Below are 72,089 nucleotides of genomic sequence, written 5' to 3'. Positions count from 1 at the left end.
TGGTAAATGAATTTATTTTTTAGTCTTCTATGCATGGTTTCTATGATTTGGATTGTAGAGATAATTCTAAAAGATGTAATCACACCTTTGAAAAGAAAGAAGATAGCATACCTTGCATACTTGATGACAGTTTGTTTCTTGGAAGAAGTGGAGATGTTGTACATTTGAGATTTGATCTCATGTTAGAGGAGGCATCTTGCTGCCTGGAAATTGATCATCATATTAAGAGCCACATGCAAAAGGTGAGTATTAATGACAATATTTCTGAATATCAGGCATCTTTTCTTGAAGAAACTTCAACAGTCTTTCCTTTTCAATTTGAAATGAAATCATATCTTATGGAAGACCAACTCTCAAGTCAAAAGGAATGCTATGATGAATTGTGGTTGTTTGGGAAGGAATGTTTGGCCAGCATATTTATATGTGCTTTCAGCATACGGTTTAGCATTGAAGATGTTATCCATAGGTACTGGTATAGAGCTGCTCAAATGAGACATGACTTGCTGCTCTAGAAAGGATGCTACTTCTCCCAGCTGGTGAATGATTTCACGTGATTCCTTTCTTTTCTTCTAGTTCTCATGGTAGGTTCTCTTCCTACCTTTGTATATATTTTGTAAATAAGTTTTTGTTTTGTGTAGTGTAGTTGGAATAATGTGCAAGCCTCGTGCTTGCTAGTAGTTTAGGTGTTGGTTGTTGGTTTTGGTTTGCTGGTTTTGCCCTGCTCCCCTCCACCCTCTCTACAAGAACCTCCTAATCTTCTCTTGTTGACTCTATTTGCCCAATGGATAAGGCACTGTTCTTTCCCAGAGATTGCCGGAGTTCTCTGATTTCGCATCAAAATTAGTCCCACAGTTAGAGCCCCTATTAGTACCCAAGGTGGTCTCAGTTTTTAAACTTTCAGTTTCAGAGGATGAACCTCTTTGAACCACTTCGAACTGAAGTTTGAAGTAGTTCAAAGTAGTTTGACGGTTCAAAGTAACTCAATGGTTTGAGTTCAAGGTTTCATATATTTGAAATTTAGTTCAAACTAGTTCAAATGGGTTCAAAATATAGAAGGTTAATTCATGGAGATTCAGGTCAAGGCTCGAATTGCTAGATTCAATGGTTCAGTGCAAAAATTTAGAGATCTTAGTTTTGAGATGCTCCTCAACCAAAGAATAAAATGCCATCATAATGGACCTTTAGAATTCATTTCATTGGTTCAAAATGGTTCAATAGCTTGAAGCAGTTCAAAATGCACATTGGCAAGCTCAGAAAAGCTTAGAATTCTATCTGAATTCATTATTCACGTTCAAAAATGTAGTTTTCAATTCCCAATTTAGGGCTATTTCGAGTTTTCAAGATCAGTCCTGATTAAATGGTTTAGATTCAAAGGTTTATTTCTGACTCACTTGAGTTCAACAATCTGCGGTTCAAGTCACATTTCATTGCTTTAGAGGGACATTTCAATTTGGGTTCAAAATGACTTGATGAGTTTCTCCCAAGATCGAACCAGTTTGGGTATCTCATTAAAGTTAATCATGGTCTTCATAGATTAAGATTAAAAAACTGTGATGATGGTAGTATTAAATAAATTATCAAGCCATGATAGACAAAAGTGCAAGGCATTCATTGAACCCGATGTATAAAATATGCATGAAAATGATTAGTCAAGTTGTTCGGTCGGTAAAGGGTACAAATATGATGATGCCACAAGTCATAGAAGTCGCAGATTGGTGTTTCACGCATGTGTCCGGTTGGAGCACTCAAACACACAATGTCATTGTAACAAATGTAATGGTGACAAGAAGCCGAACTCACTTTTAATGAATATCGGGTTACTCTCATAATAGCCCACCAGCTTTTTTGCAAGTGATAACATTATGATAAGCTCGAAAGGCTGCAGGTGGAAGTAGAAATAAATATAATGGCCACACAGTCATGAGGGGTGATCTTATAAATCATGGAAAATTTGAGGGAAATTGATAAGTTATGTTGCTCACCAATGGTTGAAGGAAAGAGACTTAGCTATTTGAAGATTCCAAAGATATCAAGAGACTCAATTTATATGGTCTTTTTTGATAATGGAAAAGGTACAAATTTTACCAAATAGATTTGGGAAATACAGCTTGGTCGTATTTGCCTGTTAAGTTCAAGCTTGTTTCAAAGAACATATACGGCAAAGTTCAGTTTCTTGAGTATATTCCTGTTACTCCAAATGTATATCAGGCTGAAGAAAGATATCATAGGCTGAGCAATGTGCTTGCATTAAAATTGATAATAAAGATAGAGCATCTTTAGAAGGTAACAGAGTTTGATCCTGTTACCCGAGCACCAAAGGCTGATAATTATCATTATTGGAACATCGTCAGATCATGAGATGTAAATTTATCGATTACAAAGTTCACAAAATTGGGAAATTATTAATCAAGATCTGAAGAGCCATTCGACAGGTGTTGTGGATAGAAATTTAGAAAGAAGTGAACAATATTATAATGTTTTATAAACATTATATCATCATTAGTGGGGAATGATATTTAAATATCATATGATGATGGGAAAAGCCAATGACAATCAGGTAGTAAAAAGGGAGCAATTTCAAGAATTAGTTTCGAATAACTAAAGATGATTTGACCTTGCGGAGATAAAAGTTGAGAAATCATCAAAGTAGTGGGAAAAACATAAACTTTAAATAAAGTTTATCAAGGAAAACTGATGGAAGGAAAATAAATTCTTTGGTAATATGAAAAGAGGATTTTAAAAAAGAATTAGTTATGCAAAAATGGAAAGGGGAATCAGCCACAGGAAAGGATAAAAGGAGCAAAGAAATACAAGACAAGGGGCTCCGGATTCTTCCAATTTCTAAAACTATAGACTTTGGGCTTCAAGCAAGGAAGGAGGAAATTTTGACAGAATAGTTCCATCTTCTGGGTTCCACTTTGGTTTCCAGTAGCTAGAGACTGTGTGCTATTAGCAGGTGGAAAGATTTTTCAATCCTCAGGGAAGGAATACAGACTTTGACGTTGTAGCAGAACAGAGCTTCACTTGCTAAACTTTATGTTAGTGATCAAAGAAGAATTTGATTTTGAAATGTAATGTAGGGGAGATGGTTTTCATTTTCTGATGCATGTGTAATAGGATCTTTGTAGTCTTTTACATCTTAAAGAGGGGAGGTTTGAAAGATATCTACGAATCAGAACTTTGAGTCTATGTAGTTTTCTTTCCACTGATGGTTTTGTTGCTGTAACTTTCAGTTTTCTTTAAGTGCATCAAATGTGTTATTTTCTGTATGCATTTGATATCAGGATCTTCTGAAAGCTTTGGTTCACCTTTTCTTAGGAAGATGGAAATTGTTCTTTGAATTTATCCTTTGTAATGCAGTGTACAATAGGTTAACTTTGTGTAATCCATTTTATTCTGTTTCCTTTCTTTTTAGTTCTTAGGCTTCACATCTACTTTGTGTTTTACATGGTAGATGTTAGATATCCTTTTGTGCTTTCTAGTAAAAGCACCCACATTTAATTCATTGTAAATCTTGCATGGGGAGTTGTACCCAGTAAAATTCAGAGGAAGGTTATTAATCTAATAATAACCTATCCAACTGTTGGTGTCAAGTTGTCCTTTCACTTGGGCATTATGGGTTGGATTTCCACATATTCTCTTGAAGGACAATCTGTTCAATAACAAGGATGTATGACCCTAAGAATTATATTACAAATGAGGTTAAGGCCATTAGGGGATACATCCTGCCTCCAAGAAAGAAAATCCCTTTAGAGGACTTGATTACTAATATAGTAGCAACAAGGGAGGCCGATGAGCTATTGAGAAAATACTATGAAATTAGGAAGGTGGAAGAGGCTTTGAAAATAAAAAATCTTGATTTCAAGGGTTTTTACAGAGAAGTGCCCTATCCTAGTAACTTGAAGAAAATGGTTGAAATTTTTTTATTGCATTATGTCTCAAATGCCACATGAAATAGAGGGAGAAGAAGCCACTGTAAATAGGGAATCCCTTGAGCTAGATGTGTAGCTGGAGGTTTAGGTAGAAGAAGAGAAACCATCAACTTCAACATGGATCCCTAAGGGAAACAAAAGATAGAAGACAATGCATGTCCCTAAGAAGGTAGTGAGTAGAGCTTTATAGGCAATCCCAAGGAACGAATATTTTTTTGATATTAGGAAAAACTATTTACACCAAAGGGCTATTAAGGCAAGAAATGCCTCCACTAATTTACAAATTGTAGCATCAAGATTGGATGACAGGCTCATTCAATCTGAGACTTTTATGGAAGATGATGATTTTATCAAATCATCTAAATTTAAAATTTTTATTTATAAATTAAAAAAAAATGAGCTCACATTGAATCTTATGCCAGGAGAAGTTCTTAAGAAGAATAAAGAATTGGTGGACAAACTGCTTGCATATGACCCTGAGAGTGAAACAATGACCCCTGCTAAGGCTAGGGAATTAGTACATAGGAGTGGTATGATTTTGATACCAAATTGGGATATATAGAAAGTCTTTATCCTTGATTAGATAAGAAGACAAGACAACGCTATTAGTTATGAGGCTAGTGACAGTGAGGGATTCAAGAGGGGATCAAGTTTTAATTTAGATACAAAAATCTTAGCGGTTTGGAGTATTACCCTTGAAAAAAAGAAGCCAAAGATGATGGATATATAGGTAACTACACAAGGAAATATGATTGTATGGAAACTAGATAATACTTTTGGGAAAGAAGTTTCTAGCCTGGTCAAACATTTTGCACTCAACAATGAGGCAAAAGTTGATCAAATTGAAGACATGTTAGCTACTATGTATAATGAGTGTATAGATGTCCAAAATTTATATGAGGAGGAGCTTCAAAAAAATTATGTACAGAAACATAGGACAAAAGAGTTGGAGGGAAACATTTAGAATTTGGAGGCAAAAGTGTCATCCCTCAAGGAACAACTCAAAACTGCATCAAAGGCAGAACATGCACCAAGGCAAGTGGAAGAAGAAAGACACACTATAGAGGTAGAGGTTCAAATAGAGGAAGTACCTTTAGGGGTAACAATGCCAGTGCCAATAGTAAATGTGGGAACAAAGACTCCTCCATTTGATAATGAAACCAAGAAAAGTGTCATGATGAATGTACTGAGCTACAGGATAAGTACTCTGAAAATAATATCTCAAGATGCCTATAGTGCATTCATCAATTTGCAATCTACTGAAAAGGTATTTGAGGATGTAGTAGGGTGGCTTGATTCAATTTTCTAGTACTGGGGACCCTACATGCAATTCTTTGATAGATTGATTCCATTGTTAGTAAAAATACCAGATTTGCCAGATAAAGTGATTGTTGTGAAAGAAGGTATCGCTAAAGTAAAATATTTGTTGCAATTCTTCATAGGCAAGCTGTCATTAATACAAAGTAAAATGAAGATTTTGACAAATGGTTTTCATTTTTTAATTCTTTCTCTTCTTGATTTTGATGGAAAAGTGAAGGATCTCAATGAATGGTCTAATTCCTTTGATCATATTGTTGACTTGCCACAAGTGGCCTCCATTTTCCAAAATGATATTGATGAGTGTTTTTGCAATGAATTGGTTGATACCCTATTCAAAATTGAAACTAATTTGAATAGGTTTACTACAGAAGGAAAAGTGATTACTGATGCCAGTGGTAAAAGTTAGTTAATGAATTAACAATAGGCAAGACATGTGAGTGGCTGACTAAAAGAGAAGTCATTATCTGGGAAGTAATCATAGAGATAAAGGCCTTGCCAATGGGGAGCAGTTAGAGAAAAAGATAAATTTAAAGATCTGATGCTCCAACTATCATTTGTAACTAATTTTTATGATTCCTTTTGTGATAAGGTGTCTAGGATATTATGAGAAGTGATTGTCTCTTTGGAAAAGGACACCTCTCAATCACAATTGCCCTTTTCTTGTTGTAACTCATGTTATATAAATGAGTTTTCAAGGCATTGCGAGCATTTGAGTGCTGATGTATTTTTTGAAGTGTCAAGAAATAGTACAGTCTGTCCTTATCTTCATGTAGTATTTTTAGATACTTTCAAGTGTACTTTGTTATCTAGATATATGACATAACTAGTTGGATTCTATGGGTTTGGTTAAGACTCTATTGGTTGATGTATTAGTCATTTGAAAAGGGATAATGCAAAGGAGTATTTACACTATTTTTGTATGATCACTTTCTGTCTCCATGTCATGGACTTGTTTATTTTGAGATCATTTCAATTAGATTCATATGATTAAATGTAGTCTGGATGGGTTGTGTATTGATTCTGTTATCGCTATTAATTCAATGAATTATATAAATGCTTCATTAGATCAGTAGAATTGATGAGTTTATGAAAAGGATATTTTGTAAGAATGGAAATAGATGATTACTATTGATAAATTCAATCACAAGTTGTTTGAATTAGATCTCTGGCCAATATACAAATCTTAACCCAATGGATGAAGCACTGGTAATAAAGATCAGTGGTAATTGAGAGTTGATATGTTGTTTTATGTAAAAATAGTTACAAATTCAAAGTCATTTTTATTCTATTTTGGTCAAGGTTGTAATGCTAGTCACTAGTCATTTACATTCAGTTTTCTGGGTCTTAGGTAGCTGCTATTTCCAGGAATGCTTGTGAATTCAAGGAGAATTATGACTAGATCTACTTATTGGGGATGCATATAGATTGTAGAGCTTTAAAGAAATTGATAAAATATATATGCACTTGAGGGTAGAAGATGAGAATCAGAATGAAACTAAGATAATTCCATACCATAGTTTGCATTAGAATCATCCCTAGGTATATCCACCTTGGTTTAGTAGAGCCTAAAGAGTAGTAAACCATTCTTGGTTTTGTTGAAGTTGGGTCTAGATGATCTATTTGTCTAATTGATTATGGGAATTGGCTGATCTTTATATTATCTAAGCATTTTCGTTTTGGTATTGAACATTTTATTTCTCAGTAGTTTCAAACACCAACAGTAAGACTGACACAACAACATATTTAGATTTTTGAATTAAGGACACCACATTGTATATCTACCTATGCATAGTTAACATAATGTACTAAAACATGTATTTTACATGTGGTCAAGTGTCCATAACTTTAATCAACATCGTATGGAAGATATCAATGATTTACAAAGAATCGCAAAAATAGAGCATTAGGGAAACATTTTTTTTTTTATGATCAATATAATACTATATGCTTGGAATGAAGAGTTGTTTAGTTGACTAGAGGAAGAATACTATCAATTGATGACTGGGGATAGTGCATAGTCAGTAGAGGCAAGCCAAATGCCTGGAGGAAATGTGCAGGTGCCTGAAGTAAGTGTGCAATTAGTAAAAGCCAAGGAGAGTGTGTAGACAAAGGAGGATAGTCCAACAGCTTATAGCCCTCCTCACAGTACTAAACCTATAGCTACAACAAGCTCTCCTCTTCGCGTCACTATTGGTAGTGACTCTATGCAAGTAGATAACACCAAAGTGATTGTTGACAAATCAAAGGACCCATTTAAGAATTATGGTGCCAAAATTGTTGGCAATATTGTACATATAGTAGCACTAACAATGAAGAGGATTAAAATACTACTAAAGAGATTACAAAGAAGATGGAAACTAGTACTAAAGTAGGTACCTCAAGTGAACCTTTAGTAGCTGCAGTAGTAGTGGGAACTTCCACTACTCCTACTCAAATAGCAGCAACAATAATAGTAGTTTCATCTCAATTTGATGAAGAAGATGAGGCAAAGAATCTTATATCATCTCTGAGCAAACTTCTTTAAAAGAAGAAGTTAGTCAAGTCACTTGAGAAGACTTTGACCATAGTTTTGGAAAAAATTGAGCAGATAGTGAGCCCTATTAACACCCCAATAGACATCCAACAACACGCAACAATTTTGTACAAGGCCTTTGATGTAGAGATCTCAACACTTATGAATGTGGCTACCATACAAGCACATACTAAGCATAATGGTAAACTTCTAAACACCATGTGCACTAATATGAGAAATGGCATAGAAACTCTAAACATATGTATTAAGGCATTAAGTCAATGTATGGAGGAAGGAAAATAGGCATATGCTAAGTGTAACTTAGCACACATTTATCTAAAACAAAATGATGACCAAATTAAGGATAAAGTGACTAAGCTTTAGACAGTCACTGATAAATTTTTGAAGCTAAATCAGCAAATAGACACCACTGAGCCTAGAGTATAGTTACTTCATGATAATATAAGGGAAATACAAGAGGAGAAGGAGAAAATCCTAAAAAGGTTCACTCTTTTGAGAGCACATTTATTCCCTCAAATAACATTACTAGAAAACCAATTGAAAGAGTGCTTATCTACAAAATCTTCATATGAAAAGTTTGTTGCTATAGACTTGAATGTAGTAGAATTGGTAGCATAAACTCTATATGCACTTATCAATGTATTTGATGTACTAAAGGACAACTGTCAAAAATAATTTGAGTAGTTAAAGAAAAATTTCAACGATTGTCTTTCCAAATTTTGACATGTAGCAACCATATTTTGACACCTTTGACATTGATGTCAAAGGTGAAGAATATATGGAAAATTGCATTGTAAAAGAATTTTAATATGTATGTAAGGGGGAGCAATATGTTGTAAGAGGAAGTGATAATAAATGTAATCTTTCATAAACATGAATACAAATATATTTAATGTTTTATGTTATGATTATTTGTTTCAATTGGCATGACAACATGTTTGGGACTTAGCCAATTTTCCAAAATGTTACCATCAATGCCAAAGGGGGAGATTGTTGGAAATATGTTGAATTAATAAGATTAAATCATGGTTGTAATTTATGTAAACATATTTGTTTTTTAGATCAACCCCATTCAATTATAGAAGAAAATTGTCTAAGTATCAGAGTGTTACAACAACAGGATAGTTTTGATGATAATAGAATATTCCAAAATATTCCCTTGGAATATTCTCCTACATAGTTGACCAGAGATGCATGACATCATATGGATGATGAATACGAGTGCACATGTCTGTACAATAAACCAAACTTGAGTTATGATGAAATAGTAATGTAGTGCTAACATAGTACAGAACATAACATATCAGTAGAATATGTTTAATGATTTTATTTATTCTTTAAGTTACATTTTATTTTTGAGATGACTCTAGTGATGTTATATGAGCTGACTATAGAAGAATTCACTAAGATGTTCCATATATGTAAAGTATTTTGTTTATGAAGTTAAAAGAGAGTTATGAGTTGTAAAAGTGAAAGCGAATGATTCAGTGATGCAAAGTCAATATGATCTTGTGAAATGAGAGTAGCAAGTTAATGTGACACTTTGATATGCGATAAAAAGATCTGATGTAGACTAATATGTGTGTAGTTGCTATTGTGTGAAGAATCATCACTCAGAAGGTTTGCAAAGTACAACAAACAAGTCAATATTGTATGTATACTTATTCCTTGAAAAATGTATTGTATAGTTGCATGTTAGGGTAGTGGGCTCTTCTTGCACACATTTGTATATGATCCAGCAACTCCTAATAGGGTTGAAGCAACTTCAAATAGAGTTGAGGTGTCTGACAAGGCCTAGTCTCCTAACAAGGACTCAAGACACTATAAATTCTTCATAGAATTCTAATAGGGTCAATATCCTTAATAGGATCCTTATATATAGTAAATCATCTAGTGGGTTCCATCCCCACTGGGGTTTTCCCTTGGCCATGGCTACCCTAGTTAACAAAATATGGTGTTATGATCTCTCTTTCTATATGGTTGTTTGCATTTCTCATCACTATTGGTTTATTTTATTATGCACATCATAAAGTGAATAATAATATTTAGTTGTGGGTTAAAAGATTGAAAATATTGATTCACCCCCCCACCCCCTCTTAGTATTATCTATTTCTAAAAATTGGTATTAGAGATAACAGGTTTATTTTTTTACTACCTTTGAAATTTATGTCAATGGGGGAGAGTGAGTGATATGAAAAACATTAAAAGGGGGGAAAGAGTAAACACCAAAATAGAGTGATTACATTAAAGTGAACTTGCATTATGGGGGAGCAATAAGCAAGATTTGATTGATTGGTATTCTTCAAACTATATGATTTTCACCTATGTTGCCATCAATTCCAAAGTGGGAGATTATTATCATAAATGTTGATGCTATTGGGGAGCAGTGCAGAATAGTGTTATGATTGTGTTTGTCATTGATGACAACATAGTAAAACTGATAGAGCAATAGCTTGAGATTTGTGAATTAAGGACACCACATTTCATATCTTCCTATGTGTAGTTAATAGAAGGTACTACATCATGTATTTTACATGTGGTCAAGTGTGCAAAACCTAAATTGACATCATACGGAAGATATCAGTGATTTATAGAGAACCACAAAAATAGAGCATTAGGGAAATAGTTTCTATTGTATGATAAATATAATACTACATGTTTGGAATGAAGAGTTGTGTAGTTAATTAGAGGAAGAATACTATCAACTAATGATGTCAGCAAGTGTGTAGGTATGGAAGTCGCATGTGTGAAAGTTTGTGCACAACTGAGAGCTGACAACATTAATTAAATGTGTATTTCATTTAATTATTTATGGAGCTAACTCAAAATTTAATCTTAAGTAGGTGGAGCCAATTTAGAAAGTTAATAATTGAGTATGGTATAAAGAAAAAGTGTTTTCCAAATTCTAGTCATCATTTGGTATGATCAAGGAGTAGAGTAGACTTGCGAATTGTGAAGGAGAAGAGCAGAGTAATCTGCTATGTGTGTAAGTGACCTTAAGGATTATTGATGAGTTCCAAATCTATTTGAATGATCTAAAGGTGAAGAATTCTAATGTACTAGATAAATAAAGAGAGAAGGAGATTGTTCCACATCTATTATTCTGAAAGGAATAGTACCAAGGTCAATTGGATAGTGGGTTCATTGATCTGATTCTAGAAGCTATTTGGACAATGGGTTTAGCTGCCTTCTTCAACTCCTAATAGAATTGGAATCTCCTAACATGGATTCAAAGTCTCCTAATAGGGACTCTTTATACTAAGCATTGTAATAGACTCCTAATAGGGTCTATCCTTTAACAAGGAATAATTTTTCTTCTGGTTAGAATAACTTTGTTTTGAAAAATGTGGTGGGAGATTAAACCTATTGATTTCATGCAAGTTGAAATTTGAATCATTTGAAAAGAGAAAATATAATTCTAAAGTAAATTTTTATTTTGGATTATTCTAGCTATATATGTTATCTATAACATAGTCTAAGTTCAAATGAAAATAAGTTAATTTCCATATAGTTTTATGGTGGGAACTGAACCACTAATTTTTAGCATTTTTCAACAACTAAAAAATTATCTATAAAAAATAGAAAAATATATCAATTTTTATTTCAAATAATTTTTAAAAATTATTATCCTACACTTCATCCATTTCTAGACATTTCATTAGTTTACTTCATTTTCAAATTCTAAATAATAATACCAATTTTATGTCATTGAATGTAAATAGTTATACTTTTGTTATCCTTTTCCTTTACAAAAGGGTGACATAGGTTTGTGCTTTTATCCTCTCCTTGTAGTGCAATATAATTGTTTTGAACACCTTGAGAAAATTTTTTAACAACAATTGTCTTGTGTAAGAACATGTTATCCATTGTTCTGACTTCTATTTATTTTCCAGTATCCAGTTCATCCACTTCCATCTATTGATCCATACACACATCTGTTATATCAGGTTTAGTTAGGGTCTCTTATTGCTTGAAATCTATGATAGACCTAGTTATAGTCCTCAATGTCCTTACCTCATTTTCAAGTGTAGCCATTCTTCTTTCTAGCACATATTTCCTCTTTAACTCCTCCTCATATTTCTTCCTTGAATCAATAGATATGTTGTATGTTTGGTATAGCTTCTCTTTAAGCATATCCATTTTACTCTTCCCCATTAATGATGTAATATTCATTAAATTATGAATCCAGTCACCTAAAACATTAGTAACAATCTAGAATATCATCTTTCTCAAGGGTGAGTCTATAACCTACATTAGATTTGGATTGTCTTATTCGAGGGCCATACTCAATACTACTATGATCTTGGAGTCAACATTGAATCCTGATCCTTGAAACTCTCCCACAATGTTTCTCTCCTTAAATAAAATAGATTTTTGTTGCCTTCTAATCTAGTCTAGCATGAAAGATGAGTTGAGCTCCCATCCTAGGAAGAGTAACATCCCACTCCTCTACACTAGCTCCTTGGCCTCATTGATAGTGAGAGTTTCACTATTAGGGTAATACTCTTGCCAATTTTGCACTAATTTAGTTGTTTTCTCCGATGAATCTCCTGGCTACAGTTGCAAAGTAAGCTTAATTTGTTTAATCTTAAAAAAGAATGATTTGAATTCCTTAGATTTCATGAAATCATCATGCTTAATAAACTATCAAGCCTAGATTATTCTTTCATTCCAGCATTCTTGTCTCGATCTCTAGTTTATTTGGGATTCTTTCATGTTGGCATGATCACTTGATTATGAAGTTTTGCCTTGTGTCATCAAAATATTTAGTTCCCATTTTTAGGATTTTTAATGCTACTCCCTTTCCTTATCTAATATTTCTACCATCTTTTTTCTTTTTTATGCCTCCCTGGGCCCATGATGTACTCTCAGGTTGATCATCTTCAATCTGAATTTTAATTACATCATCATGTTATGGGGATTTAGGCTCTACTTTGTCTCTTATTTTAGTAAGTACTCGAGACATTATTTTACCAAAATTATCTAGGAACTTATTATACCTATCCAAGTATCTCTCCTTGTGGTGAAAACCCTTAAATGAGGGATCAGTTCTTTTCATTTCCTCTTCCACCCTCATAATCTCTTTCCATCTCAGAGTCCTATTTCTATAGTTCTTTGTCTCTAGTCAGTTCATTATCACATCTTCATCCCTATAAGATTTACTAATTTACTAGGTATATTTCCTTATTTGCTTCAATGTGTGCTTAACCAAATCATCAGGATCATACATCCAATAAGGAGTTAAGGGTAATAGGAATTCACTCATGTATGCATCTATTTATTCTATGGCATTTGTCCCAATGAAAAAATCTCTTATCTTTACATTTCTACAAACAAAAAAACCCTTCTTTACTATGGGACCTAGCTACTCCTTATTCATTATTATAAGCTACCAAAATAGTCCTATTATCCCAAACCTTTATGCAATATACATAGATAGAACATGAGGGGTTTGGGGGCATTGAAAAACTCTTATCAAAGCAAAATTATCAAAAAGAAATAAACAAGCCCAATCATAACCTAGTCTTCTATCCCAACTAGGGGATGTAGAATGTCTTATTAGCATTTTAACCCCTTTAGGATCCCTCTCTTTTACATCAACAAGAATATTGAAAATAAGAAAACCAAAATTATTATATAAAAAGCAACAAAATTGGCGTAAGTGTAAAATCATTTCCATAAGCTTGTCCATAGCTACATGGGTAGGTTTTCCTCATTCTGCTTAGTTATTTCAATGAAATTAATACTAATGTGACCTATGTTCTTTTAAAGGATGATGTTCTTAAATAATGAGTAGTGGTGGAACTTGAAGATCCCCATCTATCTCCTCTGAGTGGCATTAATTTCACTATGCATCACATTGATTATGCATGTTACAAAATCATACCCTACATTATGGTGTAGATCTTGTATATCTTTGGTTATGATGTATACATTATCTAGAGAATTCATTGTTCCATCTATTACAATAACCTTATCCACTCCAAACACAATAAATTGGAAGTATCTATTGAGGAATTCCAAATTCATGAAATATCCTACCTTCTTTTGTAGCTCACCCTTCTCCTTCTTGGACTTAGGGATATGTCTTATCATAGCCTTTCTACTAAATAAATTTCTATGATTCTTGAATGTCTCATTTATCTTCTCTAGCTCATGGGATTTTTCATTGGTCCTCATAGGTTAAAAGCCACAATGAAGATTTTTCTATCAAATTTGCAAAGTAAGCTCATAACCTTCCTATGGAATCTATGAGTGGTAGGATTGTAGGACTTTATTATTGCTCTCACTAGGTCTACATCTACAATTACCTCTTAAGTGATTAGATTTGCTAGGTTTCTATTCCGTATCTTTTTGATTGGTGGTTTCTCAAACCTATTGTTTTAAAAGTACCAGAACAACTTGTTTCCATTGGTTTCTAGCATAATGGCATCCCTATAGAAACTATATGCATCTTTAAAAATATGTGAGTTTATGATTTGAGCATATGAGGATCCTAGTAAGAAATAGACTCACTCCTTAATATACAAGCTAGCCAACTTAGTTTTGGTTTCTCAACACCTTGAATGGATTTTTCCACATTTACTTGAGCCATCATATTTCCTTCTTCCTATGCTATTTTCTTTGAATTCAACTTCTTCAAATACTTTCTTTGCAACTAAAAACTCTAAGAGTAATTTCACACTCAATTCTCTTTTTTCTCTGAAATTCTATGAATTCTTGTAATTAAAAATTGATTGCATCATCTTTTTATTAGAAATTGGACAAAAGAATAGCATTGAAAGTGTCTTTAAGACAACATCCATGAGAAATTTTGAAAACTCAAAAAGCATCACAATCTAGATTTATGGTTCTTGTACTACTAGCTTTCAAAATCCTTTTTATGATTTTTCTAGTAAAAACCATTTTGATAAACATGAGGTTTCAATGGTCACTTTAATATTAAAATCTTATTTTATAACCATGTGAATACTACATACTACTATTTGTGCATGGCTTCGCAAGGCTCATTTACCATTTTATGTTTTTCTCTTCTGATTGTGGAAATCCCTTGGTCATTGCTTCATTGTTTACCTTTATGTTTTACCCCTTAACCTTCCAAACCAAAAATCACTATTTACAATCCTTGTCATTGCTTTGTAGCTTCCTTTCTACTTCATGCTCTTAGTCACATGATTTAGTAATCACATAAACCTTAACATTTTTCTGATTACATCACACAATTGTTACCTTATTTAACTTTAACACTTAAGGTTGATGACCATGCAAAACCCTTTATGTTTGAGTGATCACTTGGTTGCTACATCTAATTCCTTATACTACCTTATGTTCATTACAAAAGGTATTTCTTGAAATGTTACCAGCTCTTAACTTTTTTGCGTAGCTGCAACTTCCTATTCAACTTAAAGTTTCAACTACATGACCACATGATCAAAGATTTTTTCAAAGGTTATAAACCTTTTTCCCAAATCAAAATTTCTTATTTAACTACAACCTTTAGGCATGTGTCTATGTGATGAAATAAGTCATGAGCTCATGGCTTGACTTTATCTTACCACTTTATTGTGTGACTACACAATCAAAACTTCACAAGCTCATAATTGTGTTGCCCAATCGTGGCTCATACTCCTTGTTATCTTTTAGGCCTTGTGACCATACAATTAAACATTTTACATGCACTAATAGTTTTGTATAGTCTCTGCTATCTCAAAACACTACATTTTTAAGCCTCTAACCAAGTGATCATAGCTAGTCGTTGAGTCACTCCATCATTTTGACCTTTTCAACTTTAGGTAGTTAAACAAAGATTAGCATTTCTTTACCCATGTTTGTAGAATCACATCATAATATTCATGTTATAATTGACAAGTCTTCTCAAATGCCTCCACATGTTAGATATTTGAACAATAATGATGGTTGCCACTAAGTCCTAATCACTTTTTGCATAGTTTTTGCCTAAAATTTCACCTCACATTTAACTATGTAGCAATGAAACAACTTCTCTCTTACCTATTTTTCTCATTGTACAGTTACACTATATAAATGCTAAGAGCTTGACCATGTAACATGTTGGAAGCATGCATACTAATGATACTTCTATGGGGAGTATTGTAGAAACATGATTAGATAATTATCATGATGGTATGTTACATTCATGACTATGTTTGTCATTGATGTCAATATAGGATTTTTTTGTGGTATCTAATAGAACAATAGTGGAAAGATCAAGTTGGTACAAACATATCATTGAGCATTTTCACTAAGAAAGGTTAAAGTGAGATACTGCTAATTGTCTATTATATGAAGCTAACCTTGGAAGCATAAGATATTAAGTCTAGAAGAAGTTATGCAAGTTTTGGTTAAGACTATTCTGAGATAGAGTTTATAGAAGCATGTATTAGTAAACTTGTTATATCTCTTAGCAAAATTGATATTCTAAGAAGCAAGGTTAAAGATGTCTAGGGGACACATTGATGATGACATGGATAAGATCACTCATCATTATATTACATGTACAAAAATTTATTCAAGTTACAAGGTGAAAGATTAATGTTATTAGTAAGTGTAACATGTTCTTAAAGAGGTCCTATAATAATTAATTGAGAAGATGTAGTAGCTAACTCAAGAAATTATTTTATGGATTCAATAAAAAGGAAAGACATTTTACTCTATCATGTATTGAATATATGAATAATTGCAAGAAGAAAAAAGAGAAAAATGTGAAGATAAGAAGAGAAGAGAAAAGTTGGAGAAAATATCATTACTAAGGTTTTATTGTGAGATCCAAGGTTTCATATTTGGATCTAAGGTTCGTGACCTAGTCTGCAAGGTTTGACAGTGATTGGTCTAGTTTGTAGGATAGAGCAATGAGGTTAAAGAACAATATAGACAATTATTATATAAGGAATAGTTGATAGATCAGTTGGATAGTGAGTTCAATTATCTTGCCCTAGAATTTGTTTGGATAGTAGGTCCTTTTGCATTCTACAACTCCTAATAGGGTTGGCATAACTCCTAATAGTGTTGGAATCTCCTAACAGGGATTCAAAGTCTCTTAGTGGGGACTCTTATATAATAAATTTTTTAATATACTCTTAACAAGGTCCATCCTATAACAAGGAATATATATATCAGTTTATCTTTGTGGGCATCATTCTCACCAAGTTTTTCCCTTTGATCAAGGGTTTCTCTAGTTAACAAATCTTGTGTAATCATGTATGTGCATATTGTTCTGGTTGTTGTTTAATTTTATTGAATGGTTAAGATTAATTAAGGTTGTTAATTGTTTTAATTGGATAACTAATTCCCCCCCCCCCCCCACACAGTTATCTTGGTAGACTATTATTTCTAACAATTAGTAGTAGAGCATCAGGTCCTTGAAGAATAATCTTAATAGCTTTAAGAGATCAATGGTGAGTTACTTCAATAAAGATAGTCATAAATATGAAGGAGGAAATTTTGAAACCAAGAAGATGGAGATTCTTGGCGAGAGATCAAAATTGGGTATAGAATTAAGCATTGAGTTTCTGGATAGAAGCACAAGTAAAGAAAAATCTATATGTGAAGAAGACATGAAGATCAAGGAAGGTATTGATCTACTTATGAAAAGGGAGCCATAAGGTATGAAATTTTTTTCCTTTTAGACATAAGATGAGTTTGGTTATTTTTCATCTACATGCCCTAAGAGAATATGAAAAAATAGAAAGATTTCACTTTCTAATGTAGATGAAGAATTTAAAGAAAGTATGGAAATATTCTTGAATGATTATGATGATAAGAATAATAACCTTAAATTGGCTAAGAAAGAGGAAGTATTAGAAGAAAAATATTTGGTAACTATTATTGATGAAAATTTTGGAACTAAAGAGAAGAAGGTAGATCATAATTCTAATTGTGAAGAAGAGGATAATTCTATAATTGTTAGACATAATGATGAAGTATTCTTTCAGACTAAAAATTATTTATAGAATCAAGGAGACTTAAGGAAGGAAAAAAGTTTGGAACCTTCAATAGAACTAAGAATTAAGATAAAAACTCCTACTTCTAACAGGAGTATGACAAAGAATCATTCACCAAACTAGATCATCACTAGCAAAGATAAAGGTGCGATGACAAGAAGCAGAAACAATGAAGAACTAAGTCTGATATCTCAAGTAGAACCAAAGAATGTAGATGAGGCATGTAACGATGACTATTGGAATTAAGCTATGAAAGAAGAATTTGATCTTATAGTGAAAAATGGGACATGGGAATTGGTCCCTAGACTAGTAGACAAGAATGTAATAGGAACAAAATGGGTATTCAAGAATAAGATGAAAGAACAAGGTGAATCTGTAAAGAAAAAAGAAATATTGATATGTAAAGGTTACTCATAGAAAGAAGGAATAGACTATGAAGAAACCTATGCTCCTATGGCAAGAATAAAAGTAGTAAGTTTATTCTTAACCTATGCAGCACATAAGAAATTCAAAGTGTATTAGCTAGATGTCAAGCTAGCATTTTTTAATGGAGAATTTGAAGAAAAGGTATACATAGAACAACTTGAAGGTTTTCCTTTAATAGATGATAAGAATATGGTATGCAAACTAAAGAAAGCATTGTATGGCTTAAAAAAAGCACCAAAAAATTGGTATGCAAGGTTAGGCACCCATTTAATAAAGCTTGGATTTAGAAAAGGTATGGTAGACAATAATCTATGTATTAGAAAGAAATAGATGATAGATTGATGATTTTTGTAATATTTTTTTATGATGCCATATTTGGAGGAAATGATGATGAAAGTGACAAGTTTGTAGAAGAAATGGAAAAGGAATTTGAAATGAGCATGATAGGAGAGATGAAATACTTCCTATGATTATAGATGGTGTAGGACAAAGAAGGAATCTTTATTTCCCACACTAAGTATTTGAAATATCTACCAAAAATGGTTTGGTTTGGAAACATGTAAACCAGTTGGAACACCTATGGTAACTAGACACAAGTTATCTACAAAGGATGAGACACTTGCTGTTGAGAAAAAGAAGTATAGATCTATGATTGGAGGATTGCATTATCTCACTCACACAAGGCTAGATATAGCAAATTTAGTTGGAATTGATGTAATATTTTAATTTGATCTTAGAGAAGCACATTATGCAACAATTAAAAGGCTATTTAGATACCTAAAAGGAAAACCATAGGTAAAATTGTGGTATGATAGATCTAATGATTTCACTTTATATGCTTATACTGATGCTTATTGGGCAATCAATATGGATGACCGAAAGAGCACTAGTGTTGGAGCCTTCTTTCCTAGAGGAAGATTAGTTTCTTGGTTAAGGAAGAAGTAGGATTATACCTCACATAGTACAATGGAGGTAGAATATGTTGTAGTAGAAAATAATTGTAATCATGTTTTTTATATGAAGAAAATGATGAAGGATATAAGGATAGAATTCAGTGAACCTTTTTTCATACATTATGATAACATAAGCATAGTAAACATGTCTAAGAATCTAGTGTTGCATTCTAATACTAAGCACATTTATATCAAATATCACATGTTGAGAGAGAAAGTTTCAGAAAAAGAAATTAGATTAGAGTATGAAAGAATCAAAGAGAAGATTGTAGATATTTTCACCAAGCCTCTTCCCAAAGAGACTTTTGAGTATTTGCAAGGTATGCTAGGAGTTAGGCCCCTTCCTACATCAAAGTAGATGATACAAAGGTGCATTAGTCCAATATTATAAAGTAATATTGTTTGTCTAGACTAAATACTAATGCTTCTTATATGGGGGAGTATTTGTCATGGATAGATTCATCTAGTACTTTTTTTGGATGTTATTTTGAACAGTGTCTTTGGACACTTGAGCAAGTCAAAGATAGTTGTTGTAGAGATTGATGGTTGTTGAAACCATTGAAATTAATGTCAATGGGGGAGAGATTACAACATGCAAAATAGTTTGATATAGAGTTCATTGAAGAGAGAGATTATAGTTTGATATAGAGTACATTGAGGCATATCAATCGGGAGAATAATTGATGAAAAGGATTTGAAAAGAAAGGATAACAATCTTTTATAGTTGGTATTTTTGGAGCTAGATGTTTCTCATCTATGTTGCCATCAATACCAAAGGGGGAGATTATTGGAATCATGAATTCCAATGATACTTCTATGGGGAGTACTATAAAAACATGATTAGTTCATTATCATAATGATATTTTACATTCATGATTGTGTTTTTTCTTGTTGTCAATATAGCAATTTTCTGTGGTATCTAACAAAACAACAATGGAAAGATCAAGTTGGTATGGAGAGATCATTGAGTATTTTCAAAAAGAAAGGTTAAAGGGAGATACTACTAAGTTTCTAGTATGTGAATCTAATCTTTGAAGCATAAGATATTAAGTCTAGATGAAGTTATAGAAGTCTTGGTGAAGACTTTTCTAAGATAGAGTTTACAAAAGCATGTTCTGGTAGACTTGTTATATCTCTTAGTAGTATTTATCCTCTAAGAAGCAAGGTTAAAGATGTTTAGGAGACATGTTGGGGATGATGTGGCTAAGCTATCTCATCATGATATTACATGTACATAAATGTTTTCAACTTACAAGGTGAAAGATTAATATTATCACTAAGTGTAACGTGTTCTTAATGAGGTCTTATAATAATTAATTGAGAAGTTGTAATAGCTGACTCAAGTAATTGTATTATGGATTTTGTATAAAGGAAGAAAAATTTCCTTTATCATGTATGGAATGTATGAGTGATTGCAAGAATCATAAAGAGTGAAATGCAAAGATAAGTAGAGCAAAGTGAAGTTTGAAAAAACTTCATTGTTGATGTTTTCTTATGAGATCTGAGGTTTGATATTTGGATCTAAGGTTCATGACCTAGTCTAAAAGGTGTAACAATGATTGGTATGGTTGACAGGATAGAGGAAAGAGGCTAAAGCACAATATAGACAATTATTCTATGAGGAATAGTTGAAGGATCAGTTGGATGGTAAGTTCATTGTCCTTTCCCCAAACATTATTTGGACAATGGATCCTTCTACCTTCTACAACTCCTAATAGGGTTGGCACAATTATTAATAGGGTTGGAATTTCCTTACAGGGGTTCAAATTCTACTAACAAGGACTCTTATGAACTAAATGTGTTTATAGACTCTTAACAAGGTCTATCCTCTAACAAGCATTATATATATTAGTATATCTTTGTGGGCATCATTCCCATTTGGGTTTCCCTTTGATCAAGGGTTTCCCTAGTTAACAAATCTAGTGTAATTTTGTATGTGTTTCTTGTTATGATTGTTGTTTTCTTTAATTGAATTGTTAAGATTAATTTAGGTTGATAATTGTTTTAATTGGATAAATGATTCACCACCCCACTCTTAGGTATCTTGGTGGACTATTATTTCTAACATAATGAGCATGCTATCACCTTATCACATGGTCGCACTTAAAAAAATTCAAAGGTATTTTAAATGTAAAAAAACTCATTTAAAAAAGGAGGAGGGTTTCTAATGGAATGAAGGATACAAATTATGAACTAGGGCTTTTCTAGGGTAAATTTGCATATGAAAATTGCAAACCCTAATTTCTCAAACAGAAAACTAGATTTATATTAAAAAAATTCAAGATTCAAACAAGGTGAAAAATTAGGTCAAAACCACCTACATAAACAGTACTTAGAAAGATGTTTATTTGTGTATACTATGGTTGTAAATCCTCGATTATAGATATAAAATGTAAAAAGTTATAAAATGCTAAGAATTAACACTAAAAGTGAAGCCCTATGATATAAACATACAATTAAATGAAAATTTGAGTATAATATAAATTGAAAATTTCCAAATTTAAACATAGTATTAAATTCATTGCATATCCCCAAGGCTAAACTAATGAACCCATTTTTATGATCCCCTTGCATCTCCATGATGTCTTATAGTGTTTAAATTCTTCAATTAAAAAATGTAGATGAATACCTTTATCTTGAAATGAATGAATTAAGCCTATCCATTTTCTTTCACTTTGAAATTTTTCTTTATAATATTGGGGCTTCCATGGGTACTTCTACCTTATTCTTGTATAGATAATTTATAATGTTATGGCTGTGGGAGATGACTATAGTGAGTAGGAAACTCTTGAAAATTTTAATATGTCAACCTATACTAATATGGCTCAACTGGGGAAACATATTTGACCAATATTTATAAAGGTTTAATAGGTAAACCTATACAATAATATGCAAAATTCTTCAAAAATACCTCAAGATACTAGGAGTGTAGAAGTTTGGGTTATGATGTGCATTTGGGATAGAGACATCACAACTAAAACTAGGAAATGAGACATATAAAGAAGAGGGTTCACATAAATTATATCCTACCTTATTAGTTGACTAAGTGAAAAAGTTGAAATTGTTGAGGATGTGTTAGGTCCTACCTTAGTTAAACTTACAAGATAGAATGCAAATAAAAAGAGATGTGCTCCACATGCACATCTACAATGTAAGAACACTAAAGAAGAGCTAAAAGGATATAAATTCAAGTGATTGGACAATTTCATATTCATACTATCTTAAATTAGAAGATCCTTAATTCAATGATGGTTCCACAAAAATTTAGTGTGATGTCACTATTTATTTTCATTCCTCCCCTTTCTCTATATTTATCTCAGGAAGAATTAGAGCACCACCTAATAAATACTCTTTAACTATGATATTTTCATACTATAAAGATCAAGGAATGATCTGAACACCTAGATCACCCCTTTCCTTTGTCCAATCACCCAAAATATATTTTATGCATTATAATAAATATATCTTGAGTTCTACACTTGATTTCTAGATTGGAGACTTGTTTCAAGACCCCAAAGGAATCTCAAGAAATTTGGGCCCTAGTTAACAAGGACACAATGCATCCCTTTACAATCAAGGACATAATGCATCCTTGAAGGGCCCATTATAGATATAGTGCACCCCTACTTGGTCCCTATTTTGGGTCCACTTCACGCATCCAATGTATGGATTATTATAGGGTGTTAACTTCTAGGTGGGTTAGCCTAAGGGAGAAAGTTCATTTTGAGCCCTTTAGCCCATTTATTTTCTACATTTTGCATCCATAAATATTACTTACTCACAAGATCAAGAATAGTCCCAATATCTCAATTTTGCAAGAATTCTTAAAGAAATCAAGGCATTTAGAATTCTCTCCATTGAAGATTAAGGATTCATACATTCAAGCCATTGAATGAGTTTATGCAATATATAGCATTTTTCAATACGAAAGATCTCTATTCGTATATACAAGATCCTTTTTTGGATCTTTTACATTCATCCTTTCAATATCTACATTAATATACACTCATTCCTAAGATGGATTTCAAGAAGATTCATTCATAGAGGTCTTTTTTTAACTTTGATTTCCTTTCCTAGGTTTTTTGAAATTTAGTCAAGGCTATTTGATCTACATAATTGATTGCATTCTAAATTCAAGAGAAATATTCATAGATTTACATTTCTTCATGTTATATCTATTATTACTACTTGATATCATGCTATTTCTATCAAATTCAAGTTTACATCCTAAATACGGTTTTGACCAAGGCACACCCCCACCCCTTCCCCACCCCAAAAAACAAACAAAAACCTTTTATTTAGCAGTTTAAAATTTTGGAATGGTGAATAGATTGTCAATTCATTTACCCTTTTCATAATTTTTCCTCACTAAAAAATTAGAATCAGGGTCAAACATAGTTGATCAAGGATAGGTTACACCCCTACTTTCTAAAAAAAATTCATCATGTAAAAGTGACCTTGACAGATTGTTGTTTGATTTCTAGGTTCTATTTTTTTAATTTTGTTTAGCTTAGATATCTACATTTAACTCTTTTGGAGGTATGTGGTATCCCATTTGAAGATTTGTATCTAACAAGGCATAATATCTTCACTTTATCATTCATTTCTACTCATACTTCAATCTTATGTTTCATATGTACTCATGTCAAACCCTCCTAAGGTTGAGGTGAGAGAAAAATAAATCTAATTAATTCATCCTTTTTCATAAGGTTATGCATTGATATTTCCTTTTGGGTTAATCAAATCTATCTTAAGATTTTGATCTTGGCTTACCCCATTCATTAGGTGTTAGGATGGATTGATTCCATTCCACCCCTATACATTATTTGTAAATTTTATGTTCTACAATTTCATTTTTGATACTGGGGTTAAATTATTGTGAGCTCTTGGTTAGATTGCATCTTGCACTATGAATATCTTTTGGTGTATTCCTATCCTTCTAAAATATTATTTTTTCTTTCATATTTTCATAGTACTTATTATGTCTATGAATTTTTTATTCATTTCATATTTTTTATGGTTCTTTGTGCTCTCTTTTTTTTTTTTCCTATTATGACATTAATAAATATGTATTTTCCTTCTTTCAAGTCTATGATTAATTATATATGTGGTTCTATTATTTCCTCTTTGGAGTATACGAGAACCTTAGTTGATGATCCTCCTAATGATCCTCTTAACCCTCATAATCCTTTTCCTAAACCTCCTTATCCTTCTTCTCCTTCTTTATTTCCTAGAATTTTTTAAATATATGTTGAACCTCAAAACATAGTTCATGATGAGGATGGTAAAGCAGTCATTGATGAACCTTATCCTCTCACTCCTACGCATAATGATATTAAGGGGAACTTAATAGCCACTTTTATTTTTCCTCATGTTATCATTCCTTAAACTGCATCTTCTTATGATTCTAGTACAAATTATCCTCCTACTAAAGACTTAAAGACTAACTATATGTGAAGCTATTACATGATTACTAAGAAAGGTTATAAGGTACACATGTATTCTTATCCTTTCTTTCATTGAATTCTCGAAATCAACAAAATAGCTTGTCATAATAGAATCAAAATTATATCCTAATTATTCAATAAACTCTATTATCTATTGGGTAACTAATTTTTTATTCTTCCAAATGACTTTACCAAAAGTGGGAAAAGTGTTTTGCACATAAAAGAATATTCAAACAATCAATGAGCCAAACTTATGTGATACATTTTTGGCCTTCCCGATGGCTTCAAAATTCTCTGAGTTGTTGAGGCTACAACTTGGCTATGTCATAAGAATGAGCATTTTTTACAATCTTATAGCCTAATTTAATTGCCATGCAAGAAACACTATTCATTCAACTTGACAAAAAAAAATTGTGAGAAAGAACCTTGATTACAAATGCTACCAAAATATCTGAAATTCAATCAATTGATATCATTCTTTTCTTCCACACAACTCTAGTGTTCTTTTTAATAGCTTCCTTCTCATTTCTTCTCATTCTTTTTGGTCTATCTAGGGTAGGGAACCATGACACTTGGTGTACAATCCTCTTTAGGGTATTAGTAGGACCATTCTCTACCCATAGCTGATTTTCATGTATACTGCTCAATATAATCTTAATCCACTAAGTTTTGAAAACCTAAGGAAAATCTAGGGCATGTGACAACCCTTTTCTCTTGATGATTTTTTCCTCCTCCTTCAATATGTCATTGTCACATAACTTATGGTAGATTTCTCTTATTTCCATGTTTCCTACTTCTCCAATCTTTCTAGTATAGCATCATCAAACATCTTAAACAATTAAAACCTTTGGTGGTATCATGGATAACGCACCAAATGGATCTCCCTTATATATGATCCCAAGAATTTCATGGAATGGGGGATTTATTACATTATTTCTAATTAACTAAATGTTAAAAAATTGCTTTTCCTCTTTCCAAACTACTATTGAATAACTAGTTTCCATATTGATCCTCTAGGGTTTTAAAAAATAAAAAATAGGGTAACTTGACACAAGCTAAATACCTCTCAAATCTAACGAATGATGTCAAGTTGTAGTAGACTTTGGTTCACAAACACTTGAACCTCCTTTTTCTTGTAGCCTTCATGCTTTTCACACTCTTCAAACTTTGGTAGGTGGAAATGAGTCAAAAATTGACTATATAACCCTTCAAATTTGACATTAATTGCTTAGTGCTCATATAGCTATAAACTCATCTATCATAAGACTTTCAACATACTAAATTAGAATAGTGATCTTGATTATCAATAACATATTTCTATTAATCAACAAAAATGTAGAAAATAACATATCTATAGAATAACTCTTGCTGTAACTTCTTCATTGGATCTTAACTCATGCATATATAATCTTTTCAAACATTAGGTTTTTGGAGCTGTTGTATAATATTCTATTTCAAATGTCAGTTCCACACATACCTTTGATTACTTAGTTGGGGGTTATGGGATCACCTAATCCATTAGATGAAGTGACCTCATCTTCAATTGGTACATTGTAATATTCTTTTTTTCTCAATGTCTTGTTCATTTGCAACCTTACCCTCTCAACATTTACCTTTACTTTTCTTTTGTTGTCTTTATTCCTTGGTATAGGTGACAAAGTTGGACAATTTTTCCTAACATGACAAGTCTTAAGATAACTAAACCATACAATCGCATTTAACCATCTATAGTAATTGCCTCTAAAATGTGTTCTTATGTAATTTTTAGGGATGTTACCACATTCTTGGAAATATTGACAATTATACCTTGTGTTGTAATCCCAATCATAAGAATTTCCATTGTGATGTCCCTTTGTCTATTTGTTTGATGTCCACTTGGATTGGGATCTACATTCATATGCCTTGTGTCCATATTTCTTACAGTTGTAACCATAACCTTCAATCTTTTAGTGCTATTGGTCTTGGTCCTACATTCATGTGCCTAATATCCTTTCTTGTTGCATTTATGACAATGTCCCTTGAATTTCTACTTAGGGTTTTGATTTCCATTATTGCTCATGCAAACATTTTTTGTGTGACCCAATTTTTTACAGTCATTACAAGTGGTTTTATTGTAATTTTCTTTATTGTTCCTTTTCTCACCACTCTTAGACATTCTCTTTGTTCAGTAGTAGAATATCCCTAACTAGCAGTGTCATTCTTTGGCCTTGGAGTTTCCATTAGTTTTTCAGAGTACTTTATGGCTTCACTAGCCTTGTTGATATTTTCCTTCTCACCCTTCAATTCATTTTGTAGTGGGGTATTCTTTGTTTCCAAAGCTATAATCTCAACATAATTCCTATTCATTTCTTGGTTTGCAATCATCAATTGATTCATTGAATCCAATTGCATGTTTGTGCCCTTTTGTACATCTGATGTCATCTCCTCATATCTATTAGGTAAAATTCTGTTTTCTTCCTCAATCATGGCTTTGAATTCTTGTTATCAACTTTCAATTTTTCCTTTGTCAATTATAGTTTTTTGTATTTGGGTAAAAGTACAAAGTTTTGTCACCTGTCAGGATGACTTATCATAATGACTAAATTTGAGTATTTCTATCCAAAAATCAATTTTGTTCAAACATATGATCTAGATAAATTCATTTTAGATAAGTTATATATGGTCTCATACTTTTCCCATTGAAAATATGTAGTAAATGCATGTTTTACACTAGTTTGTATTCAACTACTAAAGAAATTAAATTATTTCAGAAAATTGACATTTCAATAAATCTTACTATTCTTTATGATATATTTTTAGTAACATATAAACACCATTTTATAGAGCTCAAAGTCAAGAATATATGCATATAGAGTTTATAGTGTTTTAATTAGATATAGTACATTGTAATTAAAAAATTGTACAAGTGCATATTTTAACACTAAAAAAAATGTCAATTTTGAGAAAGAAAATAAATATTAAATCATATCAAAAGAATATAAAAATTATATGATGTTCTAGAGGAGAGAGTCCTCTTCTACAATGTATAATTTTTCTTTTGGTTAGAGTATATTTGTTTTGAAAAATGTGGTTGGAGATGAAAACTATCGCAGGTGAGTTGAAATTTGAATCAATATAAAAGAGAAAATATAGGTCTAAAGTCAATTTTTATTTTTCATTCTTCTAGCTGTATATGTTATATGTACCATAGTCTGAGTTCAAATGGAAATATGTTTATTTCCACATGGTTTTGTGGTGGGAACTAAACCCCTGATTATGATATTTTTTAGCAACTAAAAAATATCTATAAAACTAGGAAGTTATATTAATTCATATTTGAAATAATTATTAAAAATTATAATCCTAAACTTCATTCATTTCTACACATTTCATTAGTTTACTTCAATTTCAAATTTGAAAATAATAATGCCATTTTTATGTCATTGAAGGTGAACAATTATACTTTTGTTAGCCTTTTCCTTGACAAAAGTGTGGCAAAGGTTTGTGCTTTTACGCATTTATTGAGTTTCTATCCAAGTTTTCATGTCAAAGATGTCTTAGGTGACTTACTTGTCATTACATTACCAAAGCGCCCACCTTGCATCTTTTCCACATAGCCTTTACTTTGTCTTTTCCCTATCAATCCATGCAGGTTTCTTATTATTTTAATGCATTTAGCATTTAGGTCATTTAGGTTTGGTTTGCATGTGCTTTAAAGTATCTTCCTGATGAGAAGTAAGTTCTCCAATTTTTCTAAACTAAAATCCTACACCAATATTCCATTTCTTATAGATTCTGAACAATCAAGTTGGTTTTCCCCTTGGCAAAGTTCATCAAGCATGTATCTAAGGAATAAAGTCATGATGGTGTTAATGACCAGTACACATGGTTGTTTGATTATGGAAAGATCCAAAAAGGAATAAGTTGAAGCCAGGAAGGTCTCAAATCAAGTTTCAAAGGTGAAATCTATTTCTATGAAAAAAATGGGTTTGTGGGTTTCTAGTTGCTCAGTAGTGGAAATGTATGTATATTTTTATGCTTTTGAAACCAACTTGGATAGTGCCCAATTCTAAGTTTTTATGTATAAAAATGAAAAGCATGGTGATAAAAGGAATTATTCTAAGCCTATACTAAAAGATCCACACTCAAAATCTCACCTTGTAACCATCAGATCAAGATTAAAACGAAGATATCATGAATTTTTCCTCTCTCTAAAAAATGTCTCTTTCAGAGGGGTTTTTTGTCCTTATGAAATGTAAAAGACCACTTCTCTAAAGGCTTGTAAAATAGAAATCCAAGTGACTTTAATGTGAAAATAGTTTTTGATGATGCCCAATAGATGCTTTTGATAAAGTTAGCTATAAAGGTGCAATTGTGAGATAAACTAAATCAAGTGCTCAATGCTTAGGGAATAGAATGAAAGAATAAAGTGATCAAGCTATTAAAATATCATTCCCCACACTATGATTCTAAATCAAAGGAAAATTGTGCTTACAAAAAATTTGATCAGTTCTCTTTCCCCCATACATACTAGTTTATCAAATAAATCTTCATTCTAAATTCTAATAGAAATAAGGGATTTTTTGCTAAACTAAATCCCTTTTTTTGGTAAGTACCATCTAGTGATAAGACTTACTTTAAGTAAAGTAACAAGGCTTTTGGGATTATGAATTATTATCTACATGGAAATAGAAAGTTTTAAATAGTCATTGATCATGAAATTTATTGTAAATCCTACCATTATAATCATTGGCTAAACTTAATTTTGTTTGTGTGGGTTCAGATTTATGCATCCATTTCATTAGAATGTCCTCAAATTTTTTTATTCAAATATTTTAAATAACTATCTATCAAGAACTACATCCATGAAAATCATAGAAAATGGAGATCAAAGTAGCACATTATGATAAACTTATAGGCCTAGAAAGTGAGCTAAAAGATTTAACTGATGCATCATTCAAGTTCTTTGACTTAGGTAATCTTCATAGAAGGCTCAACTCTTAGCCCATCTACCCAAGTACCCAAAAATTGAAAGAGAGTGAATTGATTGAAGTTGCTAGATTTCCCATGGTTGTACAAGCTCCAAAGCTAGTAAGAGAATGCATAGAGAGATATGATCTTGAGATAAAGAAAATATTTCTTCCTGACCAATCTTTCCTTCTCTCAATCAGCAAGGATTTAATGCAGTTTACATTTGGTGTTCTTGTGAAGGAGGAATATTGTGACATTGACTTTGGCTCCTCTACATCCATGTTCATTGAGAAGAAGACCTTGAGAAGGGAGGATATGCAGAGGACCTAGTTCCAAACACCACACTCAAAGAAGAGCAAGATGTCAAAGACCCTATTCAAAAATAATTTAAAAAGGGAGATAATAAACATCTTGGCTTTCCTACTTATATTAAAAGGAAAATAGGAAATTCTAGAATTTATTGAGCACCACTTCTTCCTAGTTTAAGCCATTTATACCAAAGGTCTACAAATCGACTAGGCCAAAATCATATTCGCCAATCTTGCCTCATGGTTGAATTCAACTAGGGAATTCTAGAATTTTTACATGTCTTCATAATTAATCTATGCCTTGGCTATGCATAACCTATGAATAGGTAATCATAGAACTTAAGAGTATAGTAAAAATCCAAAGGTGTATGAGTTTTAACCACACCTTCACCTACATAGGAGCTATGCGAAGTATGTAACAGTCAATGAGGCCTTCACAATGTGATTGTACCAGGAATTGTAGGGCTGCCTTGAGAGAAGATTTTAACTAGGAGAAATTTCAGCTATAATCCATTTTGGATGCTCTTTCATCCAATTTCCAATCTTCTTCTACCTATTGATAGGTTCTTTTGATGAATTTCCCAAAGTACTTTCTAGGTACTTGAAAGATGAGGTTGTTCTTGTTGAATTATGTCATCAAATTCTTGAAGTGAACACATTGTATTCAAATGTGAAGAAGATAGTCAAGAATTCCTTCCCCATAGTGGTTGGACCCTATTCCCATACCCTTAGATGTGATGCTCAAAATCTAGTAAAACGTTTTAGAAGTAAAATCAAATTGATTGATTATGAGGTACTCGGGCCTTAGTATGACCCAATAAACTTCCTAAGGGATCATTTGAAGCTAGGATATGCCTATAAACACATTCTAGACATTGAATATTTTTGTGTTAGATGTCTTAATAAGTATCAAACATGGGAGAAGTTTTGGACCTGGTTGACAATTGATGAAGTTAAATTATATAATGACTCTATAGATGTTTCTAATCTTGTAGATGATGGCTCCTATATGCATCCCTCATCCTATAGGAAGTTTAAAGGAACTCCCATTATGTCTACCCAACTTGCAGGTCCAATAATTGATATCGTGGAGATTTTGATGTAAGAAATCATCAAGATGATAGACAAGTGGGTATAGTGGACTCGAGTGAGAATGAAAAGAGTGGGAAGCATTGGCTCTATTGGTGAAGTATCTTCTAAAGCTACCCAATGAACTATACCAACTACCACTATTATTGCTACTTCATAATCTATAGGCCCAACCTGATCTGTTGGCCAAGGTGGTGACTAGCCTCTAGACATAAATGTTTCAATCACTCCTAATTGTAGAGGTGGATCCCCTCCAAATAAGGAAAAATTTGGGGAGAAGGTAGGGGACAAGGAGAAGGAGAAAGATCAATTGAATTCAATAGCTAAGCCTACCTCCAATATTCAAGTCATCAATTTGGATGGTGACACTAACCCCATGGATGGTTAGGAATAAGATACATCACAATAAGGGGATATTTTGGCCCCCTCAGTAACCAAGTTCATTGCCTTCTTGACTATTTCTCAAACCAATAAAACTTCCCTGGAGTCAAGGAAGATCTTTGATCCAACTGCCCTACAATTTGTAATCAATGTCCTTTCAACCATGCTATGGTTGGAAGAGACTATTGATCAAAAGAAGTAGATATATTAATAGGCCGATCCATCAAAGGAAATTATCATACATGAAAATTCTTCATAGCCATCATTGAAGAAGACAAAAAAGAAAAGTTCCATAGCAACACTGGGTTTTGATCATGTTATTGGCCACATGTTGATGGAGATAGCAGAGCCTCAATAGGAGGGCAAGTTCCATGAGCTCACTACACATGATACTCAAATTAGAATGGTGGACCTTGGTATACCTATTCATTATTCTATAGTAAATATATGGAAGTCTAATAATGAAAAGATTGAGGATGTTGGCTCCTGATTTAATAGTTTTGAAAACAACCAAGTAACTAGACCAATGCCTCTAAGGCTAGCTAATTCCCATGATAGATACACTTGACTAAAGTCTTGGGCAAACTATAAGGCTTGACCCTTCTTCACTTTAGGCTCTACAAGACCTAGGTGGGTTAACCTTGAGGTTCCTAACATACGGTACTAGTGCAATTTAAACATAAATCTGAACCTATTTATTGCAGATGAAAACCCTTATTATCTCCTAATAACTCATGTAATAACACAGATCTATAATAGCTAAATGAGAATCTATGAAATTCATAAGCTAAGTGAGGGTTAGACATTTCAGCTCTCCAACATGAAAGGCAAAGAATGTTTGATTAATAATGTTGAATTCAGCAAAACCCCTAATATGTAGCAGTAAGAACTAATGATCTTGTAACCAATTAGTGCCTTATCTATTAGGCAATTAAATGAATTAATCACATACATATAGATACCTGATACTTATTCATATATTTATATATATGATCTATCCATTCACCTTGTAAATAGACATCCATGTTAAGTCTAAATCTCATTCTTACATGATATCCCCCTCAATAAACTTGCAACCTTGCTGATTTCTTTGAAGCATTTACATAACTCCTTGAGTTAGAGGAAACAATGCAACAATATACAACCTTAAGGGACTACAACTGTGACCTAAGCTCTTTGTTCAAAGATAATAAAACATTGAAAGTTGATTGAGATGGGACACAAGAATTAGAATGAAACTAATGAAATTCTTGCTCATTTGTATTCATTTCCTTGAAACAATACAATCAAATACATGAAATCAAAACATGAAAATACCTAACATATAAAAACTAGTTGTATTTATCTTCCTACTGCTATTCATAAAAGAGAAATTTGCTAAAAGAAATGTGGTATAATAGTATGGGAACACATCAAAACTAGATCCAAAACATTGTATCACAGCAGTGACTAGTTTTTCTCCAAAGATTGGAACCAATTGCAACCAACCCTACAATATTTGAGAGAAAGAAAGATATAGGAGAAGAAATCCCAGATTTGATAAAAACATGACATCTATCCACTTGAAAAACTTTCTCAACAAGTTAAAAACATCTTTTTAATCTCTCCCCTCAACTGGAAAATCAAATCCTCAATCAGTTTTGCCTCCAAAAGCATAAAATATCTAAGATATTTGATAGGAAGAATAACTGATTTTGATTCCTTATTTAAACACAAGGCAAAAGTGAAAATCAATTAAAAATTAACTTCTAAAAGCAAATAAAACACTTTAAAATCAATTTTCTTCACATTCAGACTTCAACAAGCCTTTATATTTGCCTCCAAACTGATTTTGACATCCCATGATGAATTTTTCCCATTCCACTAATAAGGCGCCAAAAATTAAAAAACTACTTATAACTCAAACCGGTGGATTTCTATGCAAAATCTAACCTCAAATCTGGAAAATTTGTTTCTTCCTGGTTCCAATAGTATATTATAAGGCCTATTTTGGACAAGAATTGCCCCCTTGATAGTAGTTTGAAAAAAAGGCTCTTGAACTGAATCAGAGAATTAAAAATGAAATTTTTTTAAAATTATATAGTTAAAACTATATAAATCATTTAAATTTATTTGAATTTTTCATTTTTTGCATTTGAATCTTTTGAATTTGATTTCATATTCTAATTTCATTCTCTGCTTATTTCCCCAATCCCGTGACACCACATGGTAGATTCCAATTTTCCATGACCCCTTGTAACATTTTAAATTAATTAATTAATCCATTAATCCCCTTTCTCTGTAGAACTAGAGGGCCTCTAAGCTTTCCTTTACGTTCTCATGTAGGCTTTCCATAGAAGCTTTCTATAATGTTCATATGGGGAACACATTCACATTAATATATTAATCCTTTAATTAATGTATTTTAATCAATTAATCTTTTAAATCATCTGGCTTCCCATAGCATCGGGGCCATTTGAAGACATGCCTTGTTCTCTTATGTGTACAATCTCCCTTTTCACCTTTACGCTTATGCATATCACTGGAGAGGTTTTAAGATTCACTTGTCAAGCCTATGGGGTTTTCAATTGGCATATGGTCGTAATGCCTCTCACTTTACCTTTATGCTCCTATGATCTCAGCTTAAGATTGCAAGCCTCTTTATTTCTATCTTCCCACCTTATGGTGGGCCTCATTGTGTTGACTATCAAAATTAGTGCTTTATCTTCCTCACCAGCTATCCTCATCATCCGAGTCGGGTCCTGCAAGCCATGCTTGACCTTAAAAAGTGCTTTTCTTAAAGTCATATTGCATGTTGAGCTATTGTGTATTTAAACATTTAAAAACATCACCCACAACCAATGTGGGATATTGGCTATTGGCTATAGACTATTCCATAAACTTATGACATCTTTTGTGTGCTTTGTGAGCTACCTCTACGCATGATTTTTCCATTTTTCATGCCATGCCTTCATGCTATTTGACATCTTTGCATTTAGGGTGAGGCTTTCTTATGTGGATTTCCTTCTCCATGCACATGGGAGCTGCAAACTTTTTTTTCTCTGCTACATTCCAAAAGCTTGCATCTTTTGTAGACAGTGTGTTCTTGCTGCTTGGCTACTTCTCAGTGCTTTAGACCTGTGTGTTCTTCATTCTGCCCTCTTTAACTATGGCTTTACTGCTAGCTTCTTTGTTGTTATGGCTCCTTTGCCTCTTGAAATGCTGCCTCTTGTTTTAGACTAGCTTAATTATATATTTTCCTTGCTAATCAATAGCTTATTCCCCACTACTTTGCATGGGTTGTCTTCTATTTGATACCACCTCCTTTGCTAAAAAATGCAAGTTGCTTTGTTTTTATGATGGAAAATTCCATTTTATGCGCATGTAATTCCCATATCCTCCAACGTGATGTTTCCCATCTGCTGGCATCTTCCATGTTGCTTGGCATGTGGTTCTCTAGTTTTAATGTTGTGGCTTCTTGCTATGAGACTCCTCTGATTCCTTTTAGCGCTAGTCTCCTCAAACACTAGACATGCTTCAATTGATGCTACCTCATTTTCTTTTGCTCATGGCCTGCTATGCCTTTTCTCACTTTTTTCCATGGCTTTGTTTCTTTGTTTAGCGTGGGTTCTATGTTATTTGGTGGCTCTCATTGTGGTTGCATTGACTATTCTACCTTGGTCTTCTTAACCCATGGATTCCTCTTGTCACCCATGTGATCCCTTAACTATTATGGCCTTATATCCAGTGGCTTCAACTAATGAAGCCATCCCCATTGCATCAAGCCGCTACCTCTATTTTGTTGGCTCTACTTTATTTCATGTCTGGAGCATTTAATTTTCTTGATATGGCATCTCCCTATGCCCACTCTTGCCTCCTCAAGTGCTACTACAATATCATGAATAGATAATAAATTTGCACCAACCAACTTTCCAAGAATCTTATCAAGGCACTCAGGGGCCTTTGGTGCATCAACAATAGAATCCTCCAATGATGCTAGTACCTTCTCCAAGCCTTTCATGAGTTACTCTTGACTTAGCAAAGATGGCTCAATTTTGCATAGATATATAAATAGATCCCCAAGACCATCCCCTTCTAGATATTTTCTATCAAAAGAATCCAATATCAGAAGAAAAAATAATGTTGGATGATACCATTGTGATTTAAGCTCAAACACACATAGAGTTGCCTCCTTCATGTCTCTAACGATGTAATATTCCTTTATTGCCATACAAGATTTGTTTTTTAAGTTGTTCTTCACTAAATTCCCTCCCATGAGAGTATTCTTAATGGTATTCCAATTTTTTTGTGTAGCATATAGAGTTAAAACTACCTGATCAATTGTACATATAGCATGTTCATTCATATCAAACAACACTTGATATATGGCTTCTCTTAATTGATGCCTAGGTGGTGATGCTCATCAATAGATCACATTGCCTAAAAGAGGGCTTTTAATATCATCACCAAATTTGCCTCCTAAAAAGGAATTCCAACATCAATATTATTAAGCTCTTATATGGGATGACCCTAACTTGTGTAATTCCCCTTTTTAAAATATGTTCACTTCTTGGGAGTTTTGTCAATTTGATAAAATTAGTCATACCACAAAGTGGGTCTAGCTAAAAAAATTCCATTGTCGGACAACTGAAATGCTGAATTGGTCTATTCACCATTGGATACAAATACAAATCAAATTTGACCATTGAATCAAAATTTGAAACTTAATTCATCTTTCTGCAACCAGTCAACTTTGTGCTAGGAGGTCCTTTGACTGGCCTTAAAAATTGACCAGAACACCTGATTGGGCTTTGAAAACTGGCAAACTAATTCTTTGTTCTGCATACTCCTACACTATTGAATGTCATCTCATGATGAATTCTTAGTCAAAGGATATTGACTATCAAAGTTTCTCTTTCAAAACTACCTGCAAGAAAACATGTTAGAAAACACTAAATTGTGTTCGGATTTGGCTTCAAAAACTAGGCAAACTAACATTTTGGGAGACGAAAATTGGGACATTGGTTTACTGTCATGAGGATAATATGGATTTGTGATTTGGTCTCATGAAAAATAACTAGGCACAAATTGAGAGTAGTCAAAGTGGGCTACTCAGATTTTACAGACTCGAAACAATGGCAAAAAAGCAATTTTTGCAAGTGGAATTGACTTGGGAAAGTGTGTAGACAAATTCGTCAAGACTTAAAAAATGACACACTTGAAGTATTTTTAGAGTAAAATTTATTGGTACAATCCATTAAATCTTACCTATTATGGATTTTGAGTTATGACATCCCAAACAGAGGTACTGAAAAATTTGCAAATGTTGACACTAGTAAAAAGATAGAAATTGCATTTGGAATTCCCTTTCAAAACTGATGAAATGGATTTTTTCATAAGCTCAAACCTAAAACATAACAAGTCTCTGACCTCTAAAATGAAATGCAAAAGGAATTTCATCATTTTGGTCAACTAGTCAAAATTTATAACATGTGAAATGAGGCCTCCTAGAATTTAGAACTAATTGCATCAACATGACAACATTAGAAGACCAACTTTGAGGGATTCAAAACTTAGTCAAACAGACTTGAAATGAGTCAAAATCTGAAACATAAGCTCTTTGGTATGGAAACTAAACACTCCCAAAGTGGTTAGTCATGAAACATTTCTAGGTGTGAGATAGGCACATGCAAACATGCCCTCCTGTTACTATTTGACACAGGTGAAAATGCAGATTTGACAATTACTCAAAATAGGACTTCATGAAATAGTTTAAAATCTCAATTTAACTTCATGAAACAGGTGGACATACTAAATGGAAGGTATTAGAATCATTAAACACCTCTTGGGCCTCCCAAGGACAACCAGGTACATTTGCACAAAAAACATTCATAGGGGGCTCAAAGTGATTCAAAATCTAAAAAAGATGCTCAAAATGGGAATGCAATTTCAAGTGCCAATAGAGGATAGGCTAGAAGAGTTGATGGTAGAGAAAGAGGTTCTAAAGGCCTCAAATAAAGAATTAATGGAATAAATTAGATTTTCACTTAAAAACACTTCAACTAGCACATTTGACACAAATGCAAAATAGAATAAGAACTTTCTCAAGAAGCTACAACAAGAGAGGCAATTTTGGAAAATTGGCCAAGCATGGGTTGATCAAATGAAGGCACAAGGTCCCCATTAATTAAAAATCAGGGAAATCTACTATTAGATGCTCACAATTTAAGAGAGGGAAATTCTAATCATCAAGTTACCATGCCAAATGCAGCAGATAAACTAACAAAGAAATTGATAGTATTACAAGAAGTGATTAATATGAAGACCAATGTTGCCATCTCCAAAGGGATCCCTAAAATAGGTAAAGAGCCATTGTTTCTTTGGAAAAAAAATTTGGATTTTATAGTTGAAATTTTTGCATGATATGTAATTGAGATTAAGGATGTGCATAACCTAGTGCAGAAGGTCGTAGAAAAGTTATTTGAATATTTGAAAGTATTTCACATAGAGTCCTATGTGTTTGCCAATGGAATATTAGTAGATATTGAGAGGATGAAGACCAATTTTCTTGAATTTATTGATGAATCTACTGATCCACTCAATTTCCATATGTCAAAAATCTAGGATCTTGCATCAACTAACTCATTCTTAAGGTGCACATCATAGAAGTTCCACTCAAAGGTCACTAGAGTGGATGAGTTGAGAAAGATGCATGAATACTAGATGATTTGAGCTGACAATATCATCATCCTAGGTGTCAAGGAGCTAGATAAAGTAATAGATGCAATGAAGGCTTATAGAGCTAAGGAAGTTGCTCCTAAGATAGCATGATGCTTTAAAATTCTTCCAGAAATCTATCATTCCCTCTCTTATCTCTCTTTTTTTAGCCATTTATGGCATTCTCTTAGTAATCCTTGTCTCTATAATGGACAATGATTCAATCATGTCCTACTTTTAGTTTATTTTGTTTAGAGATTCTCTAGAGTGCAATCATCAAATGTAACTAGCCATTTTGAAGAGGCCTATATATGTAAGTTTTTGTGAAGTTGATACAATCAAACAAATTATTTTTGAGTGAACCACTATAGATGGGATGATTGTGTGTGACTTTGAGTCTTCATGTTAATTATATTATTCATTTAGTTACTATATGATATTTGGAGTGAATGTATTATGACTGAAAATTGAATGATCACAAGTAAACTTTGTTTTATTACCTTCATTTTAGTGGATTATAAGCTTTAGTTTCTCCAGCATAAGCATCATTCTCTTCCTTCTATGATGCACTATAGTTTCTATGTGTAGTTTAGTTCATTATATGAGAGAACTAGAATTAGACTGATGAAGAAGCTAAAAAGTGGACAATCCAGGTATTGCCAAATATCAGTTTACTAAGCAATCTAAGAATTTCTCATTCTATCATTCCTTCTACACTCTTGTCATTGTACCTATTCCTACATGTTTCCATCCTTTCATTTAAGTTAGGATAGATTCCATTTTCTTGATTTAGTCCATTTTTTATAAAACTACCTTGGATGTTTAAAGTGTTGAACAATCTGATTGTTGACTTCTTTAGCTATGTGGTTAAGAGCATACCCCTAAAAAAAATTTTAAAAAATTCATTACAAACCTTGCATGTAAAGGAATTTATACCTTTCAATTCAAGGGTCTTTGATAGATTACTACATTGACCCATTTTGTTGTTAACTTCTTTCTTCTCCACAAGCCATTGGACATTTAAGAGTCAAGGTATAAACCGAAAAATTAAGGAAGAAAAACTATTAACCAATATTTCTTCATCTTTATTTATTTGTTTATTCATTTCACACAACAACATTGACTAATCTTCTTGTTTTATTTTTAGATTCCCAACTTCTTCACTTAGGGAATTGTTCTTTTCCATCAGATCTGCAATTGTTGCATCAAACTCTTCTAAGTTTCTATCCTCAAATAATCTAGTAGTGTCTACATATTTATATTGAGTGTCAGCTTTTTGAATAGCTATTTCCTTTATTCTCTTTAATAAATTTTGAAGTTCATCTCTTTCCTCCTGTTCATCTCTTTCCTCCTTGAGTTGATGTAGAGCAAGGTATATTTCAATCTCTTGGTCCTCAATAGTCTTTCCCAACTTGTAGAATTCCATCTTCAAGATATTACCTCCAAATATATTTATTCTTGCAATTAAATATTCACTAATTGCACTTACTTAAGCTTACTCAAGATAATGCATTGCATAGTAGTTTGTGATTGAGACACTTAGGAGTTTGCACCTCAATTAAACACATGGTGTAGGGTAACTCCACTCTAGGTGGTCATAGTTGTTATTGCATTCCACCTTTAGTGTACTTATCACATTATCATTCTCATCATTGTGCATACTTCATTACATAATGGAGGATGATCCACCTTGTGTGGGTGATAACTTATCTTCTCCTTATCATGGTCTCTTATCACTTCTCCTATATAAGGAGACCTTTTATGTACATTTGAAATAAATCCATTAGATGTTAATCAAGTTCATTATCAATAATATAATTATTGCATCTTCATGCAATTATCTTGGAAATATCTTGTGGACATTATCTTGGTCTTTCATTTGATCCTGGGGGTGTTGTAGAGTCACCTAAAAATCTAACATGGTATTAGTGCTCTCATGATGTGAAGACCTCTTCTCAAGAAGTGCAATCTTAGTTTGACTTATTGTTCATGAAGAATTGGTAATTTAGACATCACAATTTGGAGGAGATTTCAAGAGTTTCATTTTCTGACCTTCTATTGTAGGAAAAAATTGGAGCTTGATGGTGCAAATCAGAGGTTGGCATCATATAGAGGATATCCAAAAACCCCTAAATCAATTTTTTTTTCATCCAAATCAAACATTTGAGGCCAAATCTAGAGTCATTTAATTTTTGAAGGTGCAATGAAACCAATTCAAAAAAAAAAAAATTAGATATGATTTTCAAATAGCGATATCTCTCTCATACGGACTCTTTTTTCTGAGCATTTTTTTTTTCTTTTTGGGTATAATTTCACAATCTACATAGTGGTGCAGGTGATTGTGGATCTCTGTCTCTAAATTTTTTTGGAAATCACAAATCCAATTTTTTGTAACTTTGAAGGCTCTATTGGGGCACATTCAGTAACATTTGCAAGTGCAATTTTTTTTGAAAGTATATGATTTTCCCTCTACTTTCTAGATCTATAATCAGTTTTTAGCAATTTGGAGTGGACATATCACCTTTATAAATAGGTCTTTTTTGGCTATATTTGGACTTGGTGAATACTTGGATTTAAATTTTCTTAATTGAATCAATGATTTGGAGTAGTTATTAGCTTATTTCAGTCATCATTTGATTTCTTTATAGATTTTTCTAAAGTTCCATTACTCACTCCCTATAACTATCATGAATGGAAACAAGCAATTTATAATCAGTTGATGAGTATTGGATTGCTTAGAATGATTCTCAGAAAGGATCTAGAACTAGCTATAGGTGTTGCAAAAAGAAGGAAATGGTTTAATTGAAGGAATAAAGCACTTGGCTCTCTTAGATCCATCATATCTCAAGATTTTCTATATCATATTGCATCCTGCACACATCCTCATGATGGCTAGACTACATTAGAAGGAATATTTGGTAAACTTGATAGAATAAGAAAATTCAAATTGGAGAATAAGCTTATAGGTCTAAGTCCATGTGATTTTGACAATATTAAAGATTTTTTATCAAATTTCAATTCTATTAGAGTGGAGCTTTCTAAGTGTGGTATTACTAAAGAAGATGGGCAATTAATATTATCTATTCTTTCCAAACTAGGTCCTGCATATTCAATCTTTGTTTCCACATTCTATGCTACTATGGATGCTCTTGGAAATGCATAAAAAATTCATTCTCTTGATGAATTTTCAGCTCAACTCACAATCGAACAAGCAAAGTTAGTACACATGGGTTAATTGAAGCCTTCCATGTATTAAGTGTTGGTTGCAAATGACTCCTCTCCAAAGGCTCACAAAGGAAAGGAAGAGAAACAACACAAGTATCCTAAGAAACATGAAAAAGGTGATGGATCTTCTTTAGAACATAATATTGAATCCAAGTCCTCTTCAAGAGAGGAAACATCTAGAAGAAAGAGAGGTAAATGTGCTTATTGAAAAAATTTAGACATGATGAACATAAATGTTTCCATAAGAAGATTGATGAGCTTTCTCACATTCTTCAAAAGAACAATATTTATTTGTAATCATTGGTACCTTCTCCTTCTTCTCAATATTAGGTAGTGTTTACATCTACATCATTATTCAAAGGTAAAGGACAAACACTCATTTATTCCAAAAATCTTGAGAAAGGTAATGGCTTCTTGATTTAGGTGCATCACATCATATGGCATCCTCTATGGATATATTTTCTTCTATTGAGCCTTGTACCTCTCCACCTATATTGATGGGTAATAATACATACATGAGGGTTTGTGGGAAAGGTTCTATTCCTATGGGAGAGGGTACATTTAATAATTTTTTTAATGTACCATGCTTGACCACTAATGTCCTTTACATTTACCAAATTACTCATGGGGCACAATGAAAAATTGTTGAGTTTACTCTTGATTATGTCTATATTAGGGACGTAGAGACTAGAGATGTCATAGCACTGGGAGTTGTTGATCATACATCATGCTTGTATTCTTTTACATATTTTCGTGATAATGATGATGATATTCATGATATACATAACCCTTTATCAAGGGTGAATAATTCATGCAAGGAGAACATTGGACACATGAATCATTTTGTTCTTGAGACAAGTGTTGAACTTCCTACTCCTACACCTCCTGCCTCGTCAAACATGAGTTCTTCTATTCAACAAGATGATCTTTATGCTTTAGATCTTGCATTGTGGGATGAATTCCTAGATTTTCTAAGGGGGTTTCTCTTTGAGATACTTATTCATCTTCTTTGGAGATTGGATTTCCTAACTTTTCATGTTCTCTTATTTTTTCACATCTCATAGGTCAGCTTGATGGTGTGATAGAATCTTTGAGCTTGGAGACACCTATTCATTCTTCAGAGATGCATACATGGAGGCCTTCTTTCTCCTTGCATTTTACATGGAGTGGCTTCTTCATCATTTGATGTATTTATCTCTTCCTAAGAGGAGACATGTTTCTTGTAGGTATTAGATTATATTTTATTTGAAGGTACTCTTCATCTACATTGGAGCTTCCTAATTATGGGGGGATATCATGTCTCCTTATTTCCTTCCTATGGAGGATCATTCTTTGTATATACATTATGTATGCAATTTTTGTAGGGTTTTGATTACTCTATCCATCCATGTATCTTGTTTTATTCTCTCTTTTTTTGGAGGAGGGTTTTTCCCATGAGGTTTTCTCTCTTTCTTCACTTCATTAGAGATTACATTTGATGTATTGCATTACATATTCTACATGGTTACCTAGAATTCCCTAGTAGCTAGGACCCATCTTGCATTATGAGTTTAAGTGAATTCCCCTAAGTTCTACTTAAGGATGAGTTTTGGTGTAATTAAATATTCACTAATTACACTTACTTAAGCTTACTCAGGATAATGCATTGTATAGTAGTTTTTGATTGACACTTAGGAGTTTGCATCTCAATTAAGCACATGGTGTAGGAGAATTCCACTCTAGGTAGTCATAGTTGTTATCTCATTCCATGTTTAGTGTACTTATCACATTATCATCCTCATCATCACACATACTTCATTGCATAATGGAGAATGATCCACCTTTGGTGGACATGTGATTCCACCTTGGGTGATAGCTTATCTTCTCCTTATCATTGTCTCTTATCACCTCTACTATATAAGGAGGGCCATTATGTATATTTGAAATCAATCCATTAAATGTCAATCAAGTCCATTATCAATAATAGCATTCTTACATCTTCATGCAATTATCTTGCCAATCTCTTATGGAAGTTACCTTAGTCTTTCATTTCATCCTAGGGGTGTTGTAGAGTAACCTAAAACTCTAATACTACCAAACTTTCCTTTCTAGAGAACAAAGCTCTAATACTATTTCTAGAAATAATAGTGGGAAAGTATATTTTCATAAGGTAGGGAGGGGGTGAATCAACACTTTTCAACTTTAACTTTAAAAACAATTCACCATACATCTATCTCATAACTTTGCATGTAAACTAAAATAACTAAGCATACATCATATCCATAGCATAAAATAAATCAGCACATAACACATAAGATTTTGGTTACCTAGAAACCCTCCAAAGATAAGGTAAAATTGGGGTGGGGATGACACCCACAAATCTTCACTACTATAGTTAAAAGGTGTTGCCAATTATGGCTTACTAGTTTTGACCATAAACTATGATCTACCTTGTGAGGGGTGTTTCCTATTAAAGGCTTACAATACTATTAGGTTTTTTGGAAATATGGTTAGATGGATGTCTTGATGGTTTTCATTTATGGCAACATGTATTCTACAATTCATTTATGCATTTAGATATAGAAAATTTTCTAAGTGTTAGATAGTTTGCAGTGGTATAGAGAAAAAAATCTTACGAGTACAGATGAATCATTGAGAGTTAGCTTATGTGCAATTAAGGGAAGCTTCATGACACTATCATGATGATGTGGTTAAGTGTGTAGATGTGTATGGATAGTACAATGCAAGTTATGCTTAAAATACTAGTATTGGTATCTAACAGAGTGGAACAAAGCATATCAGTAAACAAATTTGTAACAGTGTAGGAATTATTTTAGTTATGAAATAGTTACTAAGTTATGATGAGCTGAATTCATGGACATTATTTTATATTATGTAAAATGTGTTAACACATGAAGTCTGACTATGTAGATTTTTATAAATCTATGAGGTATAAGTAGAGATCTTATATTGCACAGTTATGGAGAAGTTGTGAGATGTTGTAGATGTGATGAAAACTACTATACAAGCCTTATGTGATGCAAGATCTAATGTATGATCATAGCAAGTGCGAGTTAGAGAAGTAAATCAAGTATTGCATGTATACTTGTCTTGTGAAGTACTGAATTGTATAATTGCATGTTAGGGTAGTGGGTTCTTCTTGCATAAATTGTATTTGTCGTACCAACTCCTAAAAGGGTTGAGGCTTCTAACAAGGCCTAGTCTCCTAAATGGGACTTGGGATACTGCATGTATCTCATAGACTCCTAACAGGTTCAATATCCTTAAGAATGTCATATTGCTTAGTGAATCATCTTGTAGTTATCATTCCCACTAGGGTTTTCCCTTGGCCAAGGTTTTTCTAGTTAATAAATAATGGTGTTATGATTTCTCTATTTGTATCAATATATTTACTATTAAGAATTGTTGGTTTATTTTTATATGCATATTATAAAGTAAGTAACAATATTCAATTGTGGGAAAAATTTTATAGAATACTTATTCACCCACCCATCCCCCTCCTAGTATTATCTATTTCTAACAATTGATATTAGAGCCCAGTTACTTTGAGGAATTTTAATAGCTTAACTAAGATCTATGTGAATACAAAATAGTTGAAGAAAAACATAGAAGAAGCTATTGAGCAAATTGATCTTCTTACAAAAGAAAGAGACACCTTGAGAGATAGGTATGAAGATGCATAATTTTACATTAGCAAGTTAAAAGACAAGATTGATGATTTAGAATCTAGAAAGGATCCAATTGCATAGACTAGTGACAATGATGTAGTAGGAGACCTTGAAAAGGAAAGCAATATCTTGAAACTTGAACTGAAAATAGTTGATCTTAAGTTAAGTCTTAATAAAAATGGTGGCATTAATGAACCAAGATTGAAAACTGAGAATGTGGATTTGAGATGCTAGTAAGGTCAAGTTACACTTGAATTAGACACTGTCAAGATTGAATATGCTAAGTTAGAAAAATACATCATTATTGTGAAAGGATAATTGACACAAGTTAAACAATAGTTAGGGAAACTTTATTCTAGTAGTGAAAAGATAGATCAATAGATATTTCAATAGAGACCCTCTTATGACAAGATAGGACTTGGATACCTTATTGGAGAAAATGAGCCATGAAAGTTGAAATTAGACAAGAACCAAATCAAGTTATTGAATCCTCTAAGGAATTTGATCTAAGGTAGAATCAAGTACATTTATTGAAGTATCAAAGGAAGTTGAGTTAATTGATTTGACATTTAAACCTGATGAATCTAAGAAACTAGAGTAAGTTGATGAATTTAAGAAAAATGAACTACCTAGGGAAGTAAGATGTGACTTCAAAGGTAGATGTTTCATTTGTAGTGAAGTTGGACATATGAAGAGAGATTGCATAGGTAAGCCTTTTAGACATATTAAAAAATTTCTATTGTTATAATTGCCATGGTTATGGACAGAAATCAGTAGATTGTAAGAAACCTCAATTTGATGGTAATAATGATAATAGTAGAATGTTTAGGAATACCAATCCTACAAGTAATGGAAGACAAAGATCTCATAGAAGATGTATTGATGGAGAAAAACCTAATGGTGAAAGTAAATATTTTGTTTGTTACAAATGTAACAATCTTGAACATATTGCAAGGAATCACAAAGCACCTGAAAGTTAGAATGGAACCAATCAAAGGAGGAATGCACGTGTATGTTAGCTATGTAACAAATTTGCACACACATTGAGATTTAGCTGAATGGATAGAAGCTACTTTAATGAGAGTACTAATTACAATAGGAACAACAAAGATAATAGAAGGAATGAGAATGGAAGTGATAACAGTAAAAAAGAAGCAGTTAAGGAACATATTTATGAGTTCAAGGAAGTATTTGTGAAAGCTTGTAATTCAAAGAGTTCACACACAGTATTAGAAGAATAGTACTTTGATGCACTTGATGGAAAGTAGAAATCACTAATTGTTTGATGTAGGGAGTTTGGAGAGTCATAACTTTTGACTCAAACCTGGGTTTTTTTAGATTTTTCTGGTTTTTTTTAAAATCTCTAGTTGAGGTGGATTTCAACTCAAAAAGCTTTGTTGGGGCCATTTCAACTATTTTTTCAAGAGCCAGAAATTCCATTTTGACCTCCAAATTTTACTTTTAAAATAGCTTAGGTGTTTTTCTGATTTTTTTGCTTTGTAATAACTTTGAAATTTCTGTCTAAATTTTGGAGATTAGTTGGCAATTTACTTTTTTAGATTAAAAGCTAGACTTAGGAAACGTTGAATTTTCTTTCAGGGGTTTAATAGAAGTTACCAAAAATGGCATATTTCTCCTATTTTTGAAATTTGCCAAATTTGGAATTTTCCTATTTTTTGTGGTAGTTATTATTTAATAGAGTTTGAGAACCATGTAGGACTTTTTTTGGGAGGAATGACGAATTGAAAGTTTTGAATTTTATAATTTGTTATGGAATGACTAATTTCTCTGCGAGTTGAGATTGGCCTACTACATCATTGTTTGTGGTTCATCCTACCTAATTTTATGTAGCCCTAGCAGTAGAAGAGCATCAATTGGTCAAAATTAATGTTAGAGAGAGAGTTGGAAGTTTTTTAGTTAACAAGAGGTAGAAGACATAGAGAGGAAGCTATGGTTAAGTGTGTAAGACTTGATATGATTGAAGTAAGTAGAGATTTAGAAATCAAGCTTACTTGTAAATAGAAATAGTATATTGAATTTTTGTTAGATGCACATTTAATATGCAATATGATTTGAAATAATTTAAGTATCAAAATAAAAATTGAGTATACCATTTGTTCATGGGAAGTGTCTTGAGAGAATTGAAGAGTGATTTGATAGTGAATTGAATTGTGAAGTAAAGTTTGAGAAGCTGAAAGTTGCAAAAGCCCTAAATCCCACATTTGAGGTATTTTATGAAGTATTGAATCCGGTTTATTCCAATATTTATAGATTATAGAGTTATGACTAGTTAGAGAGTGTATGATTTTAGTGATAGACCAAGGTATGAGTTCAAGAAAAAACCAATTTTTTTCTTTATTGGATGATGCTTTACATGCATTTTTGCAAGTTTTAGAAGATGTGTTCCATGTAGAAGATATCAAAAGTTATATACACTATAATGATGAGAGCATTGGTGATGATGAAATTCAAAGAGACTTAGGTGATATGTGTAATAATGATTTATCCCTAAAGTATTAGTATGCACACCTAGAGGAATTGAATTTAGCGAAGTGTATGTTTTATATAGAATTCAAGAATCATGAATGGACCCAACTCATATTGAGTAGGGTACATGATGATATGTTTTGGTTAGGTGATGCAGTAGTTTTCATTGACAATAAACTCATTAATAAGGTCACATGATTAAGCAATAAAGGTTGTAATCTTGTTAATGAGAAGAATGTAAGGAAAATGGTTGAGATGAACCTAGATACAAAGTTTGGCAGAAGAAATATGAAGGTTGAACCTATTTAGAATAAAGGAGTTATGTTGTTAACTAAGATATTGGGGTACAAGTTGAACCATAGATCAAGGGTTAACTTTGTACCAATTAGATTTCTTCACATGGATTATGTGATGGCTATTGAAGGAAGAAAAGTGAATTTTTGTGACATTATTAGATTGCAACTATTGGACAGCATTGTAAAGATCAAGATAACGAAGAGCACAATGTTTAGATTTGAGTATTTATTGACTCATTTATTCTCTTTATATAAAAGGGAAGTTTCCTGGACTAATTAATTGTGATAGTAGCGAGTGCACAATGAATTTAATGACTCAATGCTACAAATCAAAGATGGAGAATGCCAAAGATGATGATGTAGATAGAATGATGAAAAGATTCAAATTAGAGATGAAATTGAGGTATAGGATACATCCTTCTATTGTGGAGAAATATAAGGATGATTTATACTTCATGGTGGAGACTGAAAACACTTGCACGGAATCATTCATTCCTAGAGTTAAATTGATTGAGTCTATGGGCTATGAGATGAGTGTAGCTTTGATAGAAGGGTATGCGCAAATCATACTCAAATTTGAGAAGGGTATAGAATGTCATAAATGAGGAACCTATGATGAGAGATTGAGGATAGTTGAATCTAAACTTCATAGCAAAGAGAGCAAGAAAAATGTAAAAAAGGAAATAGATTCCATCCTCAAGGGATCTGGCATGTCAAGGCAATAATTCAATGAGCTAAAAGGAGTTGTTCTATAGATGAGGGTTAGTGGGCAGACTGAAGTGTTGGCTACAACACCCATTGTAGTAGTAGGACCTTCAAAGGGAGTAACAATGACACAACCTTGTGCATGAGCTCCTATTGCACCTTATTCAATAGTTGCACAAGTGTAATTAGTAAGAATAAGATTTGAACAAACAAGGAGACAACCAGAGGTCAAAGTACCTACTATGCAAAGGAAGTTTGGTATGTTGGTCAAGGTTAAGAAAGAACCTGTACCACAAAAAAAGGAATGGGTCAAGTAGACCACCAATGGATCTGGAAAGAGAAGAAAGACTATGCAGATAAGCAGTTATGAGAGTTCAGAGGATGATGTTGAAGATAAATCTATTGAGCAAGATGCACAGGCAACAAGGATAGTAGCAAGTAAGAAAGAATGTAAACCAAAGGTAGAAAATTTGAATATGTAGATTTAATAAATGATGATAATTTTTTTTAGTTAAATTTTTTTTATAGCATGTATAATAATATGGATAGCAAGAAGTTAGAGAATTTCATCATAAGAAACATGATTTAGAAATAAGAGGTTTGATAGTATACACAATAAGATTCCTAAAGACCTATACAATAGGTTCTTAATCGGAAGAAAAAGGTATTAGAAGAAGATTTGAACATGAGGATCACATCAATAAATAAGTTATGTGATATTGGATCAAAAGAAGAGTCAGATAGAGTTTTTAAGGTTATTGAGCTCTTGTTGAGGAACAAAAGAAGATCAATTGATGTTAGGCAAGAGATAGAAAAATTATAGTAAAATATATGTCCATAGTATCTAAGGTGAGTGCATAGTCTAAGGTTGATAGTCCAGCGTATATATATAGGCAGATAAACCTTCCATTGATGAGAATGAAGTAGAGGGATGCAATAGACACTTTCACCACCTCACAGTGTTATGGGTATTCAATCCATGGAAGTGGATAGTACACACAAAATGGTGGATGCAAAGGAGAATCTATTTGCAAGATATGGAGAAAATATTGTAGGCAATATAAGAAATATCATTGCTTATACTAGCTCAAATGATGAGGAAGAAGATAAGAAGATGAAGGAAGAACACAAAAAGAGGAAAAGGGAAGCATAAGAAATTCAAAGAAAGGATATAAAGGAAATGAAAAGAAGAGAATATGAATAAAAGAAGAAGAAAGATGAAGAGGAAAAGAAGAGGAAAGAAAAAGAAGAGGAGGAAAAGAGAGTAGAAGAGAAGAAAAAGAAAGAAGAGGAATAACAAAAGAAGAAAGAAGAAGAGAAGAGGAGAAGTAGGTAAAGGCTATTATACCTTTAGTAGTTTCAGTGGCTGGAACATCAGCAATAGTACCCATTCCATCTAATGATGAAGATCAAAAAGAGAAAATTGGCACCTTGAGAAAATCATTTTAGAAAAACAAAATTGTAAAGTCTTTGGAGAAGACTTTTTTTGAAGTCTTGGAGTAGATGTAGAAGATAGTTTCCATAGGTGTAGAAAATAAAAACTTGTAGGTTAAGGAAAAAAAGTTGGCAAAGACCTTTGATGAGGATTCCACAACTTTAGCTAAAGTAGTAGTACCATAAGCACAGACAAAGCATGATGCACCACTCTTTGACACAATATGCACAAATGTTAGGAATTATATGAAAACCTTAGATGTATGCATAAAGGAGATAAGGAAAGGCTTAGATGAAAGTATGAAGTTTTATGGACAATGCATAATGTCCTACAATTATTTATCAAATCTTGATGCAAAGATCAAAGGCCATATGAGTGCGCTTCATATACTCACTACTAGATTACAACAAGTAGAGGTCAAAAATGAAGATTTTAAAGTTGAAATTGAGAAGATTAACAATGTTTTCAGAGATATTGAGTTTTACAAAAAGAAGGTATTAAAGAGATTCTTTCTTCTTAGAAAATATTTGACATCTAAAGTTGTCATTTTGTAGAGATAGTTGGAGGAATCTCTTCCAACAAAGACATCCTATGAAATATTTTCCTATACTAACTTGACTGTAGTTGAAGTAGCATCATATGTACTTTCCACACTCATCAGTATATCATATACAATCCAAGGTAACTAGAAGAAGGACATAGATAGGCTGAATATTGATTTTACAAATTTTATATCTAAAGTGACAAGCTAATTATTAGTAGGCAACAAGTTTTGTGATATAGTTCTTGACACCTTTGTCATTGATGTCAAGGGGTGAGTATTATGTAGAGAAAAGTGTATAGATGTAAGGGGGAGTTTATGTATATATCAATGTAAATGAGTGATAAGAGATGTAATGATCCATCAAAACATGAACAAAATTGTTATGTTTTCAAGGCAATTTTGTAGTTACTTTATTTTGTTTTCTTTTTAATATGCATGACATCATTTTGGGACTTAGCCAATTTTTGCAAATGTTTCCATCAATTCCAAGTGGGGATATTGTTGGAAATATATTCAAATATATGTCTTAATGGTTTTAATTTATGACAACATGTATTTTTCATTTCATTTATGCATTTAGAGATAGAATCTTGTCTAAGTATTAGATAGTTTGTAGTAGTAGAGAGAAAAAATATTAATAGTACGAATGAGTCATTGAGAGTTATCTTATGTATACTCAAGGAAAGATTTGTGACACTATCATGATGATGTGGTTAAGTATGTAGATGTGTATAGATAGTATGATGCAAGCTATGATTAAAATACCAGTGTGGGTATCTAATAGAGTAGAAAAGAGCATATCAATAAACAAAATTGTATGGCCTTAGGAATTATTTTGGTTATGAAATAATTACTAAGTTATGATGAGCTGACTTGATGGAAATTATTTTATATTATGTCAAATGTGTAAACACATGAAAGCCAACTGAGCAGAGTTTTCTAAATGTGCAAGGTAAAAGTAGATATATTATATTGCACAGTTATGGAGAAGTCATGAGATGTTTTAGATGTGATGCAAACTATTATGCAAGCCTTATGTGATGTAAGATATGATGTATGATGAGAGAAAGTGAGAGTTATAGTAGTAAAGAAAGTATTTTATGTATACCTATAATGTGAAGAATTGAATTGTATAATTACATGTTAGGGTAGTGGGCTCTTCTTGCATACATTGTATTTTTGTACCAACTCCCAATAGGGTTTAGGCTTTTAACAAGGCCTAGTATCCTAAAAGGAATTCGAGACACATATGTATTTCATAAAATCCTAATAAGGTCAATATCCTTAACAAGATCATATTTCTTAGTGAATCATCTTGTGGGTATCATCCCCACTAGGGTTTTCCTTTGGCCAAGGTTTCCGTAGTTAACAAATAATGCTGCTATGAGTTCTCTATATGTATGATTATATTTACTATTCAAAATTGTTGGTTTACTTTTGTATGCATATTATAAAGTAAGCAACAATGTTTAGTTGTGGGCAAAAGTTTGTAGAATACTAATTCACCCCACCCACCCTCTCAATATTATCTATTTCTAACAAGGTGTTAGCTTGATTAAAGGATCTTAAATCATAATTAAGTAAGAACTTGGTTAAGATATTTACAATAGTCTATTAGGACTACTCGATTAAAAGATTTACTTTGTATCACCTATTATAATAAGTTAGTTCCTCATCTTCTGTTAGCACCTTTCTTCTTGATGTTAGATCTCCTCTTTGCTTATTTTCTCTTGATCCTTTTGATTAGATCCATCCTTTCTAAACCACCCATGACTTGTCTCTATTCCTTTTACACTTATTCTTTGTTTCATAACTCTATTATAGCCATCATAGCCACCATGAATGTCTTCTCAACTCTTAACATTCATTTTCTTACACATTAATAATCTTCTTAGGATTTACCTTTCTTAAATAAGCATTGGTGGAGATGGATTAGGTCAGAATCATTAGCTTTGGTTGATCCTTATTGCTGCCTAATGCTTCCCTTAATCATATTGGTTGAATTAATTGTATAGGGATTTGTAATATGACTCCATACTTATATCTTATAATCATAAATTCATAATCATGTTAGACCAACAATTATTTACATGAAAGTTTGTGTCATAACAAAAAACAATCTCTTTCACTGTTCACTCAACATCAATAACCTCTAATGTTTGGCCTTCACTATGGTCAAAATGTTGTACCTCATCTTCTCTAGAAATTGACATGAACTATTGTATGACACTTGGATCACTTCACATGTGTACACTACTCGAGACATACTATTTTTCCAAAACACACTACCCTTGGAATTGATTAATCATATTACTCTGCATATATTGTCTTGAAACTTATGCTTGGAATTCCTTGATCACTTGACTCACACTGATTTATTGGCTTACTTTGATCACTTGGAATGCACTATGTACTTAGCTTGCTTTGTTCTTTGCTAAATAATGACTAAGTGTTTTTGTCACTATAATGTCAAAACCAAAATGACATTAATATTTAAGTGTTGAAAATTATGTAGGAAAGGTAAGGTGATGATAAGAGAAGGGGGTGGGGGAAGGGGTGAATCAATACTTTCTAAAAAATTTAACCCTTCATAACCTTTTACTCTATTGATTGCTAATTTTATTTTGCATGCATAATCACAAAAGAACATTGAATAAACAAAAATATTAGCCACAAAAGTAAAGAAATAATAAATATCCATCAACATATTTGACATAATGATTTTTTTCTCATGGAAACCCCTAGTTAGATGGGAAGCCTATAGTGGGGATGACACCCATAAATCGTTCACTATTACAACATAAAGGTTTCACAATTAGAGCACATAAAGATATCACTTCTACTTATTTACCTAGTTAGGAGTAATATAATAAGACTAGTTAAAGTCTACCTTGTGAAAACACTTCAATTGTGTATTCTATTAGGATATTTACAAGATAATGCCTATTAAGGCCTACCTTGATTAAGGGATGTTAAATTAATTCAATATTTTCTCATTAAGTCTTTTTTACTTAAGCTAATCTTTAGGCATACAACAATTAATTCTTTTATTAATTATTGTCATGTAACCTAGTATATTTCTCTTTAGGGATTTCATATCCTTTATAAGGATTGGTCTCTCATTGTAACTTATTCATTAACTTTCATTTAATTTAGCAATTTATCTTTTTTCTCATCAGGAATGTTTTCTCTATGGATATATGATTTCCAACCACTCTAGCTTTTCCTTCTCTCTTTCTACAATAGGTGTTTGCATGAAGGTGATTCTTGAGAGCTATGAAGTTGATCTTTAATCAACTTTGACATGGTATCAGAGCACTAGATCTTCATGCCTCTATTTTGTTTGTTAGAGGTTTGGCTTGGTTTTTATATCTGTGTTTTTCCTTTTAGAGGGTTTCAGTTTTCAAAGGAGTTTAGTAAGTGATTTAGGTGGATTTTGTTTTAGGTCATTTTGAGCCCAAATAGACATCATAGTTGCATTTACAGCATCTAATAACCTTTATTTAATTATAAAATTACATCCAGTTTGGAAGAAGTTGCCTTTTGAGACAAGAAAAATTCACCCCTAGATCATACAACCTTGGGCTTGAAAAATGAACTGCCAACGATATTTATTTTTGAAGGAATTTTTTTTTGTCAAAAAAATAGTACATGTCCTATAAGAAAGGGGTGCAAGCTCTTCATATGTAAAAAGTATTATGTATACAAAAGAGGCATCATTTTTGTGTTGGAATTTTATTTTCATGATCCTCTAAAGTGTAGGCCCCACTCGACCTTTATCTGTCTTGATGCTAATGAATCTCTGGCATGTCCTACTCTTCTCTACCTAAGCATCTCTAGGCCAATCATTTTTTAAGTTCCAATCCTAGCCTTTGAATTATGTGCATCACCTTTTGAGGTTTGAGGTAGGCCTTTCTAAGGGGTGTATTTTTCTAGTGGCCAATGCCTTTCTTTTGTGGTTTCCATATATTATGAAAATGCACCACATTAGTCACCATACATCCTCTACAAGCCTTTCCAAGAAGGTGGGTTTGAAGTTTTGTGATGATGCATTTTTTTTCATAATAACTCTTTTCTTAGCAGGCCTTAAATTTCAATTTGCCACCCTTTTTAATCTTTGACTATGGGGTATTATTGCAAGACATCTAAAATTTTGGGAAATTAAACATTTTTTGGACTATTTTTTTGGAAGACTACATTCATTTTGGGTGTTTTAAATGAATGCTATAAACTAGGAGTTATGTTGATGTCTACTTCAATGCCTCTTTTTGTGTGCTTGGTCTCTAGTTTCATCCCACCCTTGTTGCATGATGTATGCACACATAATCAATGTGTTGGTATAGGTAGACTACTATTTGTGCAATTATCAAGTGCCCTAATGTCATGCAAAAATCTTGGTTTCTAAATTTCCTTACACCCTATGGTATTTTTCATTTCACTAATTTAGGTCAATTTTCCAAATTTGATTTGGTGGTTTCAATTATTTCCCATGGCCCTTGTATAGGTTTTTCTATTTTTTATTGCTAGTTTATATGTTGTTTTCTAAAGCACATGAGAATTTTTTAGCCATTGGAATAATTTTTCCTTGCACTAGCTTTCTTTGCTAGGAAGAGAACATTGTTTTTTGGCTACTCTTTCTGGCACTTAATAAAATTTTCCAGTGTCAAGGGACATTTTGTAGGTGAATTTTTTCCTCGAAGATCATTTGATCATCAAATTTGGGCTTGTCACTTTTTAACGTCAGTACTACATCACTGACCTTGCAAGCCCTTCTTGCTATGCGTTAACCTAACTTCATATTTTTACTCATATCTTGGGCATATGGAATTTCTTTTTCACAAATAAGATATCATCATAAAGTTAGTTTTGAGCTTGTCATAGTAGTATAGGTATTTTTTAGTTTTGATTATTTTTATGGTATTTTTATATCAAAGTCGTGAGTTCTATTTTGCATTCTAGGAGATATATTTTGAGCATCCATTCTCCAACTTAGAAATTATTTATATCATTGCAAAGGTCTTTTCGAGCTCTTTCTAGTGATGCTAATTTCTTTTCCAGATTCTTCTCCAAGCACATTCTATTCACGTTTTTTTTTTGCATTTTTTCATTCTTATTGATATATTGGTTTTTTTTAAAGTTTGATGATGAATTTTGGTTCTTCAATTATTTTCATGGGTTGTAATATATGTTTTATTAGTCTTATCTCTCTTGTGGTGTTTATAAGAATTTATTGTATGCAATTCTGAAAACACACTGAGATAAAGTGTTAAATTCCTTTTGTATCTTCATTTATGTTATTTTACATTATTTTTCATTCTAACTCAAGTAGTGACATCTGAGGAAACTAATAGAAATCATTGCAAATCGGGATTCACCATATCTTAATCATGGTTCCTTGGCATTCAGTTTTATTGTCCCACATTTCTAGTTTCATGTCACCTCACTCATGGCTCCATTGGTGGGGGGTGGGGTTCTCCTATTGCTTCTAATTCTTCCTTGAGTTGATGGACTAAGATATGTATTCAAGTACTAGGAAGATACAATGGATGGGTACCTATGAATTTTGGTTAGATGGATCTTTTACCATATAGACACTCTTCTTTTCATTCCTACTTTGGTTACAACCTTCCATGTTCAATTGATTAGCTCTTCAAGATTTGGTGTTCCATGCCATCTATATCTTCAAGTTTTTTTGTTTTACCTATTTTGCTCCTGATTCTAGCAATGTCTCATGAGAGAACTCGTGAAGATTATAGTCTTCTCTACCTAGCTAGGTTCTGTTTGAGTTAAAGTTCTTGGGATTAGTAGTTACTTTTGATAGATCTTTGCAACTTCTATATGCTTCAATTATTTTAGTCCTATATTCTAGGACATTCCCTTGTTTGAAGGCTTCTTCAACACTTCACTAGTTCTCTTAGAATTCTTTCTATCTCTTTTTGGACTAGGGTTTTTCCCAATGGTTTTCTCTATCTCTCCTCTTTGAAAATATTTGGTTGTGCTTGGGTACCTCATCAAGCCTTATTTTTTAGGAGCCAAATTTACTTTCAGTAGTCATTGCTAGGCATTTAGTTAGCCCCTAAGTTAATCTTAAGGGTTGTGTTAGGGTTATTAGATATTATCTAATTAACTTAATTTTACTTAAGCTAAAATTTATTCATATAATAATTAATTCTTTTTTTAATCATTAACATGCAATCTAGGATATTTCACTTTAAGGTTTTGATCTCATTTAAAAGGTTTTTTTATCTCTTTGTAAATTTATTCACTCACTTTTGATTAATAGAAATTTATCTTTTCAATCATCAAGAATGTCTCATCTATGGATTTATAATTTCAATCCTCCATAGCTTTTTTTCTGTCGTTTGATGATCAATATTAGGATTCAAGTGATTCTTGGGAGTTGTAGGGTTGATCTTTCATCAAATTTAATAGGGGATTTAGGAAATAAAATAAAAAATAAATTTACTATGAAATTGATTTGTACTAATGCATCTAATTCATGCTTGTTCAAATCCTTTATTCTTAGTACTTATTCATCACCTTCATTTGAATTTTTTTACCCAAATCATGCTTGATCTCTTCTTGCTAGGTTTCCTCTACTGTAGCTTTGAAATATTTTCAAATAATCTTCAAAGAATCTTCCATTCTGAATCTAACCTTATATAGAAGTCATGTAGCTTAATATGTGACCTAATTAGGGTTCTAGATCCTTCTAGAATTCTTGAAGAATAGATTAATGATCCTCATTCATCTTTTTTTTTATCTTCACAAAAATTAAGCTTTTATTTTATTATCTTATACTATTACTGTGATCCATAAGGTCATGTATCAATCCCAATACACCACATCTAAATATCCACTTGATCTTTGTAAACCATTTCCTATCTTAGTAACACATAATTTTTTGCATTTCCTCACTTTGATATTCATCTTTTATTTCTTCGTAAATTCTAACTAATCTACCTAGTAAGATGTTGTCATATGGTAACTACCCTTTTTTGGTAACTCTATTTCTATTTGCTGATGAGGTTCACTCAACTATCTTTTATTGTATTTATTGACCATACTTTTTCCAATAATGTAAACACTAAAATGAATTTAGGAGTAACACTCCTCCCCTATGGCATTAGTGACAAAATATCTTTATGTACATAGTGAAAAAAATATTTGCTCCCCCAAACGTCCACTTCACAATTTTTCAAAATTTTCTGTGTTTTCAAATTAAAAAATTTCAAAAAAAAATTCACCATGCCAAAACTTGTTTCAATATCCTTCATTTATCCTTATTATTTTTTCACAATATAAACATATCCATCCATCGATTCCATACTAATTCACTATCCATCTTTTTTTTATAGTAATTCCATAAATGAAACTAATATACATGTTATCCTTATGTTTTATCAAATAAAAACTTTATGCACACTCTTTGCACTCTCTAGTGTAGTCTTCCATTCTCCTTTCAATTCTTTAAGTGCTAGCTATGGTGAATATATCGCTAATGATATTTCTATCATATTGTTAATCACAAATATTTCTTGAGTGGCAATAGGATTTGTGCCCTTCTTTATATATTTTTGTACCACCAAAACTAGTATGAGGAGTGCCTAAAATTATAGAATTTATTCTTTTATCTTATCTTCTTATCTCCTCATCCCTAACTAAACTCCCATGAAGTGCTTGATTTTTTTATAATGAATCTAGAATGACCAAGTTTCCTTGAATAACTTTGCAACACTATTCTTCAAATCCTCATCAATATTTTTCAAATAATCTAGAATACCCTATGTGAGATAAGTTACATGATATACCTATTTAAATAGTTGGATTATTTTCTTAAGTTTATCTTTCAACTCAGTAGCAATTTTACCAAGTTTAGTTTGTTATAATATAATGGACTAGTTTAGTTTCTCCATTATTTTATGTTCTAGTCTCTTCTTTGTTCTCTCCATCAATTTTTATTGCATATCTACATCTAGTGCACTCACTTTCTCTATAAGTGATCGTGGACCTTGTCATTGCAATTTGTATAAGGGACAATTTACAATAGGAATTATGTTACATTTGGTAAAACTTGTTTATGTTTTACTTCTTGTCTCAACTATTTTTTGGGCCACCTTTCTTTTTACAAGTTTTCCAGACTACATCATCTCAGTAGGGGTAAATTATGTTGCATCATATTGGGGTATCATAATAACTTCATCAAGTGTGACTTGATTGATTATAATATTCTTCTTGTTCTTCCTCTTCTCCTAACATGTAATTGAGTTTGTAATTGGTGATATATTATATTGCGCTAGAGCCTTTTGGTCCTCATTCTTCTTTTGGCTCTCTACATTTGAGGGTCTATCTTCCTTCCTCCCACTTTCCTTTTGTGTACTAGCCTTGGGGCTAGAAACTTGTGAAATGATTCCTTCCTGCTATTGGGGGTTATCCTTTGTACATTTCTTAGGCATAACTTTCTCATTCTCCTTCTCATTTAATTTCTCTTTGTCATTCTCTATATCATGAATGATTTATCTCATGCCTTATATAGATGTTCCTATTGCATCTAAGTAGTTTCATCTTTATTTTACTTAGGGAAAACATTATCTTCAAAAAAAATCACAGTTACCTTAGGCTCTCTATCCCAATTTGTATATTTTCATTTATCAGTGTGTTGTTTAGAGTTATCTTCATCCATAAGAAAATTAGTGGCTAAAGAATCAATTTATTTTTTCACATTATCAAGTCATTTGTAAGGGGATGGATATACATGAACTTATCATAAGATAGATGCATCCATCATCAAGTGTTAAGTATCTCACTTGGTAACAAGTGTTTCCTCAAGTTTTTATTTTGGACTATGCACAACATCTTCATCTTTATTTATAATGTCATCTAGAACATTCTTAGTGATATAAAAAATATATACCCTTTCTTCATTCCCTTCATTATCAAAGGTATATTGTCAATAAATCCATTCATGATTCCACAATGTCTTCACTATCCAATTTTATATGCTCATGTGGCTCATTATCATCTTCCTTGTCTTTTTATTTGTCCAAGTGATAAATTACTTTCCATAGCTTTTCACTCTCCTCTTGGACTTCTTGAGATATTCCCATCATAACTCTCAAGTATCTAGTCTTTTTCATGAATCTTCCTTTATGTTTCTTTAATGATTCATCAATTTTAGGAATAATGAGATTAGTTATAGTCAACTCTAATGGCCTCTCTCTATACAATATTTCTATATGTACCTCTTATCTCCATACTCCAATTATTTTGTTATAAAATTCATTTGGAATTATGTTTGTGATCTCAATAGGTGCATACCTATTATTATACCTATTATAAATAACTACTTCCTCAATATTCTACCTATTATAAATTACTACTTTCTCAATATTCATCTTAACTTCTTCATTGATTCTGTGAAATTCTAAAATATGCAATGACCCATATTTTCTTGATTTCCTTGTTAGTTAAGAGTGTTTATCAATGGTCTATGCTACAAAGTGCTTGACAACTCCAAATTTCTCAGTGTCGAGTTTAGTTTCCTTTCTATCATCACTGTAGTCACTAGCTATTGAACATTATTTCTTTTCTAGTAAGTTCAATTTTTATTTTTCCCTTGTTGTGGAATCTTTGGTCTTCCTCTCTTATTACGAGGTGTTGATGATGTAGCATCTTTAATCCTAGCACACATAATATTAAGACTATGATGTTTGGAAATCTATACTTTATTACCCTTGTTTTCTATAGGTTCTTCTACCTCTATTTGTTTCTCAAATTATTCTTCACCAAATTATGCTTCATTGCCCTAAATTGTGTCGTCAACTAATTCACCTATATCTTTATCTTCATTAAATGTTCCTTCTAGATTTTCTATCATTTTTCTAAAAATCTTCTCTAACTTAGGACCTAATATTTCCATTTTAATTCTCTATTTAGCCTATTCAAATGTGCCAAATATCTTATCTTTTCTATCTATGGGCTTCCCCAACAAGGCCCATCTATAGCATTAGTGGTTCAATCAATATCTAGTTCATACCTCATTAGTTCTATCCATGTAGTCCTTAGTTTTTTTTCCATACTCAAATTGTATTTATGTGAAATAGAAAAAAAAAATGGTCTCCTTGTAGCCCTCAACTAGTTGTCATGAATTTTGAACGTTTGATGCATTCTAGATTAAATTTTTTTAAAGTTTTCACCTGTTACTCTATCAAAGTTATCTCTCAAACTATCAATGTACTCGTTTACTCAGCAAATCAAAGGCTTATTTCTATCATTGTTTACATATCTAGCTGTAGTGAAGTAATTTTACAAATATAACAACACACATGCCAATAATAGATTATATTTCTATGTATTGCTATAAGAAACTCAGATGGTCTTCATGTTGTCTTCAAATTACTCTAACATTAACTTCACAAGATCAATCTTAAAGAATTCTTCACAATCTTTTTTTCTATATCTACAATACCACATCGTACACAATTTGGTATTCTTGACTAAAATATTTGTTAGGCTATCATAGATGTTGCAAACTTTGTCTTTAGATAACTAATAGTTGATAACCAAAAACCTCTACCATCACAAGGTGCCCCCTTATAATTTTCTATCTCCACCGTTGATACAAAACTTGTAGCAATGGTGTTCTTGGTGAGAGGATACCTAGTTAACATATGCATGACATCTCTTGTTATCTTTCATAGTCCTTCTAGAGCCACATTGATTGTTCTTATACTCCACTAAATAAAATAAAGATGCATTATTTTTTGAAAGCCTTTAGGAAATGTAGGGAATGCTTCAATCCCTTCATCTCTAGGTGCTTGTGTCTGTCCTCAACTTCCCATTATCTCACAAAATTTCATAGTCTCATTGCACCTCATACTCACAAATTTCACCAATCTTACAATGGATATATGACCTTTTTTCATGAACTATTAAAGCCCTTTGAGGAAAAGATGAAAAGGATCTAGTCTTATCTATACTACTCATAATCTCTAGATATAAATTTTAATTCATCTCCTTTTAGTCATCATTGTTCAAGTTAATTTGACTTTTCTAACCTTGGGAGCCTTTGATTGAACCAAACTTGATTTCTTTCCTACAATAAGAATTTAACTAGGGCTTTGAAAAATGTAATAAACATACTTATCACACTTGAATCCTTCTACAAGTCACTTGAATAACTTGAATTTTGGACAAATTCTCTACTTTTAGCTGATAATTGAACTATACACACTAATTACTTGGAATCACTCAAATTTGATCTAAAAGTTTCTTATAAGCAATGTGAATATTAAATTGTTTAAACCCATATTTATAGTGAAAAGTGATTTTAGGGTTAGTTTGGGAGCATTAACATTTTTATGACTAAACACATTTTCTTACTTTCCAACCTCATTAGTGAACATAAAACTCATTCTTGGTTCTCAATGTATTACTATCGACAGATGACTTACTTGGTTGAGTTTATCGATTAAACTAACTTTCAATAACAAGTGATTTACCCTATTATATCTCACGTATACTAATTTTCATATCATTCCATGAATGTAAGGAACTCATAAATTATTTAAAAATTTAAATATAGTTCCTATATATACTTGTGTGGCTTAGTTTATAGTTTTGGATACACACAATCTAGAGGATGAGGTATCAATGACTGATCTAGTTGTTGTTTTGATTTCTTTGCTCTTCTTTCTCCACATCTTGTTCATTTTTCTTTGAATGCCACTAATATCAAAATTTCAATTTCTTTTGGTTTATTCATCATTATGAACTGATGTTTGGTACTTTTAGTTCTATCTTAAGTGATCAAATTGATGATAATGAAAGCATGCCATGCTAGAATTTTTCCAAGTACTATATCTTCCTCTCTCACATGCCTTCCCTTTTATTTCTATAAAATGTGACCATATCTTCCACATGTTGCACATGTAATTCTTGTTGATAGTGTTTCCCTATTTTATTCAAATCTAGTTTTTCTTCTATTCTAATTTGTAATCTACTAATGTGTGCCCATACTTAGTAAAAAAATGTAGAAATAAGATTCACACTTTTGTAGCTTTGTAATACAAGTGAATTTTTATCTGCACTAAAATTCTTGACAACCATACTTATTGTAGTTATAATAGTACCACCATCATATTTAGGAGTGATAGTAGTCTTATTGAACTTGCTCCTCAATAGATTTATCATCTGGCCCAATTTTCTATAGTCATAACATGTTGGATTCTTTGATTTTGGATTTTCATTAACATTCCTCTATTAAATTTCCTTTATGAGTCTCACTTTTTAGTTGTATAGTGCTCGATATACCCTAGTCTACAAGTATCTCTCAGTCTTCTTTAATTTCTTATCTATTCATTTAGTTTCCTCATAATTTTGAAACATATACCTTCATCCTTTCAATGGTTTCTCTCTTATTCCTCAACTCATTCCTTACTTTTTTAGTTTATGATTTTAATCTAGTAATCTCTTCAATATTTCTACCAATCACATGATTAATACTATGTAGATAATTTACCATATGATAGTGATTTTGTATCAAAATCTATATCTCTAATTCTTTTCCATCTAGTTTTGTATTCATGTGCCTCTTATGTTCTTATTCCATTCTCTTTTCATCTTCATTTCACCATTTTTTTCTAGGACTTCACACATTCTCAGTGATTGAGCTTCTTATTCTTTCTTCATTTATTTTACCTACTTAGTTAGGGTTTTTTTCATATTCATCTGACATATTTCCCTTTTATATATCTTCAAATTCTTCTTCCTAGTATTTTTTTAATTTATGTTATCTGCCAATTCCTTCCCTTTACTTAGTGATATGTCCAAATTCTCTTCATTTCACTAATCTAACTCATTGAAATTTATATCCTAATTCTCTAATTCTCAATCACCTTTTCAAGTTTATAAAATTCCATCTATTTGGATCTTTTTTGTCAAGTGGTTAAACTTTTTAATGAGAAGTCAATGCCTCGTACAAATGATTACAAAGTTTGTGGAAAATGTAAGGTACTTGGGGGGGAGTGGGTGGATAAAGCAATACCTTTTAAACTATTAAACCTTAATAAACTTTTACCCTCTTGATTACTAGTTCTAGCTTACATGCAAAAATCATAACAATATTTTATAAACCTTGAAGATTTGGTTTTGATTGGTTGATGAGTTCTTGGTTCCAGGGTTCATCCATCTTTTAGAAAAAGGAATATGTTTTGTTGTTTTTTTGATAGATATGGAAGTTCTATTGAGGACATGAGAAGGTCTAGTGGATGAAAAGAGACTAGTGAGTGAGACAAATAGGAGGACTCCTAGGTGAAGCACATGGAGAGTTTGTTCTGGTGAGTTTGAAGTAGCTAGTAAAGGTGGATCTTTGATTAATAAGGCAGCATGAAAGTTGCAGCCATTAATGGCCCACTCATAGGAGTATTTGAGAACACGATTTTGAGGACATTCCTATGTCCTTAAAGTAAAATATGATAAAGATAAAGGAATAAAGAGGTAAAGGAAAATAAAGGCATAGGCTGAGAATTTTCAGTCTAATATTTTTTCTTGTAGGCTATTGATTCCATGTTTCCAAGGTACTTGGACACATTTCAAGGTTGGGAGTATAAGGTAGAGGAAAATAAAGTAAAATAAAAATTGAGGTTGAAAATCTTAATGTGAGAGATCTAAATTCATTTCAATAATTTTTTTTTTTTATGCTGAGTTTATGCAAAAGTTGTAATGTGAAAATGCATAAAGTGCATAAATATTGTCAAAGTTGCATAATGATTAAAATAATGTAAGGATATGTTTAAAATGTTGTTTGGAAGTTATAACCAACCAAAAAGCTATAAAAATGGATGTATGGTCAAACCAAAGCAATAATGAAAGGAAAGAGATACATTTGAAACAAATTTTGTGAAATTGTGAGTTGTTATTTTGATTGGGTTTTAAGTTTTAGTGTTGGTTCTAGGTCTTGTATAGCCATGTACAGCCTCAAAACCATGTAAAATATGTATATCTAGTTAGAGTAGGAAAAAAAATTTATTTTGGATTTTGTTTGGATTTATTTCATGTAGAAATGAAGAAGTTATGCAACTTTTGGTAAAAGTTGTTATTTTTCAGGTTTGAGGATACCTAACTATAGTCAGATTGAAATGCTTGTATGATCATATTTGGATTAATAAAGAACTATATTTATATTCATTTGAAATATATGTTAACTAGCTTTAATTTCCAATTATTTTAAGTTGTTTTCATTTGGATATGTGTAAGTTATGTGTAATTGAGTAGAGACTAGTTTCTAAGGATCTTCATTGAAGGTACAAGAAACAATTTGATCTTATTAAATGATTTATTTATTGAATAAATTAATAGCTTATAGATTATGAAACTATATTTATATAGGATCAATATGAAATTGGTTTGGTTTCATTTGGAAGATTTTTGTAGAAGTTATTAGATACCCTAGGCAGGGTTACTAGTTTTACTTCTTATTTATAATAGAGGAAATGGGTCTAAGTTTAGAGACAATAAATTGTAGTAGAATTTATTTTGGGTCCACTTTGGATATGTTTCACTATTCCTAATGTGGAACGATTTCACCAAAGGGTTTATCAAGAAACATTAAAGATTAAAATTTATTAGTTCAATCAAATTATATACCCTTTTATGGATTCCACATGGGATGAGTTTATGACATGGAATTTAATGGTCTTTTCCATTTTTATGGATAATGTGAAGTATTTCTTGATATAATAGGTATGGGTCTAGTAGTATTATATTGGTTTCCTTTGAGCTAATGAAATGATACCCTCGACATTATAAACTTTATTTGTCTTTTGCTAATGTGGGTTCTCAAATTCCATTTGAGGCTTCTTTCACCTCCTTATTTTACCATATATGGGGTGTTGAATTATAATTTAGAGGATGGCCATTCATTTGCTTTCCACTTTGATGGCATGTAGAGTAATTTCACAAGTCTTATTTTTTAGTTTATAATGTTGCAATTGTATGGGGCTGGGAGAGGTGGGGTGATAGTATTGAATTGGTTTCATTCGAGTTTATGAAAGGCTTCCCTCACCATTATTTTATTTTTGTATTGATAACATCATTTAATAACTTTTTCAACTCCTTATTTCACCGTACATGGGGTGACAAATTATAATTTAGGAGATAGACATACACTTGCTCTCTACTTTGATGGAATGTGTAATTATTTTTTGTCTTTTATTGAAGTTTACAATGTTGGGAGTTACATATGCCTTTCTTTAAAAAAAATTCTCTATGTCATTATGACATTTTTGGCGATTCTACTTTTGGTAGTGTTTATTTATATGTGTTCATTCTCTTAAACATATTTTATCCTTTGACTATCCCAACATGTATAATTAAAGGTTATTAGGTCTAATAATGGTGCTTATATTTTTTGTTAGATATATGGTTTAGTATATTAGGAGTTTGTATATATAGGAGAAAGTAGTATAATAAATTATATGAGTATATATGATAGATTATTTCCATTACATGTAGTAGATATATTCAATGTATAATCTAATTTATTTAATATTCAAGAATTAATGTCATTATTAGATAATATTATTTTGATTTAATTAAGACATTATTTTATCTAGAATCATTTAAGCATCTCATTCAATTGTGTGTGGGTGTGTGTGTGTGTGTGTGTGTGTGTGTGTGTGTGTGTGTGTGTGTGTGTGTATTATATAATACATATTTTAGAGGGGGATATTACTACCCTACCCTCCCAATATTGCTTCTCTTCATGCAATTACAATTTTGATTTCATATATTAGATACTTGAAATGATTAGATACTATGAGTAATTTCAGATTGAGCTAGATGAGGTGTATGATTTATTTCATGGTTGATAATGTACAAAGACAATATATTGGTAGGTTAATAGATTTCATGATGTCAACATTGGTACATTACCAATAATTCAATTTAGGACATCAAAATTGAAGGACATACTATGACTAATCGAAGGATATAGTATGTTTGGTCTTTATAAAATAGTTGACAATTCATTTCTTTGAGGATTATCTTATAAGAGAGTTTCTTACTTTTAAATATTGCTATATATTAATTAGCATTTAGAATGAAATTTATTTTAATAGTTAACATGTTGATGTTTTTGAGTGCTAAATATTCATTTATGAGTAGGTTACCTCAAGGTATTAGTACTCCATGTTTCGACCCATCTTGGAATCTTTCCTTAAGGATTTTGGAATCATAATCTTACCCATCTCGGACTCTTTATTCAAGTCATTTGAAACCATGTCCTTACCTATCTTTTAATCTACCTATTTCATTAGTATTCACTCTGCTTCTCCCATTTTGTCTTTTTAAAAAAAAGAACAAAGTTTATGCATTAGAAATGCAATATCAAACTTAGCATATGAGCTAGCTAAAGTATGAAACTAAACTAGGTGAGAATATGTAGAGATTTTTTTCAAGATATAGAAGAAAGAAGAATAAGAAAACCATAGAAAAGAAAATCTATAATAAGAAAGAAAGAAGAAAAATTGGAGAAATAAACATATCTAGCTTCAAATTCTCAGTTATGTTGATCAAAAGACAATGTACAATTACAAAACTTGATCAAAAAATAGTATCACTAGAAAGATAGAGAACCCATAAGAAAAATAGAAAAAAATTCACTCAAGTTATTCTTGCAATGCATCATGATGTGTGGTCATAGGAGGTGAGGAGGAACCCTAGATAATGAGGCATGGTAGGAATGGTGTGGGTGGTATACACAATCAATAGGAGGAGGTACCTTGGTTGTGTGGCTATGTTCAACTTCTGTAAATAAAGAACTAACTTTCAGCTTTGTAAGCTTGATCATTAAGCGACCCAAAGCATCACCAAATTTGCATAGAGCCTAGTTTAAGAACTTGAAATCAAGAAACTCTGGGGTGCTTCAATGGTAGTATATAGCAGATGAAATAACAAGCCCTTGCCCAATTTCTCCACTGAAAAAATCCCACCTTTAGGACTGGCCTAGACCACAACCAATATTCTTTCATGGTAAAAGATAAAACATTCATAGAAAGTACACCAAGACTTAAAAACTTTTCAACTAAACTTAAACTCTACAATTTAGATTGAAACAAACTAATGACATTAGAAAGAAAGATGAAAATTAGATTATGTGGGTATTGCAAGTGCCTTGTAGTTGGAGAAAAAATTTGATCTCCCAAAAACCCTCAAATTCTAAAAGCAAAGAGATCATATTCCATGCCTAAAATATTACCAAAGGGTGGGGCATTTGAAGATGTAAATCAATACATTGTCTTGGTTCATTGTTCTTTGTTTTAATGGAAATGCAATGCATTCATGATGATTGCTCTTTTCCCACAAAGTTTGACTCCGTAGAAATCATCAACAATAAGTGATGGCATTCCATGCTCAACGTGGAGAGGTAATTATAAACCAATGAAGGAGAGAATGAAGGAAAAAACTCATCCAAGTGACTATTTTGTGAAAAATAAAATCACAACTTTAAAAAATTTGTTCAGCACATGAAGGTGTCGAGTTCCAATTTTGCTTGGCATTAAATTTGTTCAGCACATGAAGGTGTCGAGTTCCAATTTTGCTTGGCACCAATAGATGCTAAGTGACAAGAGAAGGTGCCAAGCTAGGTTGACACATCAAGATGCTGAGTGAACTTGGCACACAAAGAAACTCAGCAAGAGTATGCCAAGTGAGCTCGATCACCACTGTAGGGTGGAGCTCGGTAGAATTGAATGCCGAGTGAGCTTGGCTCAAACTAAAAAATTATAAATTATACAAAGACTAGATTTTCAACATGAATTTTTCCACCATTAAAACCAGGGAGCCAAAGTATGAAGCTTCCAATAATAAACTTCTCAAACGCAATAAATAGAGAAAGAACAATGGATTCAAGTATGTCTGCTTGCTTTCTATTCAATTTTGATTAAAACCATTATAAAATCTAGGAGCATTTGGCTTCAAACAAAAAACCCTAAAATAACCCTAAAAACCTCAAATGGGTAAAACTTAAAACTTTAAATTTTAAACTTATAGCTCTAATGGCTACATACAACAATGCCTGGAGCAATCACTACTTCATAGGACAAATCCAATAAACTACGAACTTAAAAAATGACAAGAAGAAACACATGCAACTATAGGCATGAAACAAACTTCCTCCTATATTTGCAACTTGATTTGTTGATTGAATTCCTTTTTTTCTTCCTTCTTTGCTCTGCTCTACTTTGCAACTTCTGATTTCTTCAACTAGATGAATGAGACTGACTCATTCCTTTTGTCTCCTTTCCAAAAATATTTCTCCCTTTTTTCCAAATTTGGAAAAAATCACCTACCTACATTCAATTTTTTGAACATTTTATAATCTGTCATGTGGTAGGTGGGTATTTAGCTCTATGGGCAAACGACTGTAGCATTGAATATTTCAACACCCCCCCTTTGTCTTGAGCCAAACAAACAAAGATCACTACTAATCCAAATTGACTACACCAAGACACTCTCTTAGGTGTATAAAACATCCAATGCCTAAAGGTTTAGCAAATATGTTTGCTAGCTACTGCTTAGACTTGCAAAATTCTATTTTGATATCGCCATTCTCCACCAACTCTCTAATGAAGTGATATATAATCTCTATATGCTTGCTTCTACCATGGAAGACCAAATTCTTGAATAATGCAATTGATGAGATGTTGTCACAATAAATTATGATTCGAACCTCGTGCCTTTCATTCAAATCTATCAAGATCCTCCTTAACCAAATAGCTTGGCATGATGTTGCATTTGCTACTATGTATTTAGCCTCTGCTATAGATTGAGCAACAATAGGTTGCATCTTGGATGCCCATGAAATTGCACCCAATCCCATATGAAATATGTATCTAAAAGTGCTCTTCCTATCATCTAAACTTCCAGCCCAATCACTATCTATAAAACCAAGCAGCCTAAAATCATTTTCTATAGTATACAAAATTCCAAATCCCTTGGTACCATTCACATACCTTAGGATCCTCTTTCCCACTTGTCAATAGGAATCCTTTGGTGTTTGCATAAATTTAGAAATTAGACTCATTGCATGCATTATGTCTAGCCAAGTTGTAATCAAATACATCAAACTTTCAACCATGCTCTTGTATAGTGTTGGGTTCACTCTTTTGCTACAATCTCCCTTGCTCAGCCTTAGACCTACTACTATTGGTGTTGGGGCTTCCTTACTGCTCTGCATTTTGAACCTCTCCACGATCTGCCTTGCATACTTTCCTTGAGAGATGAAAATGCCACCATGCATTTGTTTTACTTCTATGCCTAGAAAATACTTCAAGAGACCTAGTTCTGTCATTTTAAATTCATTTTAATGGCCTCTTTGAACTCACTAATAAGGAAATTGTCATTTTTGGTGAAAATTAAATCATCAACATACAAGACAACAATCAACACATTACCATTTGTTTCATTGATATAAAGTGTGGGCTCACCATCACTTTTGCTAAAACTATTGCTCATCAAATATGAGTCAATCTTGTTGTACCATGCTCGTGGAGCGTGTTTGAGTCCATAAAGAGCTCTTTTCAATCTATACACCTTGTGTTCTTCACCTACAACTTCATAACTAGGTGGCTACTCCACATATACTTCTTCCTTCAATACACTATTCAAGAAGGTAGACTTCACATTCATTTGATATACCTTCCATTTGTATTGGGCTGCAATTGCTATGACACCATGCACAATTTTCATTCTTGCAACTAGGGCATATGTCTTATCATAATCTCTAATATACTAGTACTTATACCCCTTGACCACTAATCATGCCTTATGCCTATCTATTTTTCATTTAGCATTGCACTTGGTCTTGTATACCCATTTCACTCCAATTACTTGTTTCTTGAGAGGTAAAGTAGTTAACTCCCATGTCTCATTCCTTTCAATAGCATCTATTTCCTCATCCATGACATTAAACCATTTCTCCTATTTCATAGCTTTCTCAAAATAAATTGGATCACTATGAGAAAATAATGCAAAATTTACACTCTCATCATAATCTTCATCATGTCTTTCATCTTAGCATATCTCCCTTAGACTCTTGGTCTTTCTTGGAAATAGGGAGGCAAGAGTGGGATTTGAATTATTAATATTTCTGCTACTACTATTTTGCATTCTAGCTCAGGGCTATCTTGAGGTACTTAGAGTTGTTTCTCAACATGTTAAGGGTTGCTTCCCTTTTTTCCTTTGTCTACAATCTATTTTTACTACTCCATCTTCTTGCTGATCACCAATGTCATCTTCTCTTCAATGGTAGGAACTTTACTTGAAGTGCTTGAGGATTCATCTACCAAGCCATCCCATGATTGATTTTCAAGAAATTCCACATCTCTTGAAATGATGATTTTCTTGTTAATTGGATCATAAAGCCTATAGGCCTTTGATTCTGAGTTGTACCATGTGAAGATGCACTTCACACCTTTTTCATCCAACTTTTTCATTTGTTCTTTAGGTACACGGTCATATGCTACACATCCAAACACTCTCAAGTACTCAACTATCCATATGCCTCTTGAACAAGCCTCAAGAGGAATCTTGTCACAGACTAATTTTGTAGGACACCTATTTATCAATTATATTGCTATTGCTACAGCTTTTCCCCAATTTTCAGTTGGGATTCATTTTTATTTCATCATACTTCTCGCCATTTAACCAATGGTCCTATTCTTTCTCTCAGCCACTCCATTTGTCTACAGAGTATAACTAGCTATCAACTCTTTTCTTATGTCATTTTTCCTACAAAATTTACAAACATATTGGAGATATACTCCACTCTATCTAATATAAGGACCTTAATATAGTGTCCACATTCCTTTTCGACCAAGGCTTTAAATTCAACAAGCTTGTCAAATGCTTTGAATTTATTCTTTAAAAAATACATCCATGTCCTATGACTAAAATTATCTATGAATGTCATAATAAGTACTCCCCCCAATAAAAGTAGTTTGCATAGGGCCTACCAAATCAGAATGCACCAATTCTAATGGTGCTCTAGCCCTTCTAAAATTTCCAGAATTAAAAGGAAGCTTGTGTTACTTACCCAATATGCAAGCCTCACACTTGTCATATGAATTTTCAATGCTTGGCAAACCTTCTAGCATTTTTTTCTTGGACAACAAATTTAAACTAGCATAGCCAAGATGTCCATATCTTAGATGCCAAAGTTTGGAAGGGTCTTCAATCATGCTCCTAAGAGCTAATTACTGGTGTACTATTGTACATGGATGCTTCAAAGATGCATCATTGACTTGAGAAGATAAACATGTCTCTATCCTCAACAGAAACATCTAGTTCTTTGTCATTTGGACTGCTACAAGTAATCTATTACTCTCATCCTTCTCATGAATGACACACTTGTCATTTTCTATTAGCATTTTATATCCATTTTGAATGAGTTGTCCAACACTCATCATGTTGTGCTTCATACCAAGGCCAAAATACACATTCTATATCTCCTTCTCACCTTGCTTGGTGTAGACCATAATAGATCCTTTTTCCACTATAGGAATGGTTCCATTATTTCCCATCTTAATTTGAGACTTAAAAGTCTTATTAGTGAAAGAAAATAAACTTTCATTACCACTCATGTGGTTGCTACAAATGCTATCCAAGTACCATACCTTAGGGCTTCCTTCTTCACCAATGTTACACATGATGAAGGTAGTGGGATTATTTGCATTT

Source organism: Cupressus sempervirens, chromosome 9 (assembly GCF_028749045.1).
Source record: "Cupressus sempervirens isolate cs-2001-9-10 chromosome 9, ASM2874904v1, whole genome shotgun sequence".
Lineage (NCBI taxonomy): Eukaryota > Viridiplantae > Streptophyta > Pinopsida > Cupressales > Cupressaceae > Cupressus > Cupressus sempervirens.
This window is presented reverse-complemented; position numbering follows the sequence as displayed.